Below are 71388 nucleotides of genomic sequence, written 5' to 3'. Positions count from 1 at the left end.
AATCTCCCCGGGTAGAAGTTCTCACCTTGATTGATGCAATTTGCCTCTCTGAAGTTCACATTTGTTCCCATAGCCTTTTTAGACCAAACAAAAGGTTAAAAATACATTAAAGCTCATCAGGTAAAAATTGTGAAAAGTGTGCAAGGGAAGGAAAGTGACAGTATGAGAGTCATGGTGCCTACATTTTTCTTTTGGATGATATTGAGCAATGGTCTGTATCTGGGGTGAGGAAAGTGGGGCTCAGGGGATGTGTGTGCAGCCCTCTAGCACCCAATCTTTCAACCATGTGTTCCAAGCTTTAAGTTAGCATGTGGCCAAAAGCACATAAGCTATCTCTACATTCAGACAGTCGTAAACAGAAAGATACAATTTCACCGTTTTTTCTCTGTTCCACCATTTCCAAACTGAAAGTCATTGTTGATTCTCCCTGTTCAGGAGTTTCCAGGGACTGAAGTGAGAGCAGCCATGCACTTAGAGGGTACTGGCTTCACAGCAGAGAAAGCGTTGTGTACAAGTAGGAATTTCTTGTAATGCAGCTTGTCATGCTGAAAGGAGAAAAGCTGCATCTGCCAACAGTAGCCTAGCTGGCCTCTGCATCTAGGGATCCAAGTGCTGCTGAATGAGTGCTGCTGCATCTGGGGATCCAAGTGCTGCTGAATCAATATCATACAGCAGTGATAAAAATCAAGGGTATTTATTTATTTACTTACTTACTTACTTACTTACTTACTTATGGATGGTATTTATACCCTGCCCTTCAGCCCTAAAGGTTGTCAGAGCGGCTTACAATTATTATTATTTTTAATTAGATGGTTCCCTGCCCTCAGACTTACAATCTAAAAAGATATGACACAAAAGGAGAAGGGAATGGTGGTGGGGAAGGGGATCAAGTCCAGTAGTTCTTCTCTCCCTGCCATCTCCCATGGCAGATGGTCTTCTTGCTCTGTTTTATTTCAACAATGGATAGATAGATGAATGGATTGGTGGATGGATGGATGGATGGATGGATGGATGGATGGATGGATGGATGGATTTGCTTGGTTGATTGTGTACCTGAACTTTCTGCAAAAATGCCAAGAACCTCTGCCAACCCAACATCAACAAAAAGATAGTGTACAGAGGCTTAATGTGCATTAGCCACAGACAGTGGTTAATAACTTGGCAGTCCTAGGCGTTTATCACACTGAGGTTTTGGGGGATTTTTGCAGCTCAGATCTGGGGTGACTGCGGGTCCATGATGCGAATTCACGTCATAATGTGAATGTGTTATCAGACGAGATTCCTTTCTATGGGCGCTCCTTCCGTGGCGCTGCCACAGTGATTCCAAAGTGACTCCTCATTTTGGTGAAATTGGAAAAAAAGTGAATTCACAGAATTCGCTTTTAAGCTCACTTCAATTTAACTCCAAATTGGTCTGGTGTGGAAGAACACTCCAATGTCACCCCCCTTGGCCCCCTGCGTCCTGTTCCTTCAGACCCCTCCTCCTCCTTCAGGCCATCTTGTCCTCTCTGCCACCCTGCCACCAATCCCATCATCCCCTGACTGCTCCTTCAGTCCGATCCTGGCCCCAGTGACACCCTGCAACCTATCCCAGCATCCCCTGATTGCTCCCTCAGCCCGATGAAGGATGACCGCTACGGAGGGGGCAGGGAAAGAGGACAGCATCCAGACCCCCACTGAGCATGCGCGAAGGTCCCAATTCAAATAGTTGAATCTGCATGGTATGCACCAGTGTGGTAATACAATTTGCACTCACTCTGCTTTGCGTGAATCGGCATCACATGACTTGCCTTGGATTCGATTCCCCCTCGATTGGAAAGGGCAATGGAAGGGCAACGAGGTGTGATAAAACATTCATGTTACGCATGTTACGCTTAACCAGGAGTCACCCCGAATCTGAGCTGCAACAACCTTCGTGTGATATACTCCCTACAGGTACATGATTTGTATTTCTCAAATCTCACTTTTAATTTAAGGGAAAGGATGGAGCTCAGTGACAGAGCATATCCTTTGTATTCAGTATGGCCCACGTTTAATCTCTGATTTCTCCAGGCAGTGCTGGTAAACATGTCCCATAACAAACTTTGAAGAACCACTGGTGCTCCTCATCTATCTGATAGAATCATAGAATTGGAAGAGACCACAAGGGCTTTCCAGTCCAACCCCCTGATGTGCAGGAATATAAAATCAATTGCTCCTGACAGATGGCCATCCAGCCTCTGTTGAAAATGATGTGGGGGAAGAACACCCCCCCACACACAATGTTCCAAGGACCGGTACTATATTTGTGGCCATTGGTTACAAATATTTCTTTATTTCCTTAAACCTTTCCATGGATCAGCAGCCAAGGACTTGTGGAATAGCATTGCTCCAGGGACCACCACTATGAGTAGCATTAGTGTACATTAGCAATTCCCATCCTTTGGTCCTCCAGGTGTTTTGAACTTCAACTCCCAGAAGCACCTGGCCAACAGTTAGAATTTCTGGGAGCTAAAGTCCAAAACACCTGGAGGGCCAAAATTTGGGAAACAGTGGTAGATAATACTGAGGCCCCATTCCCACTCACCAATTTGCCCTGGATGGAATTGGGCAGATCTAGGTCCCCCCACATCGAATCTGCTCGGAAAGAAGTGCCCACTACCCTTTACCTCGATCGGGGCAATTTGCCCCTCTGAAGTTCACATTTGGGGTACAGCTTTAAAATGGAGCCTCCTTTGCTGTCAATCAAATTCACTTCCGCTTTCATCAAAGGTGACATATCCTACAACCACTGGCCAACCGAATGGGTGCTTTCCCCCTTTCTTTTTTTAAAAAAAAACTGGCGGCAGTGGGCGCATATTCTGTCAACTTGTCAAATTTAAAAACCTCCAGGTGTGTGTGTGTGTTGTGTGTATCTGGGTCACTACAGATTATGGCAACCCTAAAACGACCCCATTAAGGAGATTTACCATTGCCTTTTACCTGAGGCTGAGAGAGTGTGACTCCCCCAAAGTCATGGGTTTCCGCAGCCTTCCAGCCTCCTGCCTCCCCTTCGCTTCCAGCCCAGCATTTCCTCCTCTTTGGAACCTCTTGCCTCCACCTTTGCTTCCAGCCCAGTACCAAAGCTCTTGCCTCCCCCTCGGATGCCAGCCTCCTGGCTCCCCCAAAGTCATGTGTTTCCGCAGCCTTCCAGCCTCTAGCTTCCCCTTCACTTCCAGCCCAATGCTACCTCCGAAGCCTTTGCATCCCCCCCTCACATGCCATCCTCTTCCTGTCATAATAATAATATTAATACCTCCCCAGAATGCCATCTCTGCAATCTCTTGCTTTCTCTCTGACTGTGACCCCAGAATGCCTTAAGATACACATATACATATGTAGCAAAAGCATTCACATATTGTATTAATTTGCCAAATTGAAAGGGAAACATTTGTAACATTCGCATTGTAGCATTAAAAAAAAGCCTCTTGCAAAGTGACCTGCCGTGCTGGCAGCAAGCAGAAAGGGAAATGTAGCACAAGCAGACTCATTCTATCAATATGTATCAACCTGTAGAACTATTTGCATAGTCTGTCAAAAATAAAAATTACAACAACAAAAAGAGAGAGAGAGAGAGAGAGAGAAAGCTGCCTGCGAGAGGGAGGCATGTTTCACCCTCTGCCCTCCCTCTGATCTAATCCCTCCCCTGAACTAGATCCGATCATGACCGGAGCCATGTTCACATTTGCTAGCACCCGGTTTATCTCAAAACACACAGGTAAAACTCCGCTTTCAAAAGACCGACGCCAAGGGGGATTTACCCCTGAACAGGTGTGCAAGCCTCGAATTTGGGTGTAGAAGAATCGGGGCCAGTATGAACTTCCTGCTTTTAATCCAGTTTCTGAACCGGGCTAAAAGGTAGTCTGAATGGCCCCTCAGCTTGATGGACCTGTAGGCTTACTCTGCAAAAGGCAACTTCATCCCTCCTTTCTTCTCAGCACTTTTCTGACACTGTGGCTCTGAAGAATTGTTTGAAAACAGGCAGTAAGTGTTCCTAAGGGCTCCAGTGTTCAAGAGACATCATGACTATTCCTGAATGAAGGTAAAATTCAGAGACATAGGTCCAAAACACACTGCAGAAATAATCCAGTTTGAAACCACTTTAACTGCCCTAGCTCCATGCTAGGGAATTCTGGAAATTCTAGTTTTGTAGGACATTTAGCCTTCTCTCTCAGAGAGCTCTGGTGTCACAATAAACTACAATTCCCAGGATTCCCTAGCAATGAGCCAGGGCAGTTAAAGCAATCTCAAACTGGATTATTTCTGCAGTGTGCTTTGGATTTTAGCAATGTTATTCTGAACTATCAGTATGCAGAAGGATCTTGTGGCACCTTTGAAACTAACTGTATGAAAGGAGTTGTAGTGTAAGCTTTCATAGACTTGGTCTACTTCCTCAGTTGCATCTGAGGAAGTAGACAATGGCCCCATACAGACTGCCAAAATAAAGCTGCTTCAGGTCACTTTGGAGGTATGCTGTTGAAATGATGCATGCATCCTAAGAGTCCGGAAGCTGTGCCAAAGCTGCGCTCCAGTCATTAGGACTGGTTCGTGGCTCTGGAGCAGCTATCAGACTCTTAGGACACATGCATCATTTAAACAGCATACCTCCTGAAGTGACCTGAAGCAGCTTTATTTTGGCAGTCTGTATGGGGCCTAAGTTTACAAAAGCTAATTACAAGTTCTTTCACACAGCCTCAAAGGTGCTACAAGATCTCTCTGTATACTGATATTCCTGAATATGGTTAACTTCTTCATTGCCTGAAGGCAGGGCCATTTTATACATTATGCAAAAGCAAACCCACATTTGACAGTACTGAGTGTCCATTCAAAAGGGAGCTGCAAAAAATCATGGTTCCCTGAGCAGCGTACCTGAATGAAAATCTGTTGTGTATTTATGTTTTTCATCTTTTAACTTAAAACATTATATATGGACACTTTCTTATAAAAATTGTCATCTCTGAAGCAGTCTCCCTAGTTGTGTCCCTACATTTACATATCTGTTAGCTCTCATTGGCCTGTTACAGACTGCCAAAATAAAGCTGCTTGGGGTCTCTTTGGAGGTATGCTGTTTAAATGATGCATGCATCCTAAGAATCCGGAAGCTGCATCAAAGCTGCACTCTGGTGCTTAGGAATGGAGTGTGGCTTTGGCGGGACCTCCGGACTCTTAGGACCCAGGCATCATTTAAATAGCATACCTCCAAAGAGACCCAAAACAGCTTTATTTTGGCAGTCTGTAACAGGCCATTAAGTGACAAAGAAAATAAACCATATTTCATATTAATATAATAATAGTTTATTTAATAGAGTGATTTTAATAGTAATATGTTTAATTCTTTTTAAGGGGGGGTTATGATATATTGTATTGTGTATTGGATGTTTTTATACTGTAAGTCACTCTTGACTGCCTTATGGTAGAAGAGCAGGATATGAATAAGAGTTTTATTATATTATTATTATTTCATTTGTTTTATTTTAATTTCATTTCAGGCCATATATCTTTTTTTTAACATCTGTTTTTCTTAACAGGGAAACAGTCTTTTCATACAAGAATAAAAAACAAATAAACAGCAACATTAAAGAAAGATTTTTAAATTTCTCTTATCCATGGTATCAACTAGAGAGGATTCTAGAAGGAGCAGCAGATATTTCAGTGTATTCTGTTATGCCTTTGGAAAAACAGAAGCTACTTCAGAAGTAAGTTATGCTCCAGTGAATTGTATAATTTAATTTGTATTAATATTTCTATCAACTATTGGTGGTAAATAATGATAAAAAGAATAACAAAATCTGATCATTTAAAAATGCCTTTAGCAGCAAGCCTCTCTCCTATGAGAGAAAAATCCCAAAGCCAAGATAATTATTGGGATCAGGGCCACCATTAGACCCAAAAGTTGGCCTCCGTTTTTGCAGGGGATCGTTCCGGACTCCCATCCACCCACCCACAAAAATGGAGGCCCATGCATATTCAAGCCCCATAGGCTTGAATGGGGCATATGCCCATGTGCGTGCTTGTGCACGCCCCATTAAAAATAGCGGGGATCACCCCCTCAACAGATTTCCAAGGTCGCGGATCCGCGATCCGTGAGTTAGGAGGGTTGACAGTACATGCTCTTCTTAAAAGAACTGCATTGTCCCAGTGAACTGGCTTGGAAAGCTGCAATGAACTGCATAGAAAGGATAGCCTCTCCAGACTGGAGATTTACTAACAGGGTTTTGCAACTGAAAAATATGTTAACTGGCATTTTAATGGTTTATTTGCTCTTTTCCCCACTTGAACATAAAATACATGCAGCTATTACACTCACCCACAGTTGAGGACAGTTAACTGTGATTTGGGCAACATTCCAGCTGTCAAATCATGGTTTGTCTCTGACTGGGAACCAAGTATCAAAAAGCATAATTTGAAGTAAAAATGTAATAGGAATAGCAGCTTCATTTATATACTACCTCATACCATTTAAGCAGTCTATGGCCTAAGCAGTCTCTAAGCGGTTTAGAATATGTAAGCAAATTGCCTCCAACAAGCTGGGTATTCATTTTTGCAACCTCGGAAGAATGCCAGGCTGAGTCAACCCTGAGCCCCTTGTTGGGACTGAACTCACAACATTGTGGCTTATGAGTGAGTTGCAGCAGTACAGCAATATTACCTCAAGACAGCCATGGTCTTAGTTGTCTGTGGGTTAGCCTGTTGGGTTGGTGTCACATGGCATGGTAACTCATGGTGTCTCATACCCCCATTGACCTCCTCCTATACCACACCATACAGAATCCTTAGTAATATTCATGCATTAATGTTACTCATACATTGTAATTCCCGTATGGCACTGAGTATAATGGCAATAGTTGTGACATAAACAACTAGCAAAATTAAGATTATACCTTTAAATTACAATATCATATGCACAGCCTAAATTTATTGACATGGACATGGTTTCAGGCGGTAAAAGTGAACATTTGGTAAGATGTAGTGTTTTTAAAGAAAATTTTAAAAGAATTTTTAAAATTAAAAATAATAAAATTATTTTAATTATATAATTTAATTTTTAAAATAAATATTTTTTAAATTAAAAACCTGGGGCCTCTCCTTTCTCTTCCAACTGACATGCTACTCATACCATCTCTTCAGCAGACTGCTGAAAGGCAAATAGCACAGCCCATTTCTGCCCAAAGGCAGATGTTTTGAGAGCAGTCACCCCCACCTGATGTGGCCCACATCCCCTAGTGATGCTCCTGCTCCCACGATGGTAGTATTTCATGGGGAGGGGGAGCCCAAGTGATTATTAATGTCATTCCACCATACTTTCCCTAAGTTTCTTTTAACATGGTATAGGGCCCGAACAGACAGGCCAAAATAAAGCTGCTTTGGGTCACTTTGGAGGTATTCTATTTAAATGAAGCATGTGTCCTAAGAGGCTGAAATCCGCACCAAAGGTGTGCTGCAGTCCTGAGGACTGGAGCACAGTATTGGCACAGCTTCTGGCCTCTCAAGATGTGTGTACCTCCAAAGAGACCCGAAGCAGCTTTATTTTGGCCTGTCTGTCTGGGCCCATAATGATCTTTTCTGTCATAGCAACCCCCTATCTACCAGAATCTGGATACAAGAGAGGTTATTTCCTCCTCTATTATGAGGTTCAAAATATATGGCCCCATTCCCACTGGGCACAAAAAGCAATGTATATTGTTGCGATTCTGGCTCGAATTTTTTCCCTAAGTCCTAATCGAATCTGGTCCTTCGTTCCCATTAGGAAAGGCTGCAAAATGACTCAATTTATTTTGACCCATGTTTTCGTTCCCATTGGATTTCCCCTCGCTGTATTTTAAAGCGAAGTAATTTGCTCCCAGTTTCCATTGCCCTTGCGGAACCTCTTTTTTTTTAAAGCAGCTGTCAATCAAGCGCTTAGGTGATTAGATGTCACAGTGACGTCAGTTGCTTCGATGCATTTTGGCGTGGGCTATTTTTGTTCCCCGTTCCCATTTGCGTCTTTCAAACCTGTTTTTCGTTTTTGTTTTGTTTTTAAGCAGTCAATCAGTCGCTTAGGCGCTTTTCCCCTCTGGGAAAGGGAGAAGGAGCCTCCATCCCCCCAAGTCCCTTTGCCTCCCATGCTCTCCTGTGTCTTTCCAGAGTCCCTCTGGGAAAGGGAGAAGGAGCCTCTATCCCCCTAAGTCCCTTTTCCTCCCCCATTGCTCCCTGGGCTGTCTGGGGGCGATCGAGCAGGCATGTAAAAAAAAAAGAAAAAATAATAGTTAAAAATGGTGTTCAATGGGTCTCCTCACATGCCGGTCTATGAATGTGGAGCAGCAAGGGGGAGGTTGCAGGGGGGCATAATGTGTTTACTGCGTTTGGAGGTCAATGTAGCAATTTGCTATGTTTGGACACCCGACAGAGCACCTAGGCGATCGAAAGCTTAATTTTTAAAAAAATAAATTTGTCTACATTTGCGATCGCCTTACCCTGCTTCCCACTCCACCGGGGGAAAGGCTGTGCCAATGGGGGAAATAGCACCAGTAATGCAGGAAAGAGAACAAGCAGGTGACACCCCCAGGCCAGCCCCTTGATCACTGCTCCTCCCATCGACAAGTTCCCGAATCGGACACCCTTGTCATTCCCATTCATTTACCCCGAATCAGACTCAGGAGGTGCAGGAAAAACCTCCAAAAAAAGTACAGTCAAATTAACCCAGGATTGAGTCCCCCTGATTTGGGTTTTCCCTGGAAAAATCAATTACAGGGGGATCAGATCCGAATTCCAATGGGAACGAAATCGGCGCAGTGAGGTTCAAATGCGCTCTCAAATGGGAACGATGCCCCCATAATCCAAGTCTTGATCCGCTTTATAAGCCAGTGGGAATGGGGCCTATAATTAGCAGTCTGACAGGCAAACATTTACCAGGCAACCATTTGGATCAGGTAACTAGGAGGAAAAAGTTGAAGTCAAATTCTCAAATTCACCCACTGAAAAAAAAAGCCTGTACTCTTTTTTAATTATGCCAACATTATTTACAGTTTTTACTTAGTTGGAAAATCCTCAGCAACCTCTGCATTTTTCTAAACATTTTAGTAACTAACATACTGTGCCATGTTTGACACCTGTATCCTATCTGTAGCCCTTTCCCTCTTCTTTTGTGCATTTTTCTCCACATCACCCAACCTTACAGTTGCCAGAGTGAAAATTGGAGATGGCTCCTGTATCTTTAATGGCTGAAATTCCTGCTACACAACCATTAAAGGTGCAGGAGCCTTCTCTAGTTTTTACTCTGGTAATGCTACCAGTCCCATCCCATGACTTCAACTTTCATTTTTCCTTCTGAGTATGCTTCAGTTGAATTTCCTATTCAATCTAATTTCCTTCCAGGCTCATCCTCCTGTAATCAGGAATGGCACTACCATTTGCATCCTCAGCTCTGACCGTTCCTGAGGCCTGGAGACTGGAGTAAGAATGCTGGGATGATACTTAACAGGGGCTGAATGAAGAAGTAAAGCAATGAGTGTTATGCAGCTAGTGTGGCTCCTTCTTCTTTGAGGAAGATGCTCTCCTCTTCTGTTTATTTCTCCCAGCTGCATAATACTGAAGTCCTCAGCTGATTTGCAGGGATGTCAGCTGCCAACATCACTCCGTGCAAGGATCACAGTGCCAGTCACCAACTGCACTTGGTTGGCTACAGCCTGATCTTCATTGCTGGTTTGCTGCTTAATGTTGCTGCGATTTGGATCTTCCTGTACTACCTGAAACTCAAATCAGTAGTGAGCATCTATATGTTGAACTTGGCTGTGAGCGATCTTCTTTTCACAATATCTCTGCCCTTCCGTATTTACTTCTATTACATGGGGGAGTGGCCCTTTGGAACCATTCTTTGCCAGATCTCTGGCTCTGTCTTTCAAATAAACATGTATGGAAGCTGCCTCTTCCTAATGTGCATCAACCTGGACCGCTTTGTTGCTATCGTTTATCCACTACGCTGGCGCCATCTCCGGCGCCCCAAAGTTGCTCGGCTGGTCTGCCTTGTGGTTTGGGTCCTTATCCTGATGGGCTCTGTGCCAGTTGCTGGAGTCCACAGAACAACTAATTGTACCAGACAGAACACCTCCATCATTCTGTGTTTTGAAAGCTTTAGTGATGGCCGGTGGCAGAAGGGGCTCTTCCCCCTGATCATTCTAGCAGAGATCCTTGGCTTTCTCCTGCCTCTAACCTCTGTAACATACTGCTCCATCCGAATTTTTCTGAAACTATGCCAGGTTGATAGCATACAGAGTGTGCGCCAGCAGAAGACAATCCGCATGCTTGTGGTCAACCTGGTCATCTTTATTATCTGCTTTGTACCCTACAATGTCATCTTGGCAGCCTATGGGCTGATAAAAGCTCGTGTAATCCAGACTGAGCCAGAAATGCGTGATTCAGTGCGCCAAGCTCTTGTTGTCACTGTGGTGTTGGCCAGTATGAACTGCACGTTGGACCCCTTGATCTACTACTTCAACACGGAGGGATTCCGAAATACATTAAAGAAACTGAGCAAGGGGCAAGCTTGGGACTCTGAAACTGGAACAGTTCACATGCGGGTAACAGAAGAGAAGCCCTACAAGGCTGCAGCTCGTGTTAAGCCAGGAGCCAAAAAATTCCCAGTTCAGGACCTGATCCTTCCCTCTGAAGGCTTGCCATTTGCTCCCCCTAAGTTATTTTTGAACAGCCCCATTGAAGACTCTGAAATATAAGGACAGATGGGGTGTCAGAATGGTAGTAACAGTAGTTACAAACATTGCTTGCTGTAACTTTCTGAAAATGTGATGAAGCAAAAATATAAAATATCTTAGGACAAACCTGTTGGAACAGTTTATGTCATCATAAAAATTATCATACTAAGATGTGATACCAGTGGTGTAACTATTCATTTCTATGCCCACCTGAAGCTCCCATTGTTTTTTATGCACTATCTGCAAAATTGCCACTTGGATGAGCTAACAAAGGCTGATGATTTTTAAGGGTCCTGCTGCTGCTAAGTTGAAACTTCATACTGCTCAGATAGGCTGATTACACTCTTTCCATACAAAAAATCCATTCCTGGTTACTCCAGTGATACCCGCTTATTGCTTGTGACTAAAGTCTATTTGTAATATACATAACAAAAATACAAAAGCACAAGCAGATTCATTTATTAAAATAGAATTAATGTTTTATCTGCTTGTGGTTTTGTATTCCAAGTACAGTGTAATTAAAGGTTAAATGGAAGGCTATTATTTTTGATGTTGTTCTGGTTAAACAACTGAGAGTCAGAAATCCTCATTGATCTATGGCAGATTACTCCAAGATCTACCAGGTGATCCAGCCATACCTTCTAGCCACCTGTGATCTAATATCACCATTCTCTGTTTTTATTGTATTTATAGTGGTGTGGGAGTTTTTATGTCCAACCAACGAACCAGACATCATCACTTTTCACATGAGATTTAAGTTATTGCTCCCACACAGAGAAAATGAAAATAATGTTGCAGCAGTACTTAAATTATAAGGGGCAGGGGAGATGCAGCATGGTATAGGAGTTTGAGTGTTGGACTAAGACTATCTGGGACACCAGGGTTCAAATCTCCATTCAGCCATGGAACCGCATGAGATGAACTTGGGCAAGCTGCACTCTCTCTCTCTCTCTGAATGTAAGAGGAAGGCACTGTAAATAAATCTTGCCAAGAAAACCTTAGGATAGGATTACTGTAAGTAGGAGTGTTATCCAAAGAAAATCTAGGGGGTCCCCATAAAGTATATAAGTGTTACCTTAAATGTTGGGGGAATTAGCATTGCAAGCGGCTGGGTAACCCTTAGCACTGTTGACGCCTGAGTATACCAGTAATAACTGAGGAGAACTCTATATCCAGGTGAATTAAGGGCATTTTATTTAGAAAAATGCTAGATGCAATCACACACACACACACACACCAGTAGTTCAGACAGACACTGCATTCAGAGTTAACTGAAATGGAAATATGGAAACTGGATAACACAGTTGGAAGGGTTTAAAGAGGGTGATATTTACCTGTTGGAAGAGAAGACCATGGAAAGCAGAAGTGGCTCAGACTGAGGTCTGAGAGTGAAACAGCTCATAGATGAAACAGAAACTGGGACAACTGTATGTGTAATGTGTGCGCAGAGGCTAGGTTTTGGAGATATTTATATATGAAATCAAACATCAGGCAGTGGGCTATCTTGCACGGAAACAGAGACTGAATGGTCTTTCCTGGTAATCAGCAATGGGGTTCCAGACTGTTGATAGCTTTAACTTTAGAGTGACAAAAACAATGTTTGCATCAGGACATCCCCAGGTTGACTGGACAAGGAGGTTGGCTGGAAGCACAGCATGGGGTAGGCAGAAAGCACTGGCTTACTACTTTGGTGCAGTGAGGCCTCCTTTGTCCCTCGGTGCAAGAGGAAATGGAGAGGACTTGGGGGAAGGAAGGAGCAGTTAGTACACCTACTTAGATCATCCACATGTCCTTCTGTCTTCATTCCTTTTCTCATGAGAACGTCATCATGACCTCTTAAGAACATACTGACTCCAGATATGAAATATGAAAATATGGATACTCCAAATACATTGTGGGGTATGCAGGGTGTGCTGACAGGAACTACCTTGAAGGCACATAGCAACAACAAGGCATGGTGCTCTTCTCTTTTGGGGACAGTGGCCTGAGCTATATTTTAAAGCAATAGAAATATGTGTTATTTGGCTAAAGCTTGGAAAAGCCAGAGCAGGGACGTAACCAAGGGGGGGTTCTTGGGGTCTGACCTCCCCCCTTCCATTAGAAAAATGAATGGTGCGTGCTGCTGTGCTGCCGCGCCCAAGCCCCATTATAATGGTGGCACTTAGTCTGGACCCCCCCTTCCTAAAATCCTGGCTACATCCCTGGCCAGAGGGCTGGACTTGTGGATTTCATTAATGCTTGCCCTCCATAATTTTGTATCCATAAGTAGAGGACTGTCACTCTGCCTCACTTGCTGCTGCCACTAAGCCTCTGCACAAATTGCAGAGGGGCTTTTCAGTCTCAAAAGCCTGCTTAGATTCAATTCCATTCTGTTCCATTCTGAACAGAAAATATTACACAGCATCATTTTGACAGCATTTTAATGGTGGTCAATATTTTACCATTTTCTACATTATCTAGGTTTCTGCAACTACAGGACTAGGGACTCTTGAATTTCAAATGCAGAAATTTCCACAATCTTAAAGGTCCTGAAAACTGAGATCCATTAGCTCTTGGTACACATACTGTGTTGCTTGTTTGAAGAGGTTGCTTCTGGGAATGGAACATGAGGCCTCTTGCTGGATCAGACCAAAGATCCATTTAGGCCTCAGACAGATGGGCCAAAAAAACTGTGGTAGGACTGCACCAGCGCTGTTTGCACTGTGGCTTCAGCAACCACACATGCCTGGCCCTAATCTGGGCCACTGTTGCAGTTTTAAACTGGGCCAGCAAAAGGAGCAGCATTTTGCCACACCTTTTGGGCCTGTTTCTTTCCCAATGTTGCATGTCTGGTGCTGTTTCCTGCCATGTTAGGGATATGTGTCATCTAAACACTACACCTCAAACAGGAAACCACATCATTTGGCCCATCTGTTTGGGGTTTTGGGTCTAGTATCAGGTTCCCTTCCATGGCCAAGCAGATACTTCTAGGAAGTTCACAAGCCTGAAGTCCACAAAACAACCCCCCCCCCCAAAAAAAACTTCTTCCTGATGCTCTCTGGCAGTTATTTAATGTCACTGAGGTTTCAGAATAGAGGTGCCTAGGAGGCCATCTACAAGAGCATTGAGCTAGGAAAGAAGTCACAGAGATGAGAAGGTAAAGGGAGCAAAGGGAGATTCACCTCCATGACACAAGTAAATCCCTTTTAGAAGAAATGAAATGAGAGAAATAAGGGGCCTAAATATGGGTCACACTGATGTAGTGACGTAATTTGGACTCAGACCCACCTCCTCTTTTTCCAGTGTATAAACAGTTTCCAACTGCAGTATGAGCAGTTTCTACTTTATTATTAAAAACATTTGTCCTATAGAGGGTGCCTTGAACTTAACTTGCAATTTAAACAGATCATTCATTCATTCATTCATTCATTCATTCATTCATTCCTTTATGATTCTCCCCTATCATTCCTAAAACGGAAAAAAAACCCATACAACTCAAACCTGAAATATCTGCATATGTACATTTCTATAAAGAGAATCTCAGTAAGAATCCTCATGTTTCTACCACAAAACGGGGGGTTGTAGTTTTGTGAGATATTTAGTCTTCTCTGTCAGAGAGCTCTGGTGCCACAACAAACTACGATTCTCAGAATTGCATAGCATTGAGCCATGGCAGTTAAAGTGGTGTCAAACCGGATTAGTTTTGCAGTGTGGATGCATCCTAGGTTTCTTCCTAGATATAAGAAGCTGCAAACAGTCATTTGAAAGCATTAAGTGTATTAGAGCATCCTTCTGTCTCTCTCTACCACTGCCTTTTTTTCTTCAGCCAATGCAGGAGTCCTGGCCCATTCCTCTGCTGCCACCTGCTGTCCCACAGTCTGCAGCAGAGTGCTTGCTTACAATCAGGTATCTGTCTATTACCCCTTAACACAACTATCTTTTTACAATGCAGGCTCAACCCCTCCCCACAAACAGGGTTATATATTTCCATACAGTTTTATACAACTGTAATTTTGTAATGATAAAATTATAAAAAACCAGACATTTGCTTGGTACTGCTGTCATCTTTTTGAAAAGGAGCTACTTAGTAACAGTAGCAAGTGGAAGGAGACCCAAAGTCCTCCTACTAGTGCATCAAGTAGGTTCCAGAAGAGTTCTTATTTTCTCCTGTTTGGTGCATGAAAAGTCCCATAGATAACCACTCTGCCCATTTTTTCTCTGTTTGTTTTTGTTTGCCCTGGGTAGAAAAATATTTAGAAGACAGAATACTGAAGATTTATGGTGCCTTTTTCAAAAGAATGTATGTTTTCAAGTGTTTATAGACTGAGCTGATGGAAAGTAAGCATATTCAAGCATATGTGCAGGTGCATCATCATATTCAGAAGCAGTCGTACTCAAGACAAGTCACTCCAGAAGCACCCAAATATCATGGGCAAGTCTTTCTTCCCACTCAGTATTGGGCTCATTTTTTTTCTCTTCCATTCAATCTGTATATATTCTTAAGCCCTCTGCTTATCATTCCGGCACCTACAGTAGCCTTCACTTACTCAAGATCTGCCTGGCCACTATCAAAGGTCAGCTATACTACAGAAAGTAAGGGGAATATTTTTGCATAACTAAAAAGCAGGCTTCTACATTATCCTGTTTTCACACTCATTGGTATACAGTCTCCAAACTTGAAAGGACATCCAAAGATGTTTCACTGCCTGAATCAAACCACAAGACCCCCATCTCCCCCAGTCCCAGATCATGATATTGGGCCCAAACTGGACTGGAGCGCAGCTTTGGCGCAGCTTCTAACCTCTTAAGATGCACATGTCATTTAAACAGCATACCTCCAAAGTGACCTGATGCAGCTTTATTTTGGCCTGTCTGTTCAGGCCCATAGAGGAGAACAGGATTGTCAGTTGATTTTTGCTTCATGACAAGCAAAAGGATAGTATCCTCCCCTGCCCTTGAGGTCAGCAGGTTCGTTTGGAGGGAGCAGGACAGTCCATGAGGCATATACAACTCTATCCCAACATAAGGGAATGGCTGGTGGCTGCCACTCCTGCCCCCCATGCCCCCAACCCCAACAGCTGCTGTCGACGATGGTTCTCACACTAAACATTGGGCTGGCCCTATTCCTGAATGGCAGCACTGGGGTCTGCTTGTTGCAGTGTTCGCTTAGAATCATAGACTAATAGAGTTGGAAGAGACCGCAAGGGCCATCCAGTCCAACCGCCTGCCATGCAGGAAATCTAAATGAAAGCATCCCTGACAGATGGCCATCCAGCCTCTGCTTAAAGACCTCCAAGGAAGGAGATTCCACTACACTCCGAGGGAGTTTGTTCTACTGTCGAACAGCCCTTACTATTAGGAATTTCCTCCTAATGTTGAGGTGGAATCTCTTTTCCTGGAGCTTGCAGCCATTGTTCCGGGTCCTAGTCTCTGGAGCAGCAGAAAACAAGCTAGCTCTCTCCTCAATATGACATGCCTTCAAGTACATTATTTAAACAGGGCTATCATATCACCTCTTCTCTTCTCCAGGCTAAACATCCCCAGCTTCCTGAGTCGTTCCTCATAGGACATGGTTTCCAGACCCTTCAGGGGCATTAGTGTGGAAAACATCCTAGAATCATAGAGCTGGACTATACCTCAAGGGCCATCCAGTCATTTCCCCCAGCCATGCAGGAAAACATAAAGTCCTCATGACAGATCACAATCCAGCCTCAGTTTAAAACCCTCCAACGAAGGAGATGCCACCACACTCCGAGCGAAAGTCTTCCACTGTCGAACAACTCTTACCATCAGGAAGTTATTCCTAAAGTTGAGTTGGAATCTCTTTTCCTGTAGTTGGAATCTATTGCTTCATGTAGTAGTCTCTGGAGCAGCAGAAAACAAGCTTCCTTCATCCTCAACATGACATCCTTTCAGATACTTAAATAGGGCTATCATATCTCCTCTTAACCCTCTCTTCTCCAGGCTAAACACACCCAGCTCCCTAAGTCTGTCTTCATAGGGCTTTATGGTTTCCAGACCCCTCATCATTTTGGTCACCCTCCTCTGTACATGCTCCAGCTTCTCAACATCCTTTTAGAACTGTGGTGCCCAAAACGGGAAACAGGATTCCAGGTGAGGCCTGACCAAAGCAGAATAGAGTGGTACTATCACTTCCCTTGATCTAGACACTATACTCCTATTGATGCAGTCTAGCAGGCTAGAATCACATTGACCTTTTTAGCTGCTGCATCACACTGTCGACCCATGTTCAACTGGTGATCTACTAGGACTCCTAGATCCCTTTCACAGGTAGTCTTGTTAAGCCAGGTGTCCCTCATCCTACATCTGTGCATTTAATTTTTTTCTGCCTAAATGTAGTACAGTGGAACCTCAGTATCCATGGGGGATCCATTCTGAACCCCCTTGGAGACAGCAGAGGCAAGCCCATGTATAACATTTCTCCCTGTTGAAATTCATTTTGTTCGTTTTGGCCCAGCTTTCTAATCTATTAAGATCATTTTGATTTTGATCCTGTCCTCTGGGGTTTTAGCTACTTCTCCTAACTTGGTGTCATTTGCAAATTTGATAAGCATGCCCTCTACTCCTTCATTAAGTCATCCTGCACTGTGCTAAGGTTTGGGTGCGAGGGGGAGAAAGATTTGGATTTTCTGTCTCAGGCATCACAACATCTGGCCATTGCAGCATTTCTGGTCAATTGCTTGTATAAATAATCAGCACATTTTTCTGAGGTCAGTTTGTTTCCTTGTTTCTAATTCAGGGTGGGTTTCTTTGAGATAGGGAATCATGATGAAACGGATAAATAGAAGCTGAAAACAAATGAAAAGAACCACATTTATAGATGCTTCTGCTCTCCTGTTTTCATTATGAAATGAGTGTCCTGACAAACAATGACACAGTCAGAAGCCACAGCTCTGGAGTGGTGGGGGCTGCAGTCAGGCCAGATTTGGGAGGGCTTTATGCAGGAAGATCCTTACTCAACTCTTGTTCCAAGATTCAGATCTAGCAACAGATCTGAATAACTGCTGGCAGGTTCAAAGGACTCCCTCAACCCAAATTTTAAAGACACTACTGGACCACAAGATGCAATACAGAATATTGATGATTAAGAATCCAATTTGAATATCACCAATAGCAGCAGCGGTAGCAGCAGCAGTAGCAGTAAGAGGCACAGGGGTGCTAACTGAATCAGTTTACAGTACATACTGTGGAACAGAGATTTAACTCTTTCTTCCTCAAGCTGTTCTCCAAATCCTTTGGGGCAAAAAGCCTTAGGAGAAGATTCAGATACAGAAAAGTGTAGGGCAAAGAGTGCTCTTAAAACTGTGTAGTCCCAACCAAACTGCAGCCCTTTCCCTGAAACTATTATTACCACTGAGAAAATTGTTAGAGATCATGTCACTGATTTCCTATTTTGTCTCGGTTGCTCCTATACTGGGATGCCACTGAGGCACTGATTTTCTAATTACTCGGTAGTAATATCATGAAAATGATATGATTCAGCAAAAGAAGCACCACCAGGGATCATATCACAAACATAGGTAACCAGTCTGTGTTTTATAGATTACAGCAAAACCTTTGTAAATCATGTGTGTAAATCATGAGAAATTTTCGGCCCGTTACAGATGGGCTCTTGAGGCGCTCCCGTCACGTGCTAGGGGTTGGCCGGGGACCTAGCATCCACACCGGCCTCACCCCTAGTACGAGATGGGGGCGTAATAATGGCAGCACCCTATACACACAGGCACCGCCATTATTACGTTCCGGATGCATAGCGTCCGCACGTCACGCGGCACTTATGATGTTGCAAGTGCGCCATTGGCGCCTCGCAGCATCATAACCGCGCCAAGGGAAGAAGCACCATTTTGGGGCTTCTTTTTTGCTCCGCGTGCGAGCCGCGCGGTTTGGCTGCTGCGTCTCCTGCGCGGAGCAACCAGCAGCGCCGGCAGACCGCAGCTTTTAGGCGGTCTGTAACGTGCCATGGTTTATTCTAAAAGAAATGGGAGTGACACATCTTCTTATCCTGATGCATAACCTATACTTTGGACAAAAAGCTATTGTCAGGCCACAATATGGAGAAACAGAAAAGTTTGCCATTGGCAACGGGTTTCACACAAGTCAGCATTTTATCACCCTATTTGTTTAATTTATGCACAGAACATTTCATGTAGAAAGCAGGATTAGACTCAGAGAAAGCAGACATGAAAACTGGAAGAAGCAACATCAACAATTTTAGATATGCAGATGACACCATTTTATTTGCAAAAAGTATCAAAGACATCAACTACTGATGAAAGTTAAGGAAAGATTTCTTACACATACATTAATTACAACTGAGATTCTAGTCAAGAAATCAGAAAAAGACTTGGAAAGGTAGCTATGAAGGAACTAGAAGAGATCTTCAAGTGTAAAGACACAGCATGAAATACCAACCTAGAAACATTCCAGACATAATATTTCTGGTCTCCATGTATGGCTGTGAAACCTGGACAATAAAGAAAGCTGACAGAAAGAAAATCAACTCACTTGAAATGTGGTGTTGGAGAAGACGTCTAGGGGTATCATACACTGTTAAAAAGTTAAAGGAAGGGGTTTTAGAGCAAATCGAACTCTCACTAGAAGTGAAGATGATTAAACTGAACCCGTCTATGGAGTTTATCACATGGGGGACAATTGGAAGTATAAATGGTGCTTAACCCGTGATAATTCCGCAATTGCACTAGTGGTTTTCCTAAGACGTCGTGTTCAAAGTGATATTATTCCATGAATAACCTGTTATTATCGCACAATTGCACTAATGGTTTTCACACAATGGTGAGGTGAATAACCAGGCAAGAAACAGAAGCAAATCATTGCTGGGATTTTCCAGTGAATGACTTTTTGCTGTTTATTGCCTGGCTATTCCCTGGTTATTTGTAGAGAATTCTTGTGTTAATCTCATTTGAATCACATTTTAATGTCAATAACGAGATTTTCTCGGGTTAATCATTGTTTAAAGTCCCAGTCCCCCCCCCCCCCCATGTGATAAACTCCATAGTTTGGACATGAGGTGATGTGACTCATTGCAAAAGATGATAATGCTTGAAAAAATGGAAGCCACCGCCCTGAATTTGGAAGCCTTGAGCAGGGTAGTAGATGGCAGAGATCTTGGAAGGCGCGGTACAGACGATGCAAAAGTGCTGTGCCCATGCCGTCCTAGGGGTTACGGGACCGCACAGTCCCCAACTCTAGCACATATTGGTGGCGGCATAATGGCGATGCCCCATGTACACGGGTGCTGCCATTATGATGTAACAGACGCATAGCGTCCTCATGTCGCATCATGCCAGTTACATCACAAGTGCACCATTGGCGCACTCAGATGTAACTGGTGCGGCAGAAAAAGAACCCGCTTTTTGCGGATTCTTTTTCCTGCAGAGGGAAGCCATGCGGTTTAGCGGCTGTGGCTTCGCAGGAAAAAAGGCAGCCGCCATTCCGGACCTTCAAGCAGGTCCGGAATGTTGTTGTTGTTATTATTGTTGTTGTTGTTGTTGTTATTCAGGGGGTTGCCATAAGACTTGATGGCAAATAACAACAACAAAATATTTATTCATAGTACATAAGCAGTGCATGAACACAATGTTGCCAAGATCTTTCAGTAATTTTTCTTCATAATTAAGTTTCCTTCAACAAAAGTTCTTTCTAATGTTAATTAAAAGTTTGCAGCTTGCCCACCTGTTTTATTGCTATTTGATGATCATGATTGGGGGATTGTGGATGAGTCATAGTATATTAGAATGGAGGACCATGCAAGAACCATCGAGAATACCCTCACTCTGAGATATTTCTACCCCAAAGTGGAAGACTTTTATAGACTTTTCGATCTAGGAAGGCCCAATGTCCAGCTTTAATGGATGGAGCCAATCCAATAAATACTTCACTGCCCAGGAAGATGCTTTGAATTGCACGGATGTGTTACAAATATCAACGGCAAAGACAAGACAAAGGCAAATGGATAAACCTTTGTGGTCTTTGGAACTCAGGGCCTGAGCAGACCAGCCATTAAGGCCGGCATCAGGGCAGAGTTGGGGCATGGTGTCCATACAACTCATGCCCCGACTCTGCCCCCAAGGTGGTGTATTGCCATGCACCATTCCACATGGCGCGGCATCACAGCGCTCCTCTGGTGCTACGTTTACATGATGCAGCACCAAAGGAGCGCCTTAAAGTCACAGCGCTGCAGCTATTGCGCCTTGGAAAGGCCAGATCAGGGCCCCAGCGTACAGTTGTGGCCCCGATCCAGCACAGCTGGAGGCAGATGTAGTCCCGCCCCCCCCCCGACAATTTCATTCTCACACATATTTAATTATATATCATATATATTCAGTTGAATTTCTAACTTCTCCCCGTTTGAAGATCTGGAAGCAGGTGGCCAATCGAAATCCAATTAATGAAAATATCTTAATTAATGAAAACTTTATATCCTTGAGAGGCAGACCCCATTAATGCCTCTCCTATTTTATTTGCTTTCATATTTCATTTTGATATCCTGTGATTCATAGCAACATCTGCACAGAGTACATTGCAGGGAAATGTTATCCATTCAAGAAGGTGTTCAGTGGAAGATACGAGAGGGGCCAGAAACCCACTGGGTGACCTTGAGCAAGTCACATGCTCTCAGACTCATGGGAAGGCCATGACAAACCTCCTCTGAACAAATCTTGCCAAGAAAACCCCATGATAGGTTTGCCTTAAACCCCATCACAGGTGTGCCTTACATTAGCTATTCTTGCTAATTACAATATTTACTGTTGTCTTTGTTACTGCAGCAGCGATGATTATGTTTTAATGTCAATTTTTATTGTACAATGGGCCCTTGTTATCCTCTGGGATTTGGTTCCAGGACCCCCTGTGGATACCCAAATCCATGGATGCTCAAGTCTCATTATACACAGAGGCATAGTGAAATGGTGGTGTCCCTTATATAAAATGCCAAAATCAAGGTTCGCTTTTTCAAATATATCCGAACTGTGGATGCTTGAATCTGTGGATAAAGAATCTGTGGGTATGGAAGGCTGACTGTATATGTTTCAGCACCTTGTCACTCTGATTTGCCTTAAAAATCACAACTAGAACTCAGGTAAGACTTAATGTATGACCTTTCTTGGAATTTGACAGGAAACTAGAGTTGTCTTCCTCATGTAAACCCCAGATTTTCCCACACCTTCTTCCATCTTCCTGGCCCCATACAAAACAGTATGTAGAGAGATCTTGTAGCACTTTTGAGACTAACTGAAAGAAAGAAATTGTCAGTTTCTTTTCCAGTTAATTAGATGTTTCCTTGCTCTCAGGCTTACAATCTAAAAAGACATGACACAAAAGGAGAAGGGAATGACAGTAGGGAAGGGAGTCCATTTGTTCTTCTCTCCCTCTGAGGCCTAGACCAAGGCAAATGGACTGGAGGGAGGGCTCTTCTTACTTTATGCTAGGCCCGATAGAGCTGGATCTGCCTTTCGCTCCCTCTGAGGACGGATGATCATATAATCATAGAACTATAGAGTTGGAAGAGACCACAAGGGTCATCCAGTCCATCCCTATTCTGCCATGCAGGAGCCCAGAACCAAAGCATCCCTGACAGATGGACATCCAGCCTCTGCAGATGGCATAGAGCAGTGGTTCTCACCCTTCCTAATGTCACAACCCTTTAATACAGTTCCTCATGTTGTGGTGACCCCCAACCATAAAATTATTTTTGTCTGGGTTCCTAAGACCATTGGAAATATGTGTCTTCTTATGGTCTTAGGCGACCCATATGAAAGGGTTGTTTGACCCCCAAATGGGTCATGACCCACAGGTTGAGAACCGCTGGTATAGAGGGAGGGTTCATCTTCTTACTTCCTCCCTCCTATACAAAATACTATTTAGTTGCTCACTATCCAGGGTAAAACGAGGCAGATTGCGCATGGATGATCCATGCTACAATGTCCAAAAGAAAAGAAAAGAAAACTATAAGAAGAGACATGAAAATGGCAGTATCCCCAGTCGCATGCTCCTTGGGAGGAGAAAGCCTTGGCCCAGCCACAGGGAAGCCGCACCAGCAATCTGGCTTGGCTGCCCTGAGGTTTGGCCCACAGGGTCAGGCCTCTGGTGCTGTTATGGGATGGCAAGGCTCTCTGTGCCAGAGGAAAGGAAATTAATATGATGGGATGGAAGAGTAAGGGAGGGCTCTGCGGCCAGAGTTTTGAGGGGCTGGGTGTGCGTGTATGTGCGGTGGGTGCATTGCATGATGATGATGATGATGATGATGATGATGAGCTGCTTCCTCTAATGCAGATGGTGCAAAATATTATGGGATGGTGCCCCATGAGAGGCCAGGACCATTATGGGATGGCGAGGGGGGAGTGGAGGGTGGTGTTCACTGGGGGAGTATTATGGGATACCTCAGCAGTTTCAGTCGGAGCACGTGACTTTGAGAGAACATTATGGGATGCTGTGGACAAAAGGGAGGGAGGGGTGGGTTGTTATTATGGGATGCCAGCGCCAGACGGGCGGCGTGTCTGGCTGCCTTGTTTGGGACTGTGTCCAAAGAGCTGCCCTTCTTCTCTTCCTTCTCCATTTCTTTCCCTGTGGCTCCACCAGCACCAAAGGGGCCCCCTCCTCTTCATCACCAGCCCAGACCAGCCTCTTCCTCCTTTCCTCCCCCAACCAACACTCTTAATCTCCTCTGTTTCAACTGTCAGAACCTGTAAAGCAGGCATGCTATTATGGGATGGCTGTTCTGCAGGGTGGGGGTGGGGATAGTTGCTAGGCAATGTCTCCTGTTGGAGATACTATTATGGGATGTGCCCAGTTTTCCTGGGTGGGGCTGCAGTCCAGGAGGATTGTTCAGGGACCCAGTTCTTCACAGCATGTGCCTCTGTTCTGGCTCAAGATGCAAAAAAAAAAAAAAAAAAAAAAAAAAGGGGGGGGGGAAGAGAGATGGAAGGAAGCAGGACAAGATAATTGTAAACATCAGAGGATGACTTTGTTTCCAGTTGCTACTTCTTATTGCAGTGCCTTGCCCAGGCTATCAAGGGTATTGAGTTGGATGTATGCATATTTCATAGAATCATAGAATCGTAGAATTAGAAGAGAACGCAAGGGCCATCCAGTCCAAACCCCTGCCATGCAGGGACTCTCAACATTTGTGGGTGTGCATACCCTCCAACCCTCCAGATTTGACAGGGCCAGTTTGAATTAATCCTCTGTCACACTTTTTGAGCTGCTTTTAAGATATTCTAGTTCCCTTCTCTTCCCCCCACTTTGTCCTCAACTTACTTCAATGGTTGCAAACTGAGTTCTAAGTGCAAAAACAATTCCCAGCATTCCTTACCTCTGGCAAAGCTAGCTAGCGCTACTGGGACTTGCAATCCAACATACGGGGACTATTAGTACATGGAGAGATCTTGTAGCACCTTTGAGACTCACAGAAAGAAATAAGTAGGCAGCATGAGCTTCGTAGACTTCAATCCACAGTGCATCAGAGGAAGTAGACTGAAGTCTATGAAAGCTCATGCTGCCAATTTCTTTCTTTCAGTGAGTCTCAAAGGTGCTACAAGGTCTCTCTACATACTGATTCTACAGACTAACATGGCTATTTCTTTGAATTCTATCAATATGGGGACTATGTGATTCCCATACATGAAAAGTGAAAAGAATAACACTGCTTTAATAGAAGAGAGTCAGTGTGGTTTAAGCATTACACTTACGACTCTGGAGACCAGGCTTCGATTCTCCACTCAGCCATGAAACCCACTGGGCAATCTTGGGCAATCTCGCACTCTCAGCTTCAGGGGAAGGCAATGGCAAACCTCTGAAAACGTCTTACCAAGAAAATCCAAGCAAATAAGTCGGAAACGACTTAAAGGAACACAGTAACAGCAAATCTCAAAAGGTGCGCTGGCAGTAGAGGAGTGTTGACAACATTCTTCAACCCAGAAAATGTTGAAAAAGAAATACATTTTCTTTGCAACTCTAATGCTACCTTTTGGTGTTACTTTTTCACCTGCAACAACAGAGTAACAATGACAGATTTATTACGCCTTATAGACATTACCTAGAAAGAAACATATATTATGTACCTGGGAAATGCTCTGTTTCTGGTTAATCACACAGTTAATGCTATTGTTTTTCCTGCATGGGACATATAGTTATGACAAGTAGATGGTTATTTTGGTCCCTTCCAACTCTACGTTTCCATTATTCAGAACCCTTGTGACGACTGTGTCCTTGAGAGCTCACTCTGAGCAGAAAGAAAAGCTATACCTTTTAAAAATTTGAGATGAGTGGTGCAGATTTGTCTACTTTCTTACTAATTCATCATTTAAAAATTAACTTGAGGATATGCACCTCACAACTATATCACTCAAGCACAAGAATGGTTTGTCTGATATTTTAGTAGTAATATTTTTATAATAGCAGTATCTCACCTTAATTGAACTGTCAACCAGTCAAACAGGTTGACGTATCTGCTCTTCTTTACAAAAAAAATTGTGCTAAATTATTTTATGTGTTGCTGAAACTTGTATAGATGTCTTTCTGAGAAATCAAAGGGAGGTTAAGAGAACTCAATAAGGTAAGAAACATGTCTACACATCCATTAAAGAAGCATTCCTTCCAATCAGAGAGAAAAGAAGCACGAATGCTGCTGGATAACACAACTTCCCCACCCCAGAAAGGTATCACCTGGTTAACTGGGGCATAATGTTTTAAATCAACTACTCTAACTGACCTTGACACTTAAAAATGAAACTTAACACCCTTAATATGATGTTTAATTCCATTATTGATCCAATAGGAGTTGCACATGTTTTTTAAACAACAAAAGCACATTCACACATTTAAGATAAGAGGCTTGTGCTAGAAAAGCAGTGTCCTGGCAAAAATGACCAAACAAAATCGCGATTCCATATCCTCCTACATCTCACAAATTAAAAATAGGAACACTAGTGAACACTTGTAACTCCCTTATTCTTGCACCAGTCATCACTGCTTAGGCACTAATTCACTCCGATTAAATTTGATGAGTGCAGTTTTGCATCTGCTATCCATAGTAGAATGGTTTCCGATGTGAGTTTTATCACACTATTGCCCTCATTCACAGAACTGGGGATAGTGCAGGTTTCAAGACGTTCTCATTCTCCACTAGTAGGGACGTAGCTAGGATTTTAGGAAGGGGGGGTCCAGACTAAGTGCCACCATTATAATGGGGCTTGGGTGCGGCGGTGCAGCAGCACACACCATTCATTTTTCTAATGGAAGGGTGGGGTCCGGACCCCAAGAACCCCCACCTTGGCTACGTCCCTGTCCACTAGCAACCCTCCCTTGTTTTTCCACTGCTTCTCTCAACTTTTTTCTTTTTGTTGTTGTTCTTAACAGCCCTCAAGTCAACCTTAACTCATGGCGACCTTGTGGATCAGACACTTCCAAGCCCTTTGATCAGGTTGGGTGCTGCTGTTACCTGGCAGCTCCTTTTAGGCCTGACAGGGCTGCTAGTGAGGCAGGAAAGGGAGGAGAAGGAAAGGAGTCTGTGGCCACCACTACTACCATTGCCTTCCTTTCCTGCCTCCCTGGCAGCTCCACCAGACCCAGAAGGGGCTGCCAGATGGCACCTTTCTCAGATTCCTGACACACTGCTGCCCATGTTTTCCTTCCTTCCTTCCTTCCTTCCTTCCTTCCTTCTTACTGCCTTGCCCTGTGTTTCCTTCTAGGCCAGGGAGAGCAGGACAAAAGAGCAGGAGGGGAAGAGAGGGCAAGGTAGTCCACTGTAACCACTGGTGGTGGGGTGTTGCTGCTGCCCCCTAGCAGCCCCTCCTGGTTGCAGCAGGACTGCTGGATGGATGGAAAAGGGGTGAGAAGGAAAGGAGTTTATGGCCACTACTGTCACCCTTTCCCACCTTCCGAGAAGGAAGGGCACCAGTGTGTCAGGCATCTGGGAAAGCTGCTACTGCTGCTGCCCAGCAGTCTTTCTAGGTGGGCAGGAAAGGTAGACAATGACAGCAGGAAGGGGAGGACTCTGTGGCTGCCACTGCTACCAGCATCTCCTTTTCTCAACCCAGCCAGCAGCCCTGTCAGACTATGTCAAATAGCTCCTGGCTAAACATCCTCTGCTTTTCTCTCTCTCTCATATTTTAACTTATCTTCTCCCTCATTTCTTAATCTCTCTTTTTATCCTCTTTCTCCTCCTCTTTCATCCTCTTTTTCCTTCTCTTCCCTCCCTCCCTCCTTCCCTGCTGCCTTTCTTTCTTCCTGCCTTCCTTCTTTCTCTCCACCTTTTCCTCATTTGCCCCTTCCTGAATACATTAGATTCTCATCATTTTTTAGTTCTAAGTCCCACTATACTCAACTGAGCGTGCTTCTAAGTAGATATGCATAGATATGTTTGCCCTGTTAGTTCCTATTGTACAGTTTGTCTGTTACCATCAGTGCTGTCATCATTATCATAATTATCACTGGCATCATCTGATGTTTATGGGCAGCCTGATCATGATGGTGATCATGACAATGATTTGGGGGAATCAGGGAGAATTCCACAACTGGACTTGTGGAAAGCTCCTATGAAGCACGGCTACTGAGATACACAGGTTAATGGGAACAACCAATTAAAAGCAAAGTTAGAAAAGCGTTATTAGGAAAGTCTCCTTGGTTGGACTACAATTCTCAGTGTTAAAAATCAGTGATTGGAAAAATATTTAAAACAGAGCGGTAATGAACTGCTGTGGAACACTGTGTGCAGTGACTATTTTATTCCCTGTGGCTCAGGTGTGGTATTGTAAAGAAAGAATGGGTGCTTAGCCAACAGTAACAATGGTTAGGAGTGTATGGCATTCACCAAAACGTCCTTGCTTGTATGAGGGAGGTCCACAACCACTGATTCTTCCCCGCCTCTGCCCACACACACACTGGATTCTTCCCTTTGTACTTTCTGTGTGGGAGCTAGGGCTGTTACATGTAGATGGAGGGTAAGCCTTTTAGCCAAAACCTAGTTCACAGTATCTGGGGGAAGGGCAGCTTTCACACTTTGAGGCATGGCAAACCACCCCGCTCTTTTGCTCTTTCGTGGTCTGTGTGGGCTGCTTTCTCCTAACACCATCAGCTGCAAGAGTAGAGGGGGAGTCACTGATGGGATGGCCCTTCCTACTTGAAATCTGGTCTTCCTATATCTTTTTCTGGGGCCAGGTTGTCTGTGCAACTTACTCCCTTTTTGTACAAAGACCCCTCTTGTCCTACCACCATTTTGGTTGCTCAGAATGTGTACATCATGACCTAAGATACAACCATGTGCCGCATAATTGATAATCTGTCTAATGGGCTCCTTAACAGTTTTATAGTGCTCTGGTTGTGCAGTCTTTGGCTACAATTCCGGATGAAGCTTTTATCATGCCATCACCCTGCTTCATTCATTGATTGGATTTTACAGAGCAGACATATTGTCCTCCAGTCATAATTCTCTCTTGTTTTTCTGCCATTTCAGACTTTTTTTTTACTTCAGAAATATTTTTTTATGGAGAAGAAGATGTAAGAACTGCATAGTGCATTGGAACTGCTGGCAAGAGGAACCCTCTGTTCTGGCATGCTCATAGTCAAAACATTACTTCTATTGCAATAGTCTGGGCAAAGCAAAAGCATTTTAGTTCTTTAGTGGATTCAACCAGAATGTTTCAACTTACATCTACTGTTATCCAAAGACAGGTGAGGGAACTGGGGGCTGCTCACCAACTATCAGCGTTACTTCAAATGTTGGGGAAATTAGCTTTTGGAAGAGGGTTGGGTAACCTTTGGGCCATTGGCACCTGTTTATACCAGTACTAACTGAAGAGAACTGCAGGTTTAGGGTGAATTAAGAGAGTTTTATCTAGAAAACATGAAGAGTGCAATCGCATACGCATGATAGCAGTTCACACAGACACAAAATGGCAATAGGGAAAGGTGATAGTGGAGTTTTATGGGTTTGCAATGGGGTGAATAATTACCTACCCAATGAGTAGACCATGGAAAGCTGGTGTGGCTCAGACTGGGAGGTCTGAGGGTGATACAGAACATAGAATACAGAGGTATATGCCAGCTGTGTGTGCAGAGGTTAGGTTTGGAACCATACTTATACCTAAAATATAGCCCCAAGCGGTGGGCTGTCTTGTTAGGTAACAAAAGCTTTATGTCTTTTCCTAGGAAATGGGATTCCAGACTGGTTGATGGCTTTAATTTTAGTATGGCAAAAACATTTATTGGATCAGAATATCCCCAGGATGGATGAACGAGGATGTTTGGCTGGGAGCACAACAGGGAGTAGGCAGATAAGTTGGCATACTGCTTTGAGTGTGAGGAGGTCCTTTGTCTCAAATTGGAAGAGGAAATGCAGATGACCTGGGAGGAAGAAGGAGCACTTAGTACACTCATCTGGATTTGATTGTCTTATTTATCTAGAGGTACACATGCCTCAGGACATGCTCCTTTTCTCCTGGGTCCCTGACCTCAAAAACATGCTATCTCCAGCTATGAGATATGAAATATGGGGACCCCAAAATGCAGTAATATGTGCAGAAAGGTGGCAAATGGGTGTCAGGGTTTACCGTGGTTACTGGAGACTTGCTAGGTAGTTGGATTACGAGTCTGACATAATCTCGACATTACACTGGTGTTAGGTCTCCAGTGGTGTCATATCATCAAGATCAGCTGGTGCAAGAAACTTAAACAAATCCTAAATAACAATAATAATAATAATAGTAATAGTTATTATTATTTCTTACCCACCTCTCTCCATGGATCAAGGCAAGGGATAACAACAGGTAACGAATTAACAACATCAGTTAAAACATGTTGGTTAAAACACACATCAATCTTCCAGATGGCATAATCTGGACATATAATTGCAATCTAAAATACTATCAAAGTTAGATACATACTGTATGTTTAAAATTAAAAATAACAGTGTGAAAAATAACATCCAAAAACAAAGCAATTTCAGAAGCGGAAACAACTTTCCCCCCACATGTTTACACTTGTGTATGTATGAATGTTAGATTGTTATACACAATACAACGTTGTCCATCCATGGGAGTGAATCCTCTTGTGATCCCACAAAGTCTATTGGGATTAGGGCAATTCACAAACTCCTAAACAATCTGAAAATTGTAGTCACAACTCTATGGATTAGAAATGGTTGGTCTACTACTCTATAGAGTTATATTTGTTACAGAGACTTGCCAGAGACATGAAATACTGTTTCCCCTCTCCTTACATATATTGTGGTTTTTAAAATAACATGTTTCATGTCTTGATTCACATGTCTTTGGACTATGTCAAATATAATGAACATATCCAAATATGACATATCCAAATATGTCCACCTAAATGGGATGGTGGTATTAAACTTTTAAAAAAAGAATTATAGATTGTAGTAATATGATTTTAATATGTTCTAAATTACAAGATGTATAGCTGTCCTGGAGGGCCCAAAGGCACCAGATCCTGTCTGATCTTAGAAGCTAAGCACAGTCCTCGTTGTTTAGTAATTGGATGGGAGACTGTCAATGAATGCCAGGTGCTGTAGCCTGTATTTCAGAGGAAGAAACTGGCAAGGATTCCACTGAGGATTCTTTTCCTAAGAAAACCCTGTAAAATTAATGGAATAACCATAAGTTGACAACTGACATGAAGGAACACACAGAGAGACTATATATATATGGCCCCGTACAGACAGGCCAAAATAAAGCTGCTTTGGGTCACTTTGGAGGTATGCTGTTTAAATGATGCATGCCTTCTAAGAGTCCGAAAGCCATGCCAAAGCCATGCTCCAGTCCTAAGGACTGGAGTGTGTCTTTGGCACGGCTTCCGGACTCTTAGGAGACATGCATCATTTAAACATTATACCTCTAAAGCATTGGTTCCCAACCTTCCTAATGCCGCGACCCTTTAATACAGTTTCTCATGTTGTGGTGACCCCAAGCATAACATTATTTTCATTGCTATATGCAAATATGTGTTTTCCAGTGGTCTTAAGTGACCCCCAAAGGGGTCCCGACCCACAGGTTGGGAGCCACTGCTCTAAAGTGACCTGAAGCAGCTTAATTTTGGCCTGTCTGTACAGTCCCTATAACTGTCCTGAGAGCCAGCATGAAATGGTTTGAGTGCTGGACTAGGACTTCAGGAGGATTTGACTCCCCACTCAGCTATGGCAACTCACTGGATGACTTTGGGCAAGTCATGCTTTCTCAGCCTCAAAAGGCAAACCCCTCTGAACAAAAAATGCAAAACAGCAAAACAAAACAAAAAACCTTGTGATAGATTTGTCTTAAGGTCACCATAAACTGGACATAACTTGAAGGAATAGCTGACCTGATCCTATGCAACCACGAAGCACTCCTTGTAATTATCCATTATAATTTCAGTATACACCACTGGACTGCATAGCAAGAGAGGAGAGTTTGGTGGTTTGCTCCTCAAGCATGTCAAGGACCACATTTGGTTATACTGTATAATATTATGGTAGGAGGTTAGTGTGGTGTAAGAGATGGTGTGGTGTAATGTTTTGAACATTGGACTAGGACCCTGGAGGTCATGGTTCCCTGCTCAGCCATGTAAACCCACTGATGTGATGTGATTTGTTTTATAGTTGATGTTTTTAATTTGTTTTTCTTTTCTATATGGTAATTTTATCTATTCCTCTTTTAATTGTTATTATCTTAGAATGTACGCCTTGGGCAGGCTTTTATATACTCTTTAATTTTACCGACTTTGTACAGCGCTGTGTATAATTACAGCGCTTTAGAAATAAAGTTTAATAATAATAATAATAATAATAATAATGGTTGACCTTGGGCAAGTCACACTCTCTCAGCCTCAGGGTAAGGCAAAGGTAAGCCCTCTCTGAAGAAACTTGTCAAGAAATCCCCACAATAGGGTTGCCATAAGTCAGAAATGTCATGAAGGCACAGAACAACAACCACAGGAGGTTAGTATGTTGAATGTTTTAACGACAACCCATCACAGGAATAGTGCGTCTGTATTTCAGAACATCTACTGGGAGATTTCTGTTTGAGACTAACATTTAAAATGATAGAATCTATGCCTGTATCAGTCACCTCAGTTTAGTACTTTTGTGGGTTGTGATTTGGACATATAGTACAGAGGTCTGTGCACAAGTGGGCATAATATAGGCCTGTTACAGACTGCCAAAATAAAGCTGCTTCGGGTCTCTTTGGAGGTATGCTGTTTAAATGACGCATGCATCCTAAGAATCTGGAAGCTGCACCAAAGCTGCACTCCAGTGCTTAGGAATGGAGTGTGGCTTTGGCACGACCTCTGGACTCTTAGGACCCAGGCATCATTTAAATAGCATACCTCCAAAGAGACCCAAAGCAGCTTTATTTTGGCAGTCTGTAACAGGCCACTGTATGCTTGCAAAAGGATATTAGCTACTTATTGATAATGTATATTCAGTTTTCATCTGATTATCTAATATTAATATTATGATGGAAGGCCTATGTTTTAACTGGAACAAATTTTCAGATATTTAAAGCAAAGAAAAAGTGGAGTAAACATTCATTAGATATTAATGGGGTGAGTGTCACCCAAGTTCATGCGTATGATATAATGCATATAATATAATGTTAGAGACAATTTGACTGTCGGACTATGACTCTGGAGGCCAGGGTTCAAATCTCGGCTCAGCCATGGAAACCCACTGAGTGACCTTTGAACAAACTTGTCAAGAAAACCCCGCAATAGGTTCACCTTGGGGTCAGAAATTACTTGTAGGCACACAGCAACAACAACAACATAATGTTACTCATGTGGTTAAAGGTCACTTATGGGGCTACCTGGGGATACTGGGCCACATTCCCCCTCTGCTGTCAGTGTGGCTCGGATGGTGGAGTATAGCGGGTCCTTGCTAACTATTGGAGTTTGGTTCCAGCAGGACCACTCCCCATGGATACCAAAATGCTCAAGTCCTTTTATATGCAACCGCATGGTGAAATGTTGTCCCTTAGAAAGCAAAATCAAGGTTTGCTTTTTGGAATTGTATACTTTTTAAAAGTATAAAATGCTCAAACCCACTGATACAGAGGGCCAACTGGATTCCTTAGGTGTTGGTGCGGTGACTGTCACAGACGTTCATGCTAACATAATGCGTTTAATATAATGTCACACATGTGGTTCCTTAAATGTCACTTACAGGGCTAGCTGGGTTATCTGGGGATGCCATGCCACATTCCTCCTATGTTGTTGGTCTGTCTGGGATGATGGAGCAATGAGGTCTGCCTTCAGAGGCCTTCTGCTCAGACTATAAGGGTCTAAATTGATGTTTAAAAACTTGCTCCATCTTCAGTATTGGCTACCCTTCAAATATTTATACAGGGCTGTCATATCACCCCTTAACCTTCTCTTCTCAAGGATAAACATCCCCAGTTCACTCAGCCACTTCTCAGAGGGCTTGGTGGTTTCCAGACCTTCCACCATATTGGCCATCTTCCTCCAGACACATGCTGTGAGATCTGCCTTCAGAGGGCTTCTGCTTGGACTACAAGGGTCTGACTTGGTGTATAAGAACTTGAGTATGAGATCCTTTCAAACATTTACACGGGGCTATGGCATCACCTCTTAACCTTAGCCTTCTCCAGGCTAAACCTATCCAGCTCCCTAAGTCTCTGTGTCATGGTTTCCGGACCTTCCACCATTTTGTCTGCCCTCCTCCAGACACACATTGTGAGGCCTTCTTCTCCTCAGAGTACAAGGGCCCGACTTCTGGAGTCTAGCTTGGCCTATAAGGAAGATTATGGGATGCGCAGAGCTGGCACCATCCTCCGAAGGCAGAACGGAGGAGAGGCTAGTACTGGCAGCCCTTGTGGTGGTAGCATTATGGGATGTGCCACAGGGCCTAGTATGGCCCTCTCCTTCTCTCTCTCCCCTCACAGTGTCCCTTGTGTTGCACTCTCTCTCTCTCTCTATACATATATCAATGGGAAGCCTTTTATTTTTGGGGTCTCTGTAGGCCCTCCTGGGCCCTGTCCACTCTGGCTGGGCACTGGGCAGGAAGAAGAGGGTGTGTGGAGTATATATGTATGTATGTATGTGTGTGATTATTATGGGCTGTGAAGAGAGGGAGGGACCAGTCAGCTAAGTGCCAGGAAAGCTGTGTGAGGGAGAGTTGCTGGCAGGAGTATTATGGGATGTCTCACTGGACACGGAGGGGGCGGGGGGGGGGCAGAGAGGGAGAGAAAGAGAGAGAGAGAGTATTATGGGATGCCTCTCTGAGGGGGAGGGGACTATTATGGGATGCCAGTGGGAACTATTATGGGATGTCACTGCCCCCCTCCCGTCTTCCAAGCATCAGCATGGAATGTTTCTCTGAGGGAGAGCCAGTGATGGGATGCCAACAAGAGTCCATGATTATTATGGGATGTGTCTGTCTGTCTGTCAGTCATGTCAGACTGTCAGTCAGTCAGTCAGTGGCGTGGTTTTTTTTTTTTTTGGGGGGGGGATGATGAGATGGAGACTATTATGGGATGTCCAAGGCAGTGGAGGAGAGAGGGAATGTGGGGGATTATTATGGGATGCCTGGTGTGGGGTGAGGGAAGAGTGGAGGGGGGGGGAAGGGAGGCATCATGGCATGGTGACTAAGGAGGAAGGGGGAGTATTATGGGATGTTTCCTCGCACAGGGAGGAGAGAGAGGCGAGGGACTAGAACTGGACTGTTATTATTATGGGATGGGTTGTTGTTATTATGGGATGGGTTTTTTTTTTTTTGGGAAAACAGTTGAGGAGGAAGGGGGGATTATTATGGGATGCAGTAGGGTGGACGGGGAGGGGAAGGAGTATTATGGGATGCCCCAGTGGAGGCGGGGGGGTGGCTGAGGTGACGGAGGTGGGACCCGTCGCTAGGGCACCGGGCGTATTATGGGATGGAGGCGGGAGTGCGCGCGCGGGGGGAGGAGGGCGGGGCTTGGCAAGGCCCTTCTTCTTCTTCTTCTTTTTTCCCCCCACTTTAAGAGGCGGCGCTGGAGCCGGAGCCATTTTCCCTTCAGCAGCGGCGGCGGCGAGAAACCAGAAGCCGGGCGCCCCGAGTCGGGTGAGGGCAGGAAGGAGAGAAAGAGACAGACAGACAGACACTGGGGGCGTGTGTAGGGTGTGGGTGGTGTTTAGAGGCCCCTCAATGTTGGGGTTTTGAGGCCAAGGCGACTCCCCCAGAAAGACCCCCAACGGTCTCTTATATGTGGGGGGCATTAAAGGGGCTGCGTGGCTTCTCTGGAGTCGGGGAATATGAGCCTTTTCTTTCCCCAAAACTCCTCGCTTCCCTGACCCAAACACGTGGAGGAGGAGGAGGAATAGGAGGTGGTTATTATTATTGGGGGGCTTATTGCCTTTCCAACGCCCCCTTTCACGTCTTAAGCCATAAAAGGGACCCCAAAATCCCTCCCCCACACAGCCACCCTCCCTCCTTCCCTCCCTCCTCTCCTTCCCTCCCCGCCTTCTTTCCAAACCTCCCCCTCAGCATTGATTTCCCCTTCCCTCAGGTCTGAGGTGACTTGGCTCCTTCCCATCCATCCAAATGCAGGGGATTTGGGATTGGGTCGGAGGGAGTCTTGTGTGGCAAGTTTCTTCGCTCCCTTTTGTTTGCCGGGTTGTTTGTTTGTTGTGGTTTTGTTTCAACGGATACCCCCCCCCCCGAAGAGCGTTTCTATTGTCCTTCCTCTTCCCCCCCAACACACAAATCCCAGTGACTCGACATTATTTTGGTCCTAACACAAACGAGAAAGGTATTAAGTCCTTGGGTGGTATATTCCTCCTCAGGTAAAGGAGGATCCCCTCCATATTGAGAGGATAAGGATTCGTTCATAAAACTTGGAGTTTGGAGGGTAAAGGGGGGGGGGGGAGAGTTCAGGGTTTTGCTGGTTATTTTGTCAAGTTGCAGAACCATTGACTTGGAAGGGATCCTCAAAGGCCCTCCAGTCCAACCCTCTTCTGCCATGCAGGAATACATAGGATCCTAGGGTTGGAAGTGATCCCCCAGGGCCCAGTCCAACCCCATTCTGCCACGCAGGAATACATCAAATCCTAGAGTTGGAAAAGACCTCAAGGATCATACAGTCCAGCCCCATTCTGCCATGCAGGAGTACATAGGACCCTAGAGTCGGAAGAGACCCCAAGGGCCATCTAGTCCAGCCCCCTTCTGCCATGCAGAAGACACTTAGGATCCTAGAGTTGGAAAAGACCTCAAGGATGATACAGACCAGCCCCCTTCTGCCATGCAGAAGACACTTAGGATCCTAGAGTTGGAAAAGACCTCAAGGATGATACAGTCCAGCCCCCTTCTGCCATGCAGAAGACACATAGGCCTGTTACAGACAGGCCAAAATAAAGCCGCTTCGAGTCACTTTGCAGGTATGGTATTTCAATGATGCATGAGTCCTAAGAGTCCAAAAGCCACACCAAAGCTGCACTCCAGTCCTTAGGTCTATAACGTGGCTTTGGTGCGGATTTTGGACTCTTAGGACGCATGCATCATTGAAATACCATACCTCCAAAGTGACTCGAAGCAGCTTTATTTTGGCCTGTCTGTAACAGGCCATAGGATCCTAGAGTTGGAAGAGACCCCAAGGGCCATCTAGTCCAGCCCCCTTCTGCCATGCAGAAGACACATAGGATCCTAGAGTTGGAAGGGATCCTCAGGGATCATCCAGTCCAACCCCATTCTGCCATGCAGGAAGACACAATCAAAGCCCTCTCTGGGACAAATGGCCATCCAGCCTCTGTTTAAAAATAGCCTCCAAAGAACTGGAACCGCAAAGTTGACACTCCCCTCAGCGTGTTTACACTGGGATGGTGACTGGGACAAATAGGGCATTACCTAAAAGCCATCTTGTATGGGTGCCCAGGCCAAGATGTTAGCTAATTGCTTGGCCCTCCTTTGCTCAGGTTTTTCTCTCTTTCCCTCCAGGGTGTCCTATGGAGAGTCAAACCCCTTTGGTTGTCATAACAATGTTGTCATTTTAAGCCTTACTGCTCACTCTTTTCTCTTCATACAGCACTTCACTGGCATTTGTAGTAAGGAGGTGCCAAGATAGCAGGAACTGTGTGAGCTCCAGGGTTGTCCTCCAAATCAGGGGACATGGCATCTGGCATAGGATCCCCATCTCCCTGCTCTGCTGGCAGCGACGAGGAGGACATGGAAATCCTGTTGAACAACAGTATCCACCAACATCAAGGTATACGGACAGACAGATTGATGCGATGCAATTGAATTTCTCGTTTTGGAATGGCTTTTTCTTAGAAGAAGGAGTAAAGAGCTTGTCTATTGTCTTTTTCAACCAGGGAGGGCCATGAGATCCCTCCCATCCATCCATCCATCCACCCACAAAACAAAAGGAGGGGACTTGAGACACTGGGTTTAATCCATACCCTCCTTCCCTTAATGGGTTTAACTTGGAGGCAGCAACTTGCCCTCTATCGAATCTTCTCTGCTTTCTGATAACTCTGCTGTGTCATTCTGGTTGCAGTGGGAGAACTTGGAAGTTAGGGATGGAGCAGGGAGCAAAAATTGTTCATAACTTTCAGATAAAGCACTTACCGCTCTGGCTGCTAATGCATGGGATGCCTTACTTGCTTGCCTGCTTCCTCAACTTCCTGTGGTTCCTCCTCAGTTGTTTTGAATATTCAGCCTCTGATTCTGAACTTGTTTTTGCAAGAATATGGAATACTGGATACAAAAGAATTGAGCAAGGGAACGTTTTGTTTAGTAGGATCCTACCTGTTTATTATAAGAGTGCATGTTACTACCTTTTGCCTTCCTTTTGCTGAATATGTGGTGGAGTTAATTTCTTGGGCCTGTTATGGGGAGAGGAGGTCTGGAAAATAGGGTAGTGGGGGCGAAGAGGAAGAGTTTGGATGGAGTTTCCTGTCGATGAAATACATTTCAGGCCACTTGGAAGGACGTATGAGGTGGACGTGTACCTGGCTGTCTTTTGTCCACTGGAGAGCTCAAATATGTCTATGACCAAAATGAGATGTGCTTTGAGCTATTACATGACCCATTTTACTTCCCAGCCACACCCAATGTAGTTTGCTTCACAGCTGCTCACCTGAGGATTGAGTTGTCCTGCACAGTACAGCGGGGAGGTGGAAATTGTGTGGTTTGTCATATATTTTTTTATTCTGAAGTACAGATCTTGGCATCATTTGACTTATGGAGGGGCCGCCATGGCAACATAGGTCTGGGAATACAGTGAGAATCTCCCTGGTGCTTTGGATCCCTGGGAACTACTGTCCTTGTTACCTCAAAGAGTGTCACCTGTCCTGTCTTTTCTGGAGTCCAGAAGGGACAAGGATTCAGATGGGAAAGTAGAGATTTTTTTTCCCAGGGTTTGTTTGGGCCCCTAGACCAAAGAGGGAGATGGTTCTCTTCTGTGGATATTAGAAAGCCTAGAGGAAGTGTGTAGAGGATCCTTGCCTCCAGGCTTTTTGGAGCGCAGTTTAAGGTTCTCTGAAATGTGTAGGGTCTGGGAAGGGTGGGTAGGCTATGCTGGAGGAAGGGATGCAAAGAAAATACTTTTGGCATGGGATATATTTGTTAGTTTGGGAATGCAGGACTCCACCCGCAGCAGTTTCCCCCCTGATCCTTGTCCTTCAGTTGCAGCAACTGCTGTGACCTGTGGCTTCCCTCATCCTGCCCAGTGCCTGTGGTTAGGAGGCCATTTTCCCTTGGAGGGAGAGCTAGTGACTCTGGCTGCGTGAAATGGGCGGGGGTGGCGGAGGGAGGGGGAGGAAGGGAGGGAAGGAGAGTGGCTGGGTTACTGTGGATCTTGTCACAAAGGAAGCTGCCGGCTGGCTGTGCCCCTCTGGGCTTTTGGGGGGGTGGAGGATTGGAAGAACAGATGGGAATGTGGTCTGTCAGAGTGAGGAGTGATGTGTTAAGTGTGTGCCTCTGTGTGTGTGTGTGTGTGTGTGTTGTGCGTGTCTGCCTCTGCAAAGGGGGGGAGGATGGAGTGTTAAAGCTTGCATTTGCATAGCGAAGAGGTAATTGTGAGTTAGAAGGAGCTGGCACCTGACTAAGCACCTGGTGGTTGAAATGGAACCTCTGCATAGTAGCAGTCTAGTCATGATGAAGGAGTCCAAATAGTTGCTTATAGAGTTAGTTGGAAGCAATGAGATTATATTGGGGATTTTGAGACTGCCTCGATCGTTATTTAGCAGGTGACTGTTGGCTGATAGATTCTCTTGCTTGTTGACGTAAATTTCAGCTCCCTGTGTCTGATTTTTGGGACAGTGTCAGTTATCTGTCCTGCTCACTTAATCATGTAATGCTAGTGTTGGACTAATAATCCATACTTCTCAGAATGCAAAAGGGGGGGGGGGGGGGCTGGTGCATGAGAATGTTACTTACAGAACACAGTTGTGTTATTGGATATATGGGGAGGTAGGAACACAGGTAGAGGAAATTAAGAAAGTTTTAAATGCATATGAAAAGATGTTGTCTATGGCATGCTTTGTCAGTGTGCTTTGTCCCATAAAATTGGGATCTAATTTAGGACAAGAAATCTAAAAGTGTTTTTAACTGAGTTGTCTTTCTGTGTTGCCTCTGTAACTTTGTTCAGAGCCAGAAGAAGAGCCAGAGGAAGAGCTGTTATCAGAAGCAGAGATACCAAAAATCAAGAAGAAGAAGAAGCCGAAAAAAACGAAAGAACCTAAAGTGCCCAAGCTCAGTAAACGCCAGAAAAAAGAGGTATGGGATATAGAGCAGGACATACAGATATTTGGAAGAAAAATGACTTTCTGCACAGACGGGTCTGCATGCTAATCTTTTTTGAAATGACTAGGCTTGAGTGCTAACTATATGCCTGGATTCTTCTATCTCCCTCCATCCCAGCTTGGCGACAGCTCAGGTGAGGGAAATGAATTTGTGGAGGAGGAAGAGGAAGTGCTGCTGCGCTCAGACAGTGAGGGAAGTGACTATACCCCTGGCAAGAAGAAGAAGAAGAAACTTGGGCCTAAGAAGGAGAAGAAGAGCAAAGCCAAGCGCAAAGAGGAAGAAGAGGAAGAAGATGAGGATGATGACTCCAAGGTGAATGGGGAGATACTTGAATGTCCCACTAAATTACTTCCAGTTTTCCTGTTATCTTTGTACACACCTCATTCCTCCTCATTCTTGATTTGGCTGGAGGTGGAGCAGGTGGACCAAACAAAATGTACTGCTAAATGAGAGTGATGTTTTATTTCTTAGGGGCTAAAAGAATGACTAGTCTTGATTCTTCAGAGTAGTCATTTCTATCCTATTGCAGGGTCCTCCTCAAACATTCTCTGTGGTTTTGCCTTTCTAGTAAATATCTGTTCAGGAAAGGGGTGAAGTCTACTTAGTGTGGCGCTCTCTAACTGCTTTTCTTGTCCCTTTCGCTAGGAACCTAAGTCTTCTGCCCAACTTTTAGAGGACTGGGGCATGGAGGATATTGATCATGTTTTCACAGAGGAGGATTATCGCACTCTTACCAATTACAAGGCTTTTAGTCAATTTGTCAGGTACGTTCTACTGTTTTTTTTGCATTCATTTCAGGAATATAGGTTAGAGAAGATGAGTGGTCAGTGAACTAATGTGCTATAAAGTTGAAGAGCATAATCCATTAGCCTCACCTTTACTGCTAAATCTGTTGGATGTCAGTATAAATGCTATTGTAGCTCTGCCTCAGCATCTCATCTGTGATTATGAAGGGGAGGAGGACATAATGGTATCTGCCTTAAAGTGCTCTCGTAAGACATACAGAGAGAATGTGTTCAAAATATGAATATTATGGAAAGATATTAAATGAACTGTCACTGTCATAATACTTGGAGGTGTGTGTGTGTAAATATATTGGATTGCTCTGGGAAATGGCTTCACTATTCTGCATAGAAGGGTAAATCTACAGTGTTATATAAATAAAGCATAATAATAAGGGGAGATGCTGAAATAGAGTTTTTAGAGTAACTGGCCACAAACAATGGTCTGTCTGATCCCAAGTTTTCCTTATGCTAATGCATGAAAAGTTTTTCCTCTCTTTGCTGCTGCTTTAAGTTAGTGGTGTTGGGGTGAGATTGGTAAAGATTTCCAAGACATCCAGAGTGACCAGCATGGTGTTCTTTTTCTCCTCCTTATTCTGCCCCATCACCTCAGGCCACTTATTGCTGCCAAGAATCCCAAAATTGCTGTCTCCAAAATGATGATGGTTCTGGGGGCCAAGTGGAGAGAGTTCAGCACAAACAACCCCTTTAAAGGGAGCTCTGGGGCATCTGTGGCAGCTGCTGCTGCAGCTGCAGTAGCTGTGGTAGAAAGCATGGTAGCTAATGTGGATGCAGTCCTTCCTCAGCCTCCAGTTGAAGTGCCACTTCGAAAGGCCAAGACCAAGGAAGGCAAAGGTAAAGGACTTATATGGGGTTAGCTGGGTTATATGGGGCAGTCACCATCTTTTTAAGGATATCACTTCATTCTGGCAACTCTGAACAATTCTAGCTTGCTATGCTTCCAAGATAATTCTGGCAATCTCTTACAAGGTCTTTGGCAAAACTCTTCATCTTGCTTGTTTTCTACTTTTGCGGTGCTGAGTACAGGCGTAGTCTATGGTGCTAGTTAATAATGGGGTTGATGATGGTGTCTTTTAGGGCCTAATGCCCGGAAGAAGCCCAAGCCCAGTCCTCGTATTCCTGATATCAAAAAACCCAAGACAAAGAAAGTGGCACCTTTGAAAATCAAGCTGGGGGGATTTGGTTCCAAGCGTAAAAGATCATCGGTGAGTTTTTCCTATTAGGTAAGAGGGGTGGGAGCTTGCTCCTGCTCACTTGATCATCCTTCAAGATACTATATGAGTGGTATGAACATCATATTAGACTCTGACCTGGTTTTGTTTTGATTTTCTTTCAGAGTGAGGAGGATGACCTGGATGTTGAGTCCGATTTTGATGATGCAAGCATTAACAGCTACTCTGTGTCAGATGGATCCACCAGTCGTAGCAGCCGCAGCCGCAAGAAACTAAAAGCAGGGAAAAAGAAAAAGAAAGGTATTGAACTTTGCTCAGATGAGAAATGTGATATGTAGAGTATGTGAGTTAAGGGATGCAGATTTTATGATTAGAAGAGTGTGGTTAAGATGCTGACTCCATTGATTACATCATCGGCAGGTTGGCAGTTTAAGGCCTGGGTGCCGAATTATGGGATGGGCCCACCTCGCCAATCCCAGCTTCTGCCAACCTAGCAGTTCAAAAGCATGCAAATACAAGTAGATAAATAGGTACCTCTCCAGTGGGAAGGTAAACAGTGTTCTGTGCAATCATGCTGGCCACATGATCACAGAGTAGTCTCTGACAATGCTGGCTCTTTGGCTTAGTAATGGAGATGAGCACTGCCCCCTATGGTCGGACATGACCTGACAACCTTGTCAATTGGTAATATCTTTACCTTTACCTTTATAGAGCTGAGAGCACATGCACAGTATAAAGGTTTTTCCAAGCAAGAAAACCTGCTGTGAGATTGACCGTTTCAAAAAATCTTAGTGTTTTTTGGACCTTTTATTCTATAAAGTGACTATTTTGCTGCTCCAACTTTGGGATGTGATGATGGCATTCAAGACCACCACTTCAGCAGCTGTAGTTTCCTAAACTGTGGATCTTTGCAATCTACATAGTGTATTGATGCATGAGGCTTAAGTAGCTTCCTTGAAGAACTCATTGCTGTCATATGTAATGATTTCTCCACTGTGTTGCTCTGCTAGGAGAAGAAGATTCTGCTGCAACTGTTGATGGCTATGAAACAGACCACCAGGACTACTGTGAGGTGTGCCAACAGGGGGGAGAGATCATCCTGTGTGACACTTGCCCTCGTGCCTATCACATGGTTTGTCTGGATCCAGATATGGAGAAAGCGCCAGAGGGCAAGTGGAGCTGCCCACATTGTGTGAGTTTTGGGTTACATTATGTAAGTTAGAAGACTGGGAAGGTAGTGTTAGGCAGATTGCCTATTGGGATTTTTAGCACCTTAATCTAACTTCTCCTTCTCGTTTAGGAGAAAGAGGGCATCCAATGGGAGGCCAAAGAAGATAATTCTGAGGGTGAGGAAATAATGGAGGATGCTGTAGGGGATGCAGAAGAGGAGGACGATCACCACATGGAGTTCTGCCGTGTTTGTAAAGATGGTGGAGAGCTATTGTGCTGCGATGCCTGTCCTTCTTCTTACCATATCCACTGCTTGAATCCCCCATTGCCGGAGATTCCCAACGGAGAGTGGCTTTGCCCACGCTGTACTGTGAGTTCTTAAGTTCTTTCACAAGTGGGGAGTTTAAGCTGAGTTAGTGACTGTGGGAGTGCCATACATGAGATGGCATTTGGCCCTAGGTGATAAAAACAGGCATGGCTGCCATAGAGAACATTTTGTTTCAAATGAATAAGTAAAAACATATTTGGATGTGAACTTGATTACTGCATTTTGGTAAAAGCAGCCAAATTCAGATACAATTTTTCATGTTTAAATAGAATGCACTACTGTGATTTCTGGCCCAAGGTTTCAGTGATATAAGGAATGTAAAGTGAGATTGGGCTATATGTGTAAAATATAATTTTATTGATTTTATTTTATTGTATTCTCTATGTATTTTTATTGCTGTAATCTGCCCGGATTCCTTGTGATTGGGCGGGCTATACATTATTATTATTATCATCATCATCATCTGAAACAATTATGACGGCTGAGCTCTTAACCATGGATAAGTTTCAGACCACTTGAAACTCCAAAAGTTAGGAGTTTCACTTTTGATGATGTGGAGATGAGCTGCCAATTAAAATGGCTCATCACTTGTAAACTACTATGACTTTTGCAGATGTTTCTATAAACTCTGTCAGCTCCCAGATGCCCCAGCATACTGTTGCTCTCTGCACCCAGCAAAAGGCTTAGTTTGTTGAAGAACTCTCCTTTTCCAGACTACACCTGGCAAGGTTTTCCATTTCCTCCCAAAATAGAGTATTTCTCCTGCTTTCATAGTTGGCAAAAATTCCATGCCTAGTCTGTTGGATAATTGGAGAGATAACCCCTGACAAATTTTCACTCTTTCTTTGTAGATTGTAGAATGCATATTAGAGCTAGAAATTTTAGGGCCTTTTCAGGGTAATATATAAACAAATTGTGGTTGAGCTCTCTGGCATTGTAGACAGTTCTGAAAATAATCCGAAGTTCTAGCAAACGTCGAAGGAGTGAGGGCAGAAGGAAGGAAATTCTTATGGGGAGCAATCTTTATAAATCTCTGCATAATTTCTCTAGTGTCCACCTCTGAAAGGCAAGGTGCAGAAGATTTTGACTTGGAAGTGGGGACAGCCCCCACTACCCACGCCAGTACCACGGCCAGCTGATGCAGATCCAAATGCACCTTCTCCCAAGCCACTGGAAGGAAAGCCTGAACGACAGTTCTTTGTCAAATGGCAGGGCATGTCCTACTGGCACTGCTCCTGGGTGTCTGAGCTGCAGGTAAATGAAAGATGTCTTTATTGGGTTAAAGAAAGGAATCTGGCTAACTCCATGTTAAGATGGTGTGTAACTGCATCTGTTTGTACCACAGCTGGAACTGCATTGTCAGGTAATGTTTCGTAATTACCAACGTAAAAATGATATGGATGAGCCCCCCTCAGGGGACTTTGGAGGGGAAGAAGAGAAGAGCCGCAAGCGCAAGAACAAGGACCCCAAGTTTGCAGAAATGGAGGAACGTTTTTACCGTTATGGAATCAAGCCAGAGTGGATGATGATCCATCGGATTCTCAACCACAGGTGAGGAAAACAGTAGGGATAGCCTGAAAACCAAAACTAAGCAGGCTTTCCCAGAATGTGTTTTCTTTCTAGAAGGCAGGAATGGAAGAACAACTGGATTTTCTTGCAGAGCATATATTGTGGTTTGGGATCAACTACACTTTGGGGGCCCTGATTCTTGATGCTAGTGGCTCTAACTCTGTACACCAAAATTTGGGGGCTTTTGGAAAGAACAGGGATAAGAGAACTTTTCACTGTTTTGTCAAAAGAATTAGACTGATGTTTAGTGATTTTTCATCAACCAAACATTCTGTCAAAGAACTTCAGTCCCACAAAGTTAGAAACAAAAAGCTTTATTCTTCCTGTTCCAAGAGTGATACATTTTAATATGTTTATCATTTTTAGTACTGTAGTGGCAGGGAAATGGAGAGTTAGATGAACCATGAAATGTCCAAAGTTACTACTAGAATGCCAAAACGTCACAGATACTCTGGGTTTCAGAAAATTGCATGTCAAACTTGCCAGAGGGCATAGAGTTTGAGAGTATGAATTCTTAGTAATGGTTATGAAAATGTGATGCCCCACCTAGACTGCTTCTGTGTCACACTAGTGTATGTGTATCACTGGTTTGACAACCACCTTTAGATTACTATCAAGATTGTGTTTTTCTTCCAGTGTGGATAAGAAGGGGAATGTTCACTATCTCATCAAATGGAGAGATCTACCATATGACCAAGCTTCTTGGGAAAATGAGGAGGCAGAAGTGCAGGATTATGATATCTTCAAGCAGGGATATTGGAATCACAGGTGATGGCATAGCTTTATTGAATACTTTATTGAACATTGGAAAAGAGAAAGACAGTTTGGTAATATGAATGGGGTGTGGGTATTTTGCTGCTTTATTCCTGAAAGTATTATGACTCTGTATCAGCCCTGTACCTTTTGCTCTGAGTAGGAAATGTTTCCCATCTACCTTCTGTTGTATTTCAGAGCCTGTCTAATGACACTATGGTTGTTTTCTTACACAGGGAGTTGATGAGAGGTGAGGAAGGAAGACCCGGCAAAAAGATAAAGAAGGTGAAGTTACGGAAATTAGAGAGGCCCCCAGAAACACCAACAGTTGATGTGAGTTAATGGTGGGGGTGAAAGACATAAAAAAGTAGAAGTGCATTGGAGCTTGCATGGTCAGGATGGGGGAAAACATGTAGCCAAAGCATGAACTAAATTTCTGTAAGGTCATCATAGAATCATAGAGTTGGAAAAGACAGCAAGAGCCATCCCATTCTGCCATGCAGGAACTCTCAATCAAAGCATCCCTGACAGATGGCCATCCAGCCTCTGTTTAAAGACTTCTAAGGAAGGAGACTCCACTACACTTCAAGGGAGTGTGTTCCACTGTCAAATAGCCCTTACTGTCAGGAAGTTCCTCCTAATGTTGAAGTGGAATCTCTTTCCTGTAGGTTGAATCCATTGTTCTGGGTCCTGTTCTCTGGAGCAGCAGAAAACAAGCTTGCTCCCTTCTCAATATGACATCCCTTCAAATATTTAAACAGGGCTATCATATCACCTCTTAACCTTCTCTTCTTCAGACTAAACATCCCCAGCTCCCTGAGTCGTTCCTCATAGGGCATGGTTTCCAGACCTTTCACCATTTTAGTCGCCCTCCTTTGGACACACTCCAATTTCTCAACATCCTTTTTAAATTGTGGTGCCCAGAACTGGATACAATATTCCAGGTGGGGCCTGACCAGAGCAGAATAGAGTGGCACTATTACTTCCCTTGATCTAGACACTATACTTCTATGGATGCAGCCTAAAATTGCATTGGCCTTGTTAGCTGCCACATCACACTGTTGACTCACATTCAAATTATGGTCTACTTGGACTCCTAGATCCCTTTCACATGTACTTTCATTCAGCCAGGTGTCACCCATCTTATATCTGTTCATTTCATTTTTCCGCCCTAAGTGCAGTACCTTACATTTCTCCATGTTGAAATTCATTTTGTTAGCTTTGGCCCAGCTTTCTAATCTATTAAGGTCATTCTGAATTTTGGTCCTGTCCTCAGGGGTGCTGGCTACTCCTAATTTGGTGTCATCTGCGAATTTGATAAGTATACCCCCAATTTTGTCATCCAAGTCATAGCAAGCATGTATAATTTCTATAGTTATCTGGAAACCTGGTCATGAATCAGTTTTGATGTTGTTGGGTAGAATTTTATCTCAGGTTGCACCTAGTGAGATGAGGTTAATTCACTATTTCATAAATACAACCTTGTGTCAAAGCAAGATGAGGCTATGGAATAAAGGGCAAATGATGCTCCCTCTGGCAGTTGGTGCTTTCTGTTGTTGAATGGGAGAATGCAGGAACACAGTTCAGTTGTCTAAAGGGGAATTTGCTTCTCTGAAATGGTGAAATAAACTTTTACCAGAACAGTTGATCTTATCTGATGAGCTCTCAACCATTTTCAATAATCTGTAGTCTGTATCAGATTAAGCCTTCTCAGTAGCTACTCCGAAGTTGTGAATCTCCCTTTCAAGAGGGTTTTGGTTAGGCCCCTTCCGGCAGGTAAAGGCCTTCTCATTTAGGCATGCATTTAGTTTTTAATTTGTTTTAGCAAATGCAGCTTTTAATGGGGCGTTGCTCCTCTGTTAAACATACTTTTAATACTTTTAAACTTGTGTGCTTTAAATAGAATTCTGGTTTAATTCTTTTAGTCTTGTATTACTCTTGTTGAATTGTACTTTGTTTTAGGTGATTGGAAGCTAATTTGTGGTTTGTACTGGTTGAAAAGCAGGATATCAAACAAACAAATAAAACCAGTCCTCTTCATCTTAAAGCTGTCTTGAAATTCCCATCACTTTTAACTAATATGTCAGTGGGAGTTGAAATCCAAAACAGCTGGAGATTTAATACATTTGGAGGGCACCAGGTTGAGCAAGGCTGGTGTTTAGTATGTAAAATTTCTGGGAATTTTGAAGTGGGGGGGAGAGAATTCTCTCCTATTTTGGAAAAAAATGCAATATTTGTATCTTTTACAGATTGGAAATCATTTTGTTATTTTATGAATATGAAAGTGTATTACATATAAAGTTGTTTGTCTTAACAGTATCATGTTTCATATATCATATTAAAATACAGTTTATTGAGACAATTATTATAAGTAGAGTGAACTTTTCTGTTAAAAAAACCTTTTTTGTTTTGTTACAAGTTAGCTATGTTGTCCTGAGCTGCAAAGAAATTTATTGGTTTTGCAGGTTTATTAGGAGCAGGCAAAAACATTAAAGATAGAAGAAACCTTCAGCATAGTAAAAGATAATTGTTTTGTCCCCTTTTGTATTTTTATAGTGCCAAGTAGGCATTACAAATTTATTTCCATAAAAAATAAAAACAGAGAAAAAAGAAAGCAGGGATGGGAATAGCATTGATCTGATCATATACATACATAAGTTTTTTGAATTCATTTGGGGGAGATTAAATATTTATTTCATTTTATTTATGGGATTTATATACTACCTTTCTCTCAAAATGGGATCCACCGTTATGTGAACAACTTTACTTACAAACTTTTTATTCGTCATATTCCATAATCCAATTTTCCCAGGAAGAAAATCTTTGAGAAAAAGTATTTTACCAGGGTTTCACATTGCTACCTGGTCTACACAGAATCCAGGATGTGCAAGGTTTTTGCCTGATTGAAATGTTCTGATTTTTCTGTTCTTTGCAGTTTCCATTTATTCTTCATAGATACCATCATTTTTCCTGTAGTTATGTCCCTTGTTCATAGCAATAGCTATGCTATCTCCATCCTTTCCTTATCAAACATTTCACAAGCAGGGAATATAGACATTCTTTAAAAAAAATGGAAATTTGCATGCATGTGCTCAGGACCTGTACTTGCTGGAATGTGCACATAAGACCTCTGATTGAGATGTCTTACACTTACATTTGTTTTTGATGCTAGAGATGGAGAGGTTATAGAAGAAGAAAGAGAGAGGCTAAAATTTGTTAACTCTGGTTCAGGATCTAAAGTCATTAGCGTGGCAAGTTTTACAAACCAGGGTTGTTGTGCTAAACTCAGAACTGGAACACACTGTGCTACCCAGTGAAGCAGTCCTTGGTAGCTGGCTTGTCTCAGTACTGCCAGGCAGGAATGAGACCATTCTGAATTGGTTTTCTACATCTCTGCAGCCTACCGTAAAGTATGATAGACAACCTGATTACCTTGATGTGACTGGAGGAACACTGCATCCTTATCAGCTGGAGGGCCTGAACTGGCTGCGTTTCTCTTGGGCCCAAGGCACAGACACCATTCTGGCTGATGAAATGGGTCTGGGAAAGACTGTACAGACAGCAGTGTTTCTGTACTCACTTTACAAAGAGGTGAGGTTCAAGTATCTTTTGAAATATGTATGTACAAATGTTCCAGAAGTGTATTTCCTGTTGTGTTAAATTTTGGGTTTATCTTACCATAGGGACACTCTAAAGGGCCTTTCTTGGTGAGTGCTCCATTGTCTACCATCATCAATTGGGAGAGAGAATTTGAAATGTGGGCCCCTGACATGTATGTGGTGACTTACGTTGGGGACAAAGACAGCCGAGCTATTATCCGTGAGAACGAATTTTCTTTTGAAGACAATGCTATACGTGGCGGAAAGAAAGCTTCCAGAATGAAGGTACTATGGCAGACTAACTTGAATTAGTGCTTTTTTGAGAATGTTTTGGGCTTCTGAGTAGATCCTAGTGACATTTAAATGATGAATAGTGGGAGTCTAGTTCTTGTCTATGACTACACTTTTCTTCCCTTCATTTTCTTTAAAATTCTAATGGTGTGCCCTTTAATACTTTTAGAAAGAAGCATCTGTTAAGTTCCATGTGTTGCTCACTTCCTATGAGTTGATCACAATTGACATGGCTATTCTGGGCTCTATTGACTGGGCTTGTCTTATAGTGGATGAAGCACACAGATTGAAGAATAATCAGTCCAAGGTAGGGACAAATTACTTATCTGAAACTCCCATGATTCCTAATTTCATGATTTATGCCTTAGGCTATAGGAGGTTTCCTAGATTTTATATCTTTTTCTTTTTGAACTACCATGGTTAATGAGCTTTTCAGCCGACTATGTCACCTGCAACTTTTTTATACTCTTTGTACACGTTTAGCTTTAGTTATATTAACACTTCGTAATATCTTGGGGTATGCCTTGCAGCTCCCGTGCAATGTAATTACAGCTTTTGCACAAATGTGTTGCACAAGTGTATCTGCCTTTAAGAACAAACAACATTTGTCTAAAGAATCTTTGTTTAAGCATTATGTTTCTACTGCCATCCCAAAATATCTGGAGTCTTCATTTTAATCCCATGTTGATTTTCTTTTCTTGTGGTTTATGAAACAGTGTGACATTAGTACATTTTTCAAAATGTTACAGGGTTATGCCTTTACATAGGTAAGAGATTACACAGTTTATGTAAAACTCATAGACAAAATGAGTGTTTGTCTTCTGGTCCATTTAAATAACAGTAAATCTCCTTTTTCTTTCTCCCAACACTGCCTTCAGTTTTTCCGGGTGTTGAATGGCTACTCTCTTCAGCACAAACTCCTGCTTACAGGGACCCCTCTGCAGAACAATCTGGAGGAATTGTTTCACCTCCTTAACTTCTTGACACCAGAAAGATTTCAGTAAGTCCTGCAGTGTACAGTTCGACACAGTTTCTTGGCTTGTAATTTACCGGTTCCTTTTTGTTTTCTTTCTTCTTGAGTGTCTGTCTCAATTCTTTCATAGCAACCTGGAGGGCTTCCTAGAGGAGTTTGCAGATATTGCCAAGGAAGATCAGATCAAAAAGCTTCATGATATGTTGGGTCCTCACATGCTGAGGCGCTTGAAGGCTGACGTCTTCAAGAACATGCCTTCCAAGACAGAGCTTATTGTCAGAGTGGAACTAAGTCCTATGCAGAAGTAAGTGTCAGATCATTGTCTGCTTATTTCTTTATTGAGTGAACCTTTTTTTTGTTTTGTTTTGTTTTTTTGTTTGTTTTTGAAGCATCCTGAAATAAATTAGTTTTAGTTAATGCATCTCTCCAATTTTGTCTTGGGATGCTGATTTAGAGTTAAATGTGTGATATATTCAGATTTCAGTTGTTAGTCCTCCATGCTTACTCAGGTATATAAAATAGACTTTTACTTCTCAGAGGTCAAAGTGGTTGGAGTTTGGTAATAGATCTGTGCTTCAGTGTGCTGGTGCTAAATGTTTGCAACCGATTAGTGTTATGTGAAAAGAGTTTAGTAAAGTGCATGTTTTACAGGAAGTACTACAAATATATCCTGACAAGAAATTTTGAAGCCTTGAATGCCCGAGGTGGTGGCAACCAAGTTTCTTTACTCAATGTGGTTATGGATCTGAAGAAATGCTGCAACCACCCATATCTCTTTCCTGTAGCTGCTATGGTAGGTTCCATTTTCCCTACAACCTTGTCTGAAAACAAGCATATATTTTTCCTGCATTCCATTAGAGGAATTGGGCTGTTTGCTTTCTTGAGTTAAAAAAAACAACTCCTGCTTATGGCTTCTTACTGCTTTTTCTTGATAATTTACATTTATCAAGTCCCACCTGCAACTATCTCTTGGGATCTTGATAGTTAACTTCATTATCAGTCTTGTGTTACAGTCACTAGTGAGGATGAATTAATCACTTGATGGTCATCTCAGGCTGAAATGTGACATTTCTTAAGTAATAGAACATCCGTGTTTTGCTATGCTATCTCTTCCGTGGAGTGATCAGGATTTTTTTGTAGATAAAAGATACAGAAATATGGCAAATGTAAAACTTAGTGAAGTACTGGAGCAGCATTGGCAAGAAGGCTACTAGAATACCTTCAGAATAAGATGACATTTGTGAACAATAATCTGGCCAAGACCAGAAATTCAAAAAATACCCTCTCTTCTAGCTACCTCCTTTTTATTTTCCTCTTTATATCCAGGAAGCACCGAAGATGCCCAATGGGATGTATGATGGCAGTGCTCTAATTCGTGCCTCTGGGAAGTTGCTTCTGCTGCAGAAGATGTTAAAGAACCTCAAGGAGGGAGGGCACAGAGTGCTAATTTTCTCTCAGGTAACTAAGAACAGTCTTTTCTTCCAGTGACTGTGGATGATTGTGTATCATATAAGCTGTTAAAATGGTGGTACATTAGACCAATGAATTTAGTGCATCTTCCCTCTATTCATTATTATTATTTTAAGATGACCAAGATGTTGGACCTGTTGGAAGACTTTCTGGAACATGAAGGATATAAGTATGAGAGAATCGATGGTGGAATCACAGGAAATATGCGCCAAGAAGCCATTGATCGTTTCAATGGTATGGATATTAAAGAATGTATAACATGTTCTGTTATCTTGAATTTCTTCCTCCCCCTGCCCCACCCTTTGCCAATCATGTTGGATGACCTTTTAAATCACTGTGGTTCATCTGGAGAATCCTCTGAAAATGAAAGGACTGGGTACTCCAGGTCTATGGTGTTACAGTGTCTTGTCTTGTTTTTCTAGCTCCTGGTGCCCCGCAGTTCTGCTTCTTACTTTCTACAAGAGCTGGAGGCCTTGGTATCAATCTTGCCACTGCAGACACCGTAATAATCTATGACTCTGACTGGAACCCACATAATGACATCCAGGTGAGTTTAAAGCACAAGACAAGACTATCAGATAGAATTTTAAAAAAGGATAAGGATGAAAATGATCATAGAATCATGATGAAAACATGTCATTGGAAGGTGAAGAAAACAAAAGTTCCAAAGCCAGAGAGAGAAATATGAATTGTAAAAACCTTTTCTCCCATCTCTTTTGCCTCTGTCAGGCCTTCAGCCGTGCTCACCGAATTGGACAAAACAAGAAAGTAATGATTTATCGTTTTGTCACAAGAGCCTCAGTGGAAGAGCGGATAACACAAGTAGCCAAGAAAAAAATGATGCTGACCCATTTGGTTGTGAGGCCAGGATTGGGCTCGAAGACTGGTTCTATGTCAAAACAGGAACTTGATGACATTCTTAAGTTTGGTACTGAAGAACTTTTTAAAGATGAAGCTACTGAAAGTGGTAAGAACCTGCGCAACACAACACAAAGTGAGTGAACTAGGTAACTTTTTCTTCTTTGTTTCTTCTGTATGCTTTAATCCTCTGAATTAAAGCAAAGCATCTGTGTTCCTACTCTAGGTGATACCAAGGAAAGTGAGGACAGCAGTGTCATTCATTATGATGATAAGGCAATTGAACGTCTCCTGGACCGAAACCAGGATGAGATAGAGGATGCTGAGATCCAAGGCATGAACGAGTATCTGAGCTCCTTCAAGGTGGCTCAGTATGTGGTGCGTGAAGAGGAAATGGGGGTAAGTAAGAATTTAGTTACTGCTTCTTGGCTCTGGATGCATGGTAAAGGATCTCTATAGCAGGGATGGAGAACATTAGGCCCTCCAGATGTTTTAGACTGTAACTCTCACTGTCCCTTGCTGTTGATCATGCTGTACAGGACAGATGGGAGCCGTAGGCCAAAGCTAAAGGTTTCCCATTCTTGCTTTAAACCTACTGGGGAGTAAGGTCTGTGGGGGCTTGTTTCTGAGTAAGCCTGCATATGAAAGGGCTATTCTTAATAACTGATATTTCTGTGGTAGGAGGAGGAGGAGGTTGAACGGGAGATTATCAAACAGGAAGAGTCAGTGGATCCAGATTACTGGGAAAAGTTGCTTCGCCATCATTATGAACAGCAGCAAGAAGACCTGGCCAGGAATCTGGGGAAGGGCAAACGTATCCGCAAGCAAGTTAACTACAATGATGGCTCACAGGAGGACAGAGGTGTGTGGAGAACAGGAAGTGAAGTTGTTTAAGGGAGTGCCTTCCCCATCCTCTGACAACTTAGTTGTACATTTTGTCTTTCCAGATTGGCAGGATGACCAGTCAGATAATCAGTCTGATTACTCTGTGGCTTCTGAGGAAGGGGATGAAGATTTTGATGAAAGGTCGGAAGGTAGGTATAAGGTTTTGTGCCCTTTGAATTTGGAATACAGAAGATGAAATGGCTGGATAGAGGAAATGTTGAAGGCATATGTGGTGTCATGATTTGAATGTCAGACCAGGATTAAAGCGGTCCAGACTAGAGATGGGAAAGCCCTGGAAAAAACAGGAAAAATTCAGGGGGGGAAAAGTTTTTATCCTGACGGCTTTTTATACCTTTAAAACAAGGTGTTCATATTCTCCAAAGCATTTCTAAAAACTATGTATGTACAGTATCAGAAATTATTCTAATTTCTGTGCACTGAGCGAGGAGAAGCACTGAGCACATTTCTGTGCACTCATTGAGGACAAACCTACATTACAAAATGAACTCTCCAATGCAAGAGCAAGATGCATTTCTTCCTATAGGGGGCACTGCTATTGTCACTAGAGAAGAAAAAGGTCTGTTTGGTTCTGGTGTGTCCTCTTCGCTGGCATCAAAGCACTGGAAGGAAATACAGCAACAAAAAGGACCTGAACGTATACTTAATTTAAAAAGGTAAGAGTTTAAATTTATCTGATTTCAGAAAATTGAACCTTATTTATTTATTTATTTATTGGGAGTATTCCTATCCTGCTTTTCAGCCACAAAGCCTCTCAGAGCAGCTTACAAATTGTTAATTAGACAGTTCCCTGCCCTCAGGTTGACAATATAAAAAGAAATGACATAAAAGGAGAAGGAGAAAGGAAAGTGGGGAAGGGGATCAAGTCTTCTTTCTCTGGGCTAGGCCTGATGGAGCTGGGCCTGTCCTATTCTGAAGCCTAGGCTGTGGCAGATGGACTGGAGGGAGGGCCCTTCTTCTGTCTCTGAGTTAGGCCTGGTGGAGCTTGGCCCACCCTTCTCTCCCTCTGAGGCCAAGGCCCATTAACTATATTAGTTTATAACCTTTTGGTAGGTAATAATTACAATACATCTAATGTGGTTCTTTACTTCCCCCACCTGCACCCCTAGCTTAGTGTTTTCTTGCAAGCTAGCCACTAAATTATTTTTCTTTCCTATTCTCTTCAGGAAAATGATGAGACCAACATCTAGCATATGGAAGCATTTTTCACATTACAAGTTCTTCTCAGAAGAAAAATGTGATTTGCAAATATTGTCAGATGAAATACGCATTTCCAAATCCAGGATGACAAAACACATTCTTGTATGTAACAAGCATCCTGTAGATATTAAAAAATCCTTCATGGATCTAAGTGAAGACGACCATAAAGATGAAAGTGCACAGAGCTTTCTTCAGCGTTCTCGTTCAAGAAGTCCTCTTCCTGCTCCATCTGTAACATCAGCAGCATCTTCAGCTAAACACATATTGAAAACAATTGCATCTAAAAAATACTCATTAACTTCATTTGTAGACAAGATGACGCCTGAAGATCAGGAAAAAATGGATAAAGCTCTTGCAAGAGCAATATATTCTGGATCACCATTTTCAATAACTGAAAATACATTCCGGCAGGAAACTTTGAAATTATTACGACCATCATACCGGTTGCCCAGCCGACATTCTTTGAGCAAGCCTCTTTTGGAGTCGGAATATGGACGTGTAATGAAATCTGTGCAAGGAAAAATTAATGAAGCACTGTGTCTTGCACTATTTACAGATGGATGGACATATATGAGAAGAGAAGGAATTATAAATTTTGTGATAACAACACTTCAACCAGTTTTTCTCAGAAGCATTGAAACAGGAGACAACAGACATACTGCTAGTATATCAGTTGTAAAATAATGTGAAGTCCTACAGAAAATTGGAAGAGGTAAAGTATTTGCTTTGCTGACTGACAATGTCAGCAATATGAAAGCAGCATGGGAGATAATAATGGATAAGTATCCACATATTACTGCAGTAGGATGTGCATCTCATGGGCTAAACCGGCTTCTTAATGATATTATGAAACTGGACACCCTCAAATGATCTATAGAAAAGCAAAAGGAAGTTATAAAATGTAAAAGCTACTCATATTGTAGCTGCAGTTTTTAAGAAGAAGCAAGTAGGAAAAAATGCAAAGAATTAAAATAGTGACTTTGAAGGTCTGTAGTAAAACTCAGTGTGGAGTTGTGATCTCCTTTGGAAGTTTACTGAAAAAGAAGCTCTTCAAGAAACAGTATAGTAGTTGAAGATCTTAAAGTACCCAGGAGTGTAAGAAACACTGTTCTTGAGGATATCTTTTGGGTTCAGCTGCAGAGTTCCCTGAAGATTCTAAAGCCAATTTCTTCTGCAATCACTGCATCTGAATCAGACAGTGCACTTCTGTCAGAAATTCCTCACCAAATGGCCAAGATAAAAACAGCTCTTTTTGAGAATCTCAGTGTATCTCCACTTACAACTGTAGAAAAAAAAATAAAGTGAAAGATGTTATTTTAAAAAAGAAGAATTTTGTTGCCATCCAATTCATGCTGCTGTAAATACATTAGATCTGATATTCAAACGTGGTAATATAAGCAATGATAGCACTACTGTTGCATTTGACTGGGTTACAAAACAAGCATCACACTTAGGACTTGATGTTGGGGAGGTACTTGCAAACGTTGCAGAATATAGAGCATCTTCATGGATTTGGTCCAGGAATGCAATCTGGGATTCTGCCAAACATATCCCTCCTGCAACATGGTGGCAAGGTCTTTTCACAATGCAGCCTCTGCTTCTCACCTCCTTCAGATTCCTGCATCTTCTACAGCAAGTGAAAGAATCTGGTCTATGTTTGGAAACACACTAAATCAAGAAATAAACTGACATATGAAAGGGTAGAGAAACTTATTTCAATCCGGGCAAACCTTGAGTTTTCAGAAATCCATAATAACTGTGATTCAGAAATCCATGATAACCTAATGTAGCAGAAGCAGAGAATGAAACTGATACTGATAACTATACCTCAGAAAATGAGTGATTAAATTTCATGCCTGTTAATTAAATCTTAGTCTCTCCTCCCTTCCACACACTTCCCTCCCCCACAATTATTTTTTATTGGAATGGGTGCTTTATGTCCATTTGATACTGTGGAGAGGAAATATAAATATTTTTTGTTACTAATGATGATTTCTTCTGTTTTTTCCCCCTGCTCCACATAAACCAACCTTCGGGAGATTGTTACAAATAAAATTAAAAAATAAATAAAAATACATTCTGTTGTAATAATTGTTTGAATACACTGTATTTTAATATACCAGTTATGATAATTTTATGCCAAATCAAATTGTACATAGTCATATTTTATGTTCCTAAAGTAACAGAGTGACTCTCAACCTGCAAAAAGTGCTAATACTTTCTGAAAATTTCCATTTTTTTTCCAGGGGGGAAATGGATTTTTCCCTGTGGCTTCAAAATTTCCAAAAATTTTACATCTCTAGTCTAGACTGAAGTCTTTATTCAACCATGAACCTCACTGATTGATTTTGAAGTAGTCTGTATGTCTCAGTCTACCTCAGGGGGCTTGTTATGAAGAGAGAACTGGTGGAGGTGGGATAAGTGTGTACATTGCCTTGAGTTGCTTGAAGGAAAAGCACGGTATAAATTGAATTGGAGAAATAGGATGGAGACTTTTCATATATGTCATCTATTTGTTCCTACCCCTTATGTGTGTATAGTGTATTGAAGACTATCTTAACCTAGTTATGTTAGGCTGTATTAAACTGTACTTACTGCTCATTTTTCTGTCTTACCAGCTGCTCGTCGACCTAGCCGCAAAGGCCTAAGGAATGACAAAGACAAACCCTTGCCCCCTTTGCTTGCCCGTGTTGGAGGAAACATAGAGGTAAATCATAATGTATGCTGCTCTGGGCGTTTTGCAATAAAGTATAGTACAGAAAACCTTTAAATAAATGAAACAATAGGAGACATGTGTAGGTTGTAGAGCAAGTTAAGCCATAACTTACTAAAAGTGAAATTAACTAAAGTGAGGCTATCATGGTTTGGACATATCATGAAATTTATCTTTTTATAAATAATGTGACTCACTGGAAAAATGCTAAATTGGAATAGTAATATTTGGCAATCCACTTGTAGTGTGGTCCCCCTCTTTTCCAATCAAGGAAGCCATGGCCATAAGTTCGGAAAACCTGAGAAGAGCAGTTGATGACAGAGGATCTTGGAGGTCTCTCATTTATAGGGTCGTCATAAGTCAAAGTGAACTTGATAACAAATAAGAAATCGGTGCTCTCTGTTTTTATTTCACCTGGCCTTGTGTTTGCCTTCAGGTTCTGGGCTTTAATGCTCGCCAGCGGAAGGCCTTCCTAAATGCCATCATGCGCTATGGAATGCCCCCTCAGGATGCTTTTACTACTCAGTGGCTGGTGCGGGACCTCCGAGGAAAGTCAGAGAAGGAGTTCAAGTGAGTTTGCAAGCACAGATGAGATTTAACTTTTAAAAGCTCATGAGAAAGGGAGTGGTGAAATGTGGGCAACAAACAGATTATCTGAAAGACTGTATTTTTCATATGAATCTGCCAAAATCCAAAAGATCTTCAGGGCAAGGCTTTCTCTCAGTCCCACCACCATAGACTCATTTGATGAGGACACAAAAGGGAGCCTTCTCAGTGGTTGCTGCCAGCCTTTGGAACTCCCTTCCACTGGAGGCTAGGCTGGCCTCTTCTCTGCTCTTCTTTTCCCGACAGACAAAACATTGCAAGGAAGCATTTAATATGTTGTTGTGCCCATGGATGTTTCTTATTATGGTGTTGCTTTGATAGAATTTTAATGGTTTTATATTTTAACTTATTTTTTAAGGATTTTACATTTTTTTTACTTTTTATATGAATGTGATGTTTTAATTGTGCTTTTTAAAATTATGCTGTTTTATTGTTTTTAAGCATCTTCTATGACCTGCCTTAGGTCCAATTTGGGAGAAAGGCAGCATATAGAACAAATAAATAAATAACAAATTCCTCTTAGTATGGAAGAGAAATGACAGAATTTGACAAGCAGTGCCTGAAGAGAAAGTGATAGGAACTATACTAGTCATAGAGGAATGATAGAGCATAGTGCTAAATAACTTATACACAGATTTCTTTGGCTGTTGGTGAGGAATAACTTTCTGATAGTGATGCTGCTACAGATTGGAAAAAAGGTAGCTAACTCCCTTGAAAGAGGTATTAAGGCTTCCTCTTCCTTTGCACAGGGCCTATGTCTCACTCTTCATGCGTCACTTGTGTGAACCAGGAGCCGATGGCGCAGAAACCTTTGCTGATGGGGTCCCACGAGAGGGCCTCTCACGACAGCATGTCCTCACCCGGATAGGGGTCATGTCTCTCATACGAAAGAAGGTAGATAGTCAAAACAAAACAAAACTTGTTCCTTGTAAGGACAAGAAAGTTTCTTTTTGTTGTTGTGTGCCATCATTTCTGACTTTAGAATTACCATATCACAGCAGTGAGTTTTTTGGCAAGATTTGCTCAGAGTGGGTTTGCCTTGGCCTTCCTCTGAGACTGAGAAAGTGTGACTTGCCCAAGTTCACCCAGTGGGTTTCCATGGCTGAATGTGGATTTGAACCCTTGTCTCCAGAGTTGTAATCCCTCAAACCACTACACCGCACTGGTTGTGTTTGATGGTGGCTGGAAATTTCTAGGCAATTTATGCATATGAACAACTTCTCAAAAAATACCATGTTTCGCTGGTTCTGGTTTTAAAAAATTAAGACCTTCCACTTTGTCATTTATTAGGTGCAAGAGTTTGAACATGTGAATGGACGCTGGAGTATGCCAGAACTAGCAGAGATAGAGGAAAACAAGAAGCTTTTGCAACCCAGTTCACCTTCCCCTAAAACCCCAACTCCCTCAACACCAGGAGACACACAGCCTAACACACCTGCCCCTGTTCCTCCACTTGGTAAGAACCTTCAGATTTTATATTTCTTAAAGAGCTCAGTCCAGCCTCCAGTTCTCACCCCTCTTTCCAAAGCTTTGGAAGAAGGCTTGGAGTGGACATAGATTAAAATGACTCTTAAAATAGGAGGTTTTCTCAGAGTTCTGAGTTGACCTCAAAGGCACAAGAGCACATCTTTATGGGATATTTGTGTGGTGGGAATAATACTGCTTTATTTGGAGGCTTGAATAGGGGAAAAACACAGTCTCTGTGAAAAGGAATTTACTGTGAAAATGTTTTTCTTTTCCTTGTTCCAATTCTAGAAGAGACTATTAAAGTGGAAGAGGGAGCCTGTACCAAGGATCAAGGGGAGTCAACAGAATCTGAGAAAGTGACAAGTCCCACTGCTACTGCTGCTGAAAGTGAAGCTGCAGCTGAGGTGAGGTTCACGTCTTGCTGTTAAGAGTAGAAATTCTTTCTCTCAGTTTTGTAACACTGATGAGGTATTTTCTGTTTTGGCTTTATTGTCTCCCTTGTCTTTGCTGAAGGGAAGAATGTGGTTTATAACCACTTATTCCACTATGCTTAAGAAAAAATGCCATAATAGCAAGAAACACTATTGTGTTAAAACATAAAACTTACTAAAACAGTGGATAGTGTTGATGAAGATAAGTTTCAGTTCTTTCAGCTGACCCTGTGTGAAATCTGTGCATGGGGAGAGCACTGAGTGATAATACATCCTTCTCCCTACATAGCAAGGTCCGCCTCCAACAGAGACCCACTCACAAGAAGCTAAATCTCCTGTGAACGCTGTGGAAATTGAAGAAAAGAAGCCAGATGAACCAGAAGTAAAAGAGGAGCCAATGGAAACGGAAAGTAAAGGTATGAATTGATATGAGCTGTGCTTTGGAATTGGATGGGACCTGAATAGCATAGGAGTCTCTTGAGGGTTATCAAAGTCAGCCTGCTTTGTTACTGAATTAGCTACTGCTTGCAATATAAGATACTAGCTAGAAAAATGTTTCTTTTCTACAGCTGATATAGAAAAGGTTGAAGAGAAGACACCGGCAGAACTACCGACAGAGCCTCCAATCATAAACCTAGAAGAAAAAGGTAAGCATGTTAAGGCTTGGCTAGTATGCTAGAATGTATTCTGTTCTCCTGTAGATGTAGTTACTGTAGATGCTAAGGTCTGATCAGCCTCATGTAAGTTTGTTCATTTTCCCTCTTTGCAGAAGAGAAGAAAGAGGATGAAAAGAAAGATGTAGTGATGCTCCAGAATGGAGAAACACTTAGAGACCCTAGTGATGACCGCCATAAGAAGGCCATGAAGCAAAGATTCATGTTCAACATTGCTGATGGTGGCTTCACTGGTAATAGTTTGTTAAGACTATATCTACTGCTGGGGAAGTGTGGTTTATACATGTATGAGAAATATTTTCTGACATGATTTCCTTTCTTGCAGAGTTACATTCCTTGTGGCAAAATGAGGAGCGAGCAGCTACTGTTACTAAGAAGACCTATGAGATCTGGCACCGGCGTCATGACTATTGGCTCCTGGCAGGAATCATAAAGTATCCTTTCTCTAAAATTCTCAAGATTAGTCTGTCCTAGATTTTTGAGTTGGCCCCACAACCAAGGGATTTCACAGGCCTAGTTATTGCTTCTGTGTCTCTGTCTGCATAGATTCACTGCAAATGCTTTCTTCCTTTATATTTTGCCTTTACTCCAACAATCTTAAGTGTACAGAACATGAAATTACCCCAATTTATATTTTTACAAGGTAGATTAGACTGAGAGTAATTTTTCTTGAATTGGAAAGATTTAAAAAGACAACAAGTTCACAAGTTACAAACTATGGTTTTGTGTGTCTTCAAGTCATTTCTGACTAGGATGAACCTATCACAGGGTTTTCTTAGCAGAATTTGTTCAGAGGGGCTTCCTCTGAAGCTGAGAGAGTGTGAATAGCCCAAGGCCACTCAGTGGGTTTCCATGGTTTCAAATGCTTTATCAATCCGCTGTAGAGATTTGAAGCTGGACTCCCAGTGTCCAACATGGTGGCTCTAAGTTTATAAACACTTAATAGAATTAAAATTAAGACTTATGGAAACAATTAAAGAGGGCTTTGCCTGATGCCAAATTAAATAAAATGTTGGTATTTGGAAGAAATCTATAGGGAAAACAACCCAGAATGGTGACACTTCAACTAACGATGATGATCTAGTTCACCGTAGATCAGGTCTGTGAATCATTTGGTGTTCCAGTTTTTGCTAGGCTTCAGCTCCCAGCATTTCTCATTAGTAGTTATGCATGCTAGGGCTGCTGGAACTTGGAATGTGGTTTTGGGGTTTTAACCCAGGTCTTCCCTCCTGGTATTACTTCATTCTGTACATTGTAGAATGTATATATTTCTGTATGCATGGACATTTTTTGCATGACTATTTTTGTGCACTTGCTTGTAAGCTTCTAGTGAACTTTCAAATGCTTTATCAGTCTGCTGTAAGAGCTCATGTGCTTCGTTATTATCTACTGTTGCACCTTTTCCTGCTCTGCCTGGCATAATGCTCTCTCACTGTAGGGACTCTATCTAACCAGAAGTGCTCTCTGTTGCATGGGGTCTATGTTCCAACAAATCTTGCAGCAGTGGTTTGGTGTGGAAGTGGTAATAAAATGAGGAGAACTGACATAGGGGCCTGAGCAGCAAAAAGAGTGCCTGTATTAAGGCCTGCTTTTCAGATCTGAAATGGAACATGACTTGCATCATTGAAAAAGATCTGAGGATGAAAATGTAGGGTTGTATGGTACAAAGGTATTTTTCATGTTTTAAAGAGAACGTTCCTCTGAGTGAAGTTCTGGTCTCATCACTAAGTCTTTAAAGGATTTCCCAAGTTATTTCTTCTGATCTTCGCCAATTTCAGCCATGGTTATGCCCGCTGGCAAGATATCCAGAACGATCCTCGATATGCCATCCTCAATGAACCTTTCAAGGGTGAAATGAACAGGGGCAACTTCCTGGAAATAAAAAACAAATTCTTGGCCAGAAGATTTAAGGTGAGCAACCTGTTATTATATTGCAGCAGTGAGAACTAGTTGCAAGATATATAACACCTTGGGTTTCTACTGAAATCGGAGTACTTTCATTTTCTTTTCTGGGCTTCCTGATAAATTAAGAGCTGTATCTTGTACAATGTTTGGATTGAGGTGACATTTCCTAGCACATGGTATCTAAACAGCAGAATAAATGAATAGAGTTCTCCTTATGGAGCATTGTGCTTGTGCATGCAAAGGTACATCTTTTCTAAAAGCATGCTAGCCTTATTCTATGTATTTAGTATACCTAGAGCTAGACGTTGATATTGGAATCCTGTGGATGCTGGTAACATGGTGGCCATTCTCTCACTCCAAATAAACCTTGAGCCTAATTTTCACCATGCAGAAGTCTATTCCAAACAAATGTTTTAGGGATAAATCCGTTCTGGTTTTTTTACTTCTTTAGCACCAGTGCAAACCTGTGCTGTAGCTGGTGTTGGCACTGGGGATTAGTTCTCCATATGTGTTACTTGCTGCTGCGTGTTGGTTATCTTTTGATTCAAAGAGGCAGACTGTTGCTTATGAGGTAATCCTCACCTAGCTCAGTTTTGGCCACTCTGAGATGTTATAAGCTGAGCAGTTATTCCACATAGTCCTGCAATAAACTATTTGTGGTGAGTACATAGTTTGAAATAGCTGAAGTATTTGTTTAAAATTGAATGTAGGTTTTATAGAAGCTTTGATAAATAAAATGTGTTACATTTCATGTTGCTGCTCTTACTTAGCAAGAAAATTCTAATACTCAGAATGTGAGTGTTCAGAAATGTTGAGTAGGTTCAGAGAGAGAGAGAGTGGTCAGTTACTGCAGCATCACTTCGGAAATGCTGAACACATAGGCTTGCATGCTCTTTCAGCTGCTGGAACAGGCATTGGTGATTGAAGAGCAGCTACGGAGAGCTGCATATCTGAACATGTCGGAAGACCCATCTCATCCTTCAATGGCCCTGAATACCCGTTTTGCTGAGGTGGAGTGCCTAGCTGAAAGCCACCAACATCTATCCAAGGAGTCTATGGCTGGCAACAAACCAGCTAATGCAGTGCTTCACAAAGGTGAGGAGTCAACAAGATCACACTGAATGAGGGCAGACTTGTCTTGTATTGCCACTGGCCCCTTCCCCCCCCCTCATCCCATCTCCCCCTCCCCTCTCATGTTGCCCTATATCCCTCCAAATGCATATTCTTTTTACCCTCAGGTGGAATAGGGTATCTTGTGGGGAGAAACTCCTCCTTATGCCAGCAAGACTGACTCCAATTTTAAAATGTTGAGGCTGGTCCTACTCTTCTTCATCTTTAGTTGTGGCACACAGGTACTGATAGGACTTGGTACCTGATAAACAGAGCAGTACAGTCCCAAAGGAGAAAGAACTGTTGGAGACAGCAGACAGAGTAGGACAAATATCTGTTATCAGCCATTCCCTACTTCATGCCTACTCTGGCATTCAGACTGAAGGGGAATTCCTCTGTCTAGCCTTTTGTCAGCAGGAATAGCCAAAGTGAATGCATTTGGGCTTTTACCATAGTGCTCCCTAAAATGCCACCAACTTAGCCACACAGTCCTTTTTTTTAAGGTTTCTCTCTTTCATAATTTTTACTCTTGCAAGGAATAAGAGCAGAATTCATTTCACTAAAGAAATGAAAATCTTCCCTCACAACCATTCTAGAGGTAATTGTTGAGAAAGAAGCTTTCCAAGAGTTATTCTCACCCACACATATAAAGAAAACAGTGGATCCTTGAAGCACCACTGTTCCTGCAGCCACTGCAGATCATGCTCTTGTCACTGCTGAAAGGATAAACAGTGGCACAATTAAGAGCTTTACTAGATCTCCCAGGAGAGACACAACTTCTACCAGTTACTTTAGGCAGCATATAAAACGGGTTGTTCTCAGATTTGAAGCTCCACTTTCAAGATACCATTTCTCTATCTGAAGAGTTGCCAGCAGATAAGCATATATTCCTAAGCTATGGTTCTTAAGAGTATCTGCATAGACCATTTCTGCCATAATTGCTTTCACATCAGTCAGTAAGAATCTTGCACAAGGATGGCCTGGACAGAAAAATAATGCTGTTTACTCTTTGTTTCTATGCATATAATAGCACGCTTAGATGGTACAGAGTGAAATATCAGATTCGTTGTCTCTTACAGTGACTGCCTAAGTTATCTGTTGGTAAGCAACTAAAGTGAAGATGGCAAATCTAAATCAAATTTAGCTGGTACTCTTTTCTGAGATTGCAGTCTTTGAGAGCCCTCTGGAAACAGTCTTTAGCAGAAACTAAAACCAAGACTGTTTCTACTGCAGAAAGAAAAGATCTCTTTCAGGCTAGCTGATGCTTTTTTATTTCTTCAAAGGGCTATTAAGCCAATATGACAACAAAAAATAGAAATAAGAGACCCAAGCCTGGTTTCCTCAGTATTCTGGAAAGGCATCCATATTTCATATATCCACCCTTCACCCCCTTGCTGCACTTGCAAGATTCTTGTGGTTGAAGCTAGCTAACGTAATTTGCCAACATGTAGAACAATGACATTAATGGATAATGGAGTTAAATCTCCAGAGCCATGCTGTGAAATTTGCCGGAATTTTGAAAGACAGATCCATGTTGCACCCCATATCCAACAGTCATCACTCGATTTCCAGAGTAATCTTTCACATGCTATATGTCAAGGCTGCCTGTTTACTAATGCTCTTCCTAGAAAGGGGAAATAGATTTTCCTACCTTCCAAGAGGAAAGCTAAAACACTGCATATTATTATTTCCCAGTAGATAAAACCCCTGCATCCTGTAGTTTGGGTTATGCGCCTCCCACTCACTCCAGGTCGTCTGAATTTCCACATGTAGACTCAACATAGCCAAACTTGTAATCATCTTGTCCTACCTTAACATCTATATTCGAAGCAGGCATTGCATATGCTTTTGTTCCAACTGTGGTACTTGGGAAACATTTAGATCTTTAAAATGTTTTGGACTATATCTCATAGTCCCTTGCCATGGCGGTTGAAGTTTCTGGAAGTTGTAAGTCCAAAACATCTGGAGGGTTCACACTTCAGTAACAGCAATCATGTGCCAATCTTTCTCCAGAGACCACACCAAAATACTGCTGGTCTTGAGGCAGGAAAGGATGACTGACTTGTCTCTGCTTCATCCTGGGGACCATGCCAGAGAGATGTAGCAACTGGAAATGCCAATTTTTGAAGCTGAATTGATTTTTCCACCTGCTAGTGAATATCTCTAGAATGAATCTCTTCCTGCAAGAGGTGGGTCTTATGAGCTTCCTAGTAACACTCCTCTGTTATGGTCCCAGACCCACCTCCAGTGCTCAGTCCAGCTCCTTAGGATGATTTCATATCAGCAGGTAATAATTTACCATCAGACCAACCTTCTTTCTGAGCTTGAAAATTAGGCTGGCAACTGAGTGAATCTGGAGGATCCATTTTCAGGAACTGGGATTTTTTCCTTCCTCTAGTCATGGTGTTCACCTCATTATCTCACCTGTGAGGTGCCTTTTAAGGCGTCACAGAAAGACAGCAAGAACAGTGCCAATGTTAATGGCCCAAGGAACATGGTCAAGAAATGAAAAGGGAATAGAATGCAAATGGAGAAAGATGATCTGACTTGCACTTCACTGTGTTTTTGATTGAGGCCCAATGTGTATTGTTGCATATATATCATGATTAAAGGCTGACACAAACAGACAAGAAAACATTCACTAAAAGTTTTCTGAGTAGATGAATAGATGAACACCTGAAATCTGTATAGATGGAACATCTGAAAGAATCCTGAGCATATTATTTCAATTGAATAATTGAAGGATCTCTGCTAAGAGATAACCAGATCTAGGAGCTCAGCATTGGATCTTTCACCTCTTACACTAACAAAGTGCTAATTTGGTTTGCTATAACAGGAGGAGGTGAATAGAAATGGTTGATGCAATCAAATTTGACTATATTGTTTTTGTTGTTCCTTTTCAAAGACTGCTGAAAGGTAATCCTGTGGCCAAAATGTCCATGCCGTTTGGCCTTTTCCTAGAAACTTTGGACCTCCTACTCCAAGTTCCCATTAATCAAAACTCCAGATGTTGCAGCTAGTTGTTTGGAGACAGAACTGAACATCTTTAGAACCCATGGATATTCAGGAGGAATCCAGATATTACTTGTTAATAGTTTGGCCTTGCCTGGAAATTCTCTGGCTGGTGTCAGACATTTGAAATGATCTTGCTGTTGACGAGTTGGAAGTCTTGAGGTGTTTCTAGGTGGCCTACTTAAGACTCGTAGCAAACATTCTGCACAGCCAAGTTCCTTGTTTAACCAGTCTTCTTCTTCTTGAGCCACTCATCAGATTCTAAGCTTTCTTGCTCAGTCCTCTGATGGTACAAGGCTCACCCCTAGAGTTTAACTGTTGTCTTGAATACATTGGCTAGACTTCTCTTTGAACCCTTTAAAGGCCACATACCTTCAGTGTTGGACTTCTGAATATTGTTTCTAATGGTATTTACCTTAGTTAAGGTCTGTATAGAGATTGAGAAATGCATCTTTGAACAAAGCAAAATGCTTTCTAGGCTGGGTGGCTACAATAAGTTCTGCCTTGCTTAGAGTGCAAAAGATTACTCATATTTCTTATGCACGACCCATTATGGCATACCTAAGATGCCTGTGGGGCCATATGGCATCCTGACTATTAGGCAGCAGGGTTCTTCTATCTACTACTGTCAAGAAAATCTAAAATGGGCAAAAGTTTTCCTGGCATATCAGATTTAGGAGCCCAAGCAGCTTTTTTTTAGCAACTTGCAAGTGGCTAAGGTTTTTGCACATTTTATAAAAGATGTTATTATTTCTGTACCCTTAGAGGAGTTCAAAAATAATCACATAGGGGAAGAAGCACTATTGAATGCACTACTTTCCAGATATACCAGTGTTTAGCATCCTAGTGCTAGCTGCCCTCCTCCTCATAAAGGAGGAGAAAAGGAAATTCTGGACTTGCCTGTAAATTTCTGCTCTCAAGGAAAGGAGGCCAGTTTCTGTTCTCCTCAGGGAACGGTGCCATTTGATAGTGTAGCTTCTAGTGTAATGCAATATTTTGGGGAGAACAGTTTTTAGGAAGGGTAGTGCCACCCTTTCTTTATGTATATTATGTTCTCTCCACATCTGAAACAGTTCTGTACAGTTGTTAATTATAGACATGATTTGGGCCTGGGAGCATTCTCAGATCAAATGTTTGGGAAGTGAGGGCTGCAACCCCTTCTTCTCCAGTTCAGAATTGGAGTTTGCTTTCCTGGCCAAAGGGGAATAGACCTTCTTCTTCGTGGTCTCTGCGAATCATACAAATGGGTTTCACTGCGCCTGCGCAGTGAAACCCATTTGTATGTATTCGCAGATGACCACTCGAAGAAATACTGTTACAGGTAAGCAACCTGTCCTTTCCTGAGACTAGCTTCCCTCCTTCCCTTAAGGAGAAGAAATTCACAGGTAAGTCCAGAATTTCCTTTTTTCTTCCAGTGCTGAAGCAGCTGGAGGAGTTGCTGAGCGACATGAAGGCAGATGTGACACGGCTGCCCGCCACAATTGCCCGCATTCCTCCAGTGGCTGTGCGTCTCCAGATGTCGGAGCGCAACATCCTCAGCCGCTTGGCAAACCGTAGCAGTGAACCTCCTCCTCCACCTCCACCTCCTCCACCACCCCAGCAGGTAAGCATCTAGGCCTGCCTTTCCCCTCTCCACCCAAACCCTTGCCATGAACTGGAGGGAGGGGGCCCATGGCGACTGCCCCAGCTGGGTGGGTTCAGCATAGAGGACACTGTACTAAGTGAGCTGTTGGTTTCTTTTTTCATAGGTGGCGCAGCAGCAGTGAAGTACCTGTCCAGCGCTGCCAGCCCAGTGATACAGCTGAAGTGACATACGCATCCTTGTTTGAATTGTGATCCCATTCCCTGTCTGCCTGGCGCTCCTGATCAGATGGTGTCCTCTCTGTATGGGGGGATGACGAGAGAGGAGAAAATACAATCTGCCATATGCTACCAGTTGCATTTGGATTGCACTTGGGTAACAGGGGACATTGGATGGACTCTGTACATAGTGACTAGAGACTGCAGCACCACATCTGTTACACAGACCTGGCTGCAGTGTTCACCACCATGGCCCACACTTCCTCGATTTTAATTTTATTTTGAGTTCGTTTACCAGGACGAGTGCAAGCAAAAGTCAGGACAGACACAGCTACCTCCATCAAGATCCTTTTAATACAAAAACTGACTGGACTTGTCCTCTGAAACAGCTGGAAAAAAAGACAAAAAAATCTTGATAACATTGAAAATAAAGGTTTCCTTGTATTTTATTTGTCTCTGTCAAAATATTTGGGGAAATCAAAGGGTTTTCTTTTTGCAGTTTTATGTGCCTTCTGGCCTGGTAGCCATACAAACGGCAGCCATGCTTTGCTTTTAGTTTAAAATTTGATGCTTTGATTGTGAATTCCTGCACGGCAGGGGGGTTTCACTAGATTCTGTGATTCTGTGATTAGATCTCAGATGGTTTGTGGGGATTACAGATGATAGCTTCAGACTGACTTGAGTATACAGTATGAGGTTAGTTCTTAAAAGAGCTAATCAAATTTGTTTTTCCATAAAAGCTGCTTTCTATGTGCTGTGTTTATACATGCAGAAGGTCAGACTATGGGAGGCAGCACCAGTTGCTCACTATACAATTGTCTTTAAGATGAGCTGTGATCTTTCACTATCAAACAGCTTCAGGATTACTGTAGGCAGAAGTAGAAAAAATAAGTTTGCAGGAACCCCTTCTAAATTCTCCATGGTAAAATCACCATAACAGTAAAGTTGATTTAGAGGTACATTTACTTAGCAACATACTGCACAGCTTTACTCCCAGAGTGGTATTGTGAGTGTGAAGTTGTGAAATCTCAAATCTTGCATATGTGTACTATCAACTTGTTTTAAAGTCGTAATAATGTTTATCGGGTGGTTTTTAAAACAACAACAACCTGTGTCAAGAGAAAATAGTTGTTGTTTTTTTATGAAGGCAGTGGTTTAGCTAGGAAGGTCCTTGCAACGCTTAATGTTCTGCTACGTACTAGAACCTGTGCATATTCCAGGGCAGTTTTCTCCCTAAACAATAATTTTAAGTTGGAAGTGGACAGACAGGTGACTAGACTCAAAACAGTCGCAGCCCTGAGTCTGCAGGACCCAAGCAGGAATTGATGAGGAACTGGAAATCTCAAATTCATAGTAAGTCAACGGCAGTTAATAAAAAAAGTGGGAGACAAGCAGAAAATGCAAAGAACACCTACGGGTGTAAATGGTTCTACAAAGGCTGAGTTCATGCCTCTTAGTTTTGTGATGAACAAAAGACAAACAAAGCCAAGTATTGGATGTGCAAAGAATATATTTAGCCAAGTGCTTCTTTTAGTTTATCTAATACTGAGATACCCTAGAACTGACTTATCATTCCTGAACTGCTTATAAAGGTGAATATGGTTATCAACACAGTTAAGGAATAAGCTGTAATATTTCTAAACTGGAACATGTTGGGACATTGCTTTGCACATACACCTGAATAGGACAAGGCTACTGGTTAACACAAAGACTGATATTTCTTTACCTTTGCACATGAAATGGCCAGTTAAGTGCCTTGAAGTTGGTCCTCTCCTCAACTGCCCTGCTCTGCTCCTGCAGACTCACAGCTGTGGCTTCTCTGAATATTTCCATCTGGAATATGGCCTCCTTTTCCTGCTGTCCTCCACTTTACCAAGCATTATAGTCTTTCCTAGGGAATCCTTTCTTCTCATGATGTGGCCAAAGTATGACAACCTCAGTTTAGTTACCTTGGCTTCCAGGGAGAGTTCAGGCCTGATTGTTCTAGGGCCCATCCATTGGCCTTCTTAGCAATCAGTGGTACCCTCAGCACTCTCCTCCAGTACCGCATCTCAAATTCATTTTCCCCCCTATCAGCATTCTAGCTTTCACAACTGTACATATACAGGAGGAATGCTATAGCATCGAGCATCCTGAGTTTAGTATTCAAGGATATATTTCTTTGTTTCAGGATCTTGTCTAGTTCCTTCATAGCTGCCCTTCCAAGTCCTAGTCTTCTGATTTCTTCACATAGAATCATAGTTGGAAGAGACCACAAGGGCCATCCAGTCCAACCCCATTCTGCCATGCAGGAACTCTCAATCAAAGCATCCCCAACAGATGGCCATCCAGCCTCTGCTTAAAGACCTCCAAGGAAGGAGACTCCATTACACTCCGTGGGAATTTGTTCCACTGTCAAACAACCCTTACTGTCAGGAAGTTCCCCTCTGGCTGATGATTGAGCCAGACTATGAAAAATCATGACTGTTTCAATTTCATCATCGTCTGCTTTAAATTACATAGATCATCTGCGGCCACAATTTTTGATTTCTTGATGTTCAGCTGTAGACCTGCCTTTGAACTTTCTTTGATCTTCTTTAATAGTTGTTCCAAGTCCATGATGTTTTCCACTAGTAGTATGGGGTCACCTGCGCATCTTAGTAGATTACCGCACCACCCTCTTATAGTGCTGGTATTCCACTTTTACTGCTGTGGCTGCCTCCTGGTGCATTCTGGGGTTTGTAGTTCAGTGAGGCCTAAGCTCTATTCTAAATGGCCCCTCAACTGCAAATCCCAGAATGCAACAGGAGGCAGCCAGTGCAATAAACGTGGAATAGCAACTCTATCTTCCCTCCTCCCCTCCTCCTCCTGCTGTGTCTAAGCCTGCGCCTCCTATGATATGTTTTGTATATAAGTTGAATAGGTAGGGTGATGATGTACAGCTTTGTCTGCCTCTTTTACCAATTGAGAACCATTCAGTTTCTCCTTTTTCTGTTCTGACAGTAGGTTCTTGCCCTAAATACAGATTCCTTATCAGGACTATCAGATGTGTTGGCACTCCCATGTCTTTAAGGGCATTCCATAGCCTTTCATGATCTATGCCAGGGGTCGGCAACCTCCAGCCCGCGGGCTGGATGCAGCCCGCGGAGGCCTGG

At 42.7% G+C, this 71388-nt stretch overlaps 2 protein-coding genes and 1 non-coding gene across 5 annotated transcripts in view; all 3 read left to right on the top strand.

The window, feature by feature from the left end:
- LPAR5 (lysophosphatidic acid receptor 5) overlaps positions 1-10828 on the top strand; it is a 20380-nt gene extending 9552 nt beyond the window's left edge. The window contains exons 1-3 of one of the 2 annotated variants that reach the window (XM_089511263.1): positions 669-690; positions 5547-5714; positions 9373-10828. In XM_089511263.1, the coding sequence (XP_089367389.1) occupies positions 9612-10727 (1116 nt within the window). In that variant the 5' untranslated portion in view covers positions 669-690; positions 5547-5714; positions 9373-9611 and the 3' untranslated portion in view covers positions 10728-10828. Of the gene's footprint in view, positions 1-668; positions 691-5546; positions 5715-9372 lie in introns of those variants that run through there. The other variant, XM_089511273.1, reaches the window with a different exon arrangement.
- Positions 10829-34654: 23826 nt separating this feature from the next.
- On the top strand, positions 34655-68703 carry CHD4 (chromodomain helicase DNA binding protein 4). Of its 2 annotated transcripts, none has more exons than XM_089488917.1 (40): positions 34655-34770; positions 36728-36907; positions 39293-39420; positions 39565-39759; positions 40093-40211; positions 40843-41084; positions 41328-41455; positions 41587-41722; positions 42433-42494; positions 42723-42962; positions 43971-44174; positions 44266-44471; positions 45126-45257; positions 45479-45575; positions 48642-48833; positions 48926-49126; positions 49302-49439; positions 50011-50132; positions 50236-50409; positions 50757-50898; positions 51432-51563; positions 51692-51809; positions 51998-52122; positions 52305-52569; positions 52660-52832; positions 53115-53295; positions 53381-53467; positions 57155-57243; positions 57686-57819; positions 58605-58749; positions 59146-59311; positions 59611-59726; positions 60043-60169; positions 60323-60400; positions 60523-60660; positions 60753-60861; positions 62206-62338; positions 63232-63427; positions 67870-68057; positions 68203-68703. In XM_089488917.1, the coding sequence occupies exons 2-40, from the start codon at positions 36811-36813 to the stop codon at positions 68218-68220; spliced, it is 5673 nt and encodes a 1890-aa protein (XP_089345043.1). In that variant the 5' UTR covers positions 34655-34770; positions 36728-36810; the 3' UTR covers positions 68221-68703. The 2 variants fall into 2 exon arrangements, with proteins under 2 accessions (XP_089345043.1, XP_089345042.1); XM_089488916.1 differs by having other exon boundaries at positions 42433-42614.
- On the top strand, positions 59348-59483 carry LOC149323433 (small Cajal body-specific RNA 11). Its single transcript, XR_016279602.1, has one exon.
- Positions 68704-71388: the final 2685 nt, after the last annotated feature.

This window comes from Sceloporus occidentalis, unplaced genomic scaffold, assembly GCF_023333645.1.
Source record: "Sceloporus occidentalis isolate IW3139 unplaced genomic scaffold, rSceOcc1.0.p SCAF_1, whole genome shotgun sequence".
Taxonomy (NCBI): Eukaryota; Metazoa; Chordata; class Lepidosauria; order Squamata; family Phrynosomatidae; genus Sceloporus; species Sceloporus occidentalis.
This window is presented reverse-complemented; position numbering and strand designations above follow the sequence as displayed.

What these genes read in the sequence shown, in the direction of transcription:
- CHD4 (XM_089488916.1), top strand. Translation starts at nt 36,811, where the DNA reads ATGGCATCTGGCATAGGATCCCCATCTCCCTGCTCTGCTGGCAGCGAC. An exon ending in AGAAAGCTTCCAGAATGAAG is followed by an intron (nt 49,127 to 49,301) that starts GTACTATGGCAG and finishes TAATACTTTTAG; the next exon opens with AAAGAAGCATCTGTTAAGTT. An exon ending in TCTTTCCTGTAGCTGCTATG is followed by an intron (nt 50,899 to 51,431) that starts GTAGGTTCCATT and finishes CTTTATATCCAG; the next exon opens with GAAGCACCGAAGATGCCCAA.